Consider the following 72,089-nt stretch of genomic DNA (forward strand, 5'->3'; position numbering starts at 1 on the left):
AAATCGGAAGTTCTGTTCAGGGACTATCGCATCCATGTTTACCAGGACTTGGCACCGATTACCCTGAAAAAACGCAAGGTACTTAAGCCCCTGACAGAATGGCTCATCCAAAGGAAAATTACCTACAGATGGACTTTCCCCTTTGGCATCTCGTTCCTTTACAATGGGAATAGGATCACGATCAGAACCCACGCTGACCTGGATCAAATGTTTAAACACTTAGAGATCCCTAGCATAGAGATTGAAAATTGGGACTTCATCCAGGACGTCGCCTCCTTGCCTGATGTTCCTAAGCCGCAGCCCTTTGAACCCAGGAGGACCCCTAAAGCCCATCGTCAGAGGAAGAAGACCAACTCAATTACACCTAGACGTCTCTCTACAGACTCCTTTTGATTCACTCTGGGTCTATTATATCTGCTAATTGCTAAACCAAATTTATTCTTCCTGGAAGAAGTTGAAGAAATAATCTCAATCTTCCTCTCATAAGTATTCTTGTATTGTCCACATGTGATATCTCCAGATATATGTCCCATTGGTCCCCCTCCATCCTAATTTCTTCTCTCCCCCCCCCCTCACCCCTTTCTCCCCCCCTCTCCCCCCCCCCCCCCCCCCCCCCTTTTTTCCCTACTACATAGAAACATGTTACAATGGGCACTGGAAGAGAGCTATCCTTAGCTTGTATATTAATGAGGCTGAGGAGTCCTCTCTCCCCTAGCCCCCTGCCCCTAGTCTCTTGAAGTCTCCTACTGTTTGGTCGGTAGAATCAGAGCGGGAAGTGATCCCCTGGTTCGATCCCTACCTCTGATATTTGTTTATTGCATCTTTGGTAAAGCTCTGCTGTTTTAAGGGTTTACCCATATTCCCCCCTTACTGAGTAATGACCTTGCAGATTTACTGCTTATGTTTTTTGTTTTTCTCTTGTTATTTTAGTTATTATGTTCTTAATGTTTCCATGTCACCAGAAGATTCCAGAAGGATGGTTTTGGTATGGGCTGCACATCAAAGGTTAGACCTCTCCTCAACAATGGTTATCAATCTCTCTTACCAAAAGCTTAAAATTTACCATCTTTCCATAACCTGCATGAAATTTACCTCCCATCGCGTCCCAAATGGATGACCTTAAGATAGCATCTTACAATGTCAGAGGCTTTAATTCGCCATCTAAAAGAGGTCAAATATTTGGGATGCTGAAGAGAGAAGGGGTAACAATGGTGTTTCTTCAGGAAACGCACCTGAAGCTGGGCCATTTCCATAACCTTACACACTCATACTTCTCCCAATGGTTCCATAGTGGCTCCAATTCTTCAAACTCTAAAGGTGTTAGCATAGGGTTACAGAAAGGAGTACAATTCCAGCTTCTAGACCAATGTTTAGACCCGGAAGGAAGGTTCCTAATGCTGAAAGGGAAAATCTTCCAACATATCTACACCTTTGTCAATGTATATATTCCTAATAGGAAACAAATTCCCTGGTTAAAAAACATTTTGGATAAAGTAAGCAACTTTAGGGAAGGTACCTTAGTGATAGGAGGAGACTTTAATCTGGTACTGAATCCCCTATTGGATTCTTCCTCTGGTAAATCTGCACATTCTCAGTCAGCTGTTCGCTCCCTGATTTCTAAGCTTTGGAAGGCCCAACTTATTGATGTTTGGCGCACTTTCCATCCAGACATTAAAGACTACTCTTTTTACTCATCAGTCCATGGCTCATATCAGCGTCTGGACTACCTCTTTGTTTCCAAAAATCATCTACAGAATTGCAAAGATACAAGTATGAAACCTTAGAGACTCCGATATTAGTTTGAGGGATTTACTTATTGACAATACTCCGCTTTCATTAAATAAATAAAGGGAGAGCCTCGCAATTCCTTCTTCTCGTACGCTTAATAATCCAATATACTTCATCAAAACATACTTATCCCTGCACATCTCTCTGGGTGACTTAATGAGACCACTAACCTGGTTTGAAAGTTTGATGGATAGCCCACAAGGTCCCAAAAAGGTGATATCGCAGCTATACAGTAGATTCAGTTCCCATACGTCTAATGTTCTACCTTCTTTCATTGGCCTATGGGAGAAGGATCTAAAGCATACCTTTACAGCTAAAGAAATTGTCACTATTCTACAATCTCCACATAAATCATCCAGATGCGTTCGTATCCAAGAGAACGGATATAAGATTATGACTAGATGGTATAAGACGCCGGATATTGTCTCTAGATACTCGTTGTCTGGATGCGACAGGTGCTGGAGATGTCTATCAGACAAGGGCTCCTTCATACATATATGGTGGGAATGTCCCAACCTCTTAGGGTGGTGGGAAAAAATATTTTATACAGCTAATCATATATGTGGGGCGGATTTAGTTCCTTCTCCAGAGATTGCACTTCTGAACGTTTTCCCATCTAGACATAAGATCTCTAACCTGGATCTTTTTAAACATTTGATAGCAGCAGCCAGATTTCTCATTCCGAGACTATGGCTTTCTACAGAAACCCCTTCTACTGAACAATGGCTTTTAAAAGTGGACCAAATCCACAGATTCAAAGAAATTTCCTCCTGGGAATTGAGAAACTTTCAAAATTTCATGAGAACATGGAAAGACTGGAAGACGTTCAGGAATCTTAACAACTTACCTCAAAACCATCTTTAGATTTAAGGTCTTTAATCCTTAGATTTGAGGTCCTAATTTCTTCTTTCAAAGGTCTCCTTATTCCGCTTGGGCTCTATACCCCTAATCCTTGCAAGCCATTTGCCTACTGCACCCATACCAAATCATTCCTTTATACTATAACATTTTGTTCTGTCCATATGGCCATATTTGACAAGATATGCAAATCTGTAATAATGCTAATACTCATACATGTTAATGTATACTTTGTGACGTTATTGTTACTATTTCCATTTACTTCAATTGTGAGGATGCATCCTCCTTTTGTACTGACTCACTGATTTCAATAAAGACATTTAAAACGAAAAAAAAAAAAAAAAAAAAAAAAGCCTCTATACACATTAGTGTATTGTTGGACAAACCCACTGTTCTTGTGGGTTCAACCAACAGTTTAATGTGTATGTGTATGGGGAAGTCGCGATTCCACAGGAAATAAAAGCTACCGCAAGAAGTCTCTGGAAGCTACGTTCTCCCCTCTCCCCATTAAATACACATACGTGCTCGGACGATGTGTATACTTATGGGCGAGCTAGGAGGAAGTCAGGAGCGATAACTAATCATTTGGCCAATAGCTATTGAATGTGTATGGCCACCCTCCCACTCCGGTCATGCCTTCAAATGTTGCAAAACCCACTACTTCCCCAGGTACCCATTCACAGAGGAAACATCTCTTAATTGTGTAATTGGGGTAAAAGTGCTGCCTTATGCTACAGATTTTAGGATATTCACATTCGTTTTCATATAATTCAATCCTTTAATCCTTAAAGGGGTATTCCCATCACAATGATCACAGTTTAATCTGTTAATAGGATGCCAGTGATCATTTTTGTAAAAATATTGTATAAGCAAATTCCTACCCTTCTTGATCAAATTCTTTCCCTCCTACCTCATTGTTGTCCTTTGGTCTCCCATAGTTACGGCCATAGGTGTGCGCAGCCTATTGCATTATGGTGTGCACCCTAAAGTACAAACACACATGCTGCGCGCGTATGTATGTATGTATGTATGTATAAATATATTATATACACATACACACAAATACACTCTGCATACATACATACATACATACATACCCGCACTCATATAATTACCAATATAAACAAAAATAAAAGTTATATAACCCCTGTATAATAATATACCCCAAAACCCCTAGTTATATTACCCCCTGTATAATTTAGGGGCATTTCCAGATTGTTTTGTGACGGCAGACAGAAAATAATGTGGGGCTTACTTTTTTTTTTTACAATGTGCAGATAGTATTGTACCCTTGGGGGGGGGGCTGCTGTGTGGGATTGTATGCTGGTGGGGCTACTGTGTGAGATTATATACTGAGGGGGTGGATGTGTGGGATTGTATGCTGGGGGCTGCTGTGTGAGATTATATACTGGGGAGGCTGCTGTGTAAGATTATATACTGGGGGGCTGCTTTGTGATATTATATACTGAGGGGGATGGGTGTGTGGGATTGTATGCTGGGGGGCTGCTGTGTGAGATTATATACTGGGGGGGCTGCTGTGTGAGATTATATACTGGGGGGGCTGCTGTGTGACATTATATACTGGGGGGCTGCTGTGTGGGATTGTATGCTGGGGGGCTGCTGTGTGAGATTATATACTGGGGGAGGCTGCTGTGTGAGATTATATACTGGGGGGTGCTGTGTGAGATTATATACTGGGGAGGCTGCTGTGTAAGATTATATACTGGGTGGCTGCTTTGTGATATTATATACTGAGGGGGATGGATGTGTGGGATTGTATGCTGGGGGGCTGCTGTGTGAGATTATATACTGGGGGGACTGCTGTGTGAGAATATATACTGGGGGGGCTGCTTTGTGATATTATATACTGGGGGGGCTGCTGTGTGAGATTATCTACTGGGGGGGCTGCTGTGTGAGATTTTATACTGGGGGGGCTGCTGTGTGAGATTTTATACTGGGGAGGCTGCTTTGTGATATTATATACTGAGGGGGATGGATATGTGGGATTGTATGCTGGGGGGCTGCTGTGTGAGATTATATACTGGGGGGCTGCTTTGTGATATTATATACTGGGGAGGCTGCTTTGTGATATTATATACTGAGGGGGATGGATATGTGGGATTGTATGCTGGGAAGCTGCTGTGTGAGATTATATACGGGGGGGGGGGGCTGCTGTGTGAGATTATATACTGGGGGAGGCTGCTGTGTGAGATTATATACTGGGGGGTGCTGTGTGAGATTATATACTGGGGAGGCTGCTGTGTAAAATTATATCCGGGGGGGCTGCTGTGTGAGATTATATACTGGGGGGGGCTGCTGTGTTGGATTGTATGCTGGGGGGGGCTACTCTGTGAATGTACCCTTACCCATAGTAAACTAACTACACAGTAGTGATGTCCGGTTCATGAACAAATCTTTCTTTTGAATGGATTCAGTTCACTGAACCGGAGGAGTCGATTCCTCTGACTGAGCCGATCCGTGTGAAGCCGCTCAGTCAGATAGCAGAGCAGAGAGACGCTGGCAGCAGGGAGGAGAAGCCAGCCCCTTCCCTCCCCACCTTGCAACCAATCAGAGCTGAGGCACAAGCACTGAGTCACACACAGTACAGGGAATCTAAGAATCGAATAACTACTTAGTTAGACTCATTGGATTCTTTGAGTTAAAAGAATCGTGTATCACCTCTCTACCAGGAGCTGTCTGCAGCTACGTGTCTCCCGCTGCTAACAAGTCAGTGCCCGGTGGGTGTCCGGACCAGGTATCAGTCCGGTTGGGGCTGGAGAACTGTTCTATACAGGAAAGGGGGGGGGGGCTTGTAGTTGTAGAAGCAACAGGTGGGATGTGAATGTTGGGGGGGACCCTCTAAGCTGTGGCCCCCAGTGCACCCATTGGATGCGGCATACACTGCAGCTGAGGTGACTCATGTTGGCTGCAGGGGTGCAGAGCCGTGTTTGCTGGGGGCGAGTGACTGTGCAGTGCAGATCAGACGCTCCTGACCTTCGGTTCACTTGCTTGTCAGCGGACTCAGCAAGTGAATCGAAGATTTGATTCACGAATCGGTTCTTTTAAATGAACTGATTCAAATGAACCGATTAATTTAAAAGATTCGAACTTCCCATCTCTACTACACAGATCGGATGCACAGAAATCCAGCATTTTATTAATATGCAAATAAGTCTCAACATACAATCCCATACACAACTCCCCTCCCTTAGCATAATTACACAAGACACCCCCCCCCCCCCCCCCGCTTCATACAATCCCACACAGAAGCCCCCCCTGCATACAATCCCACACATTTTAGCACCCCAGAAGCGGTTCAGGGAAGACAGTTGTAGCATAGCTCTATTTGAAGTGATTCAAACTCAGTGCTGGTAGTAGAGAGGAAGACAGATGTAGCAGAGCTGTATAAGAAGCGGTTCAGGGGTTCAGGGAAGATAGATGCAGCAGAGCTGTATTTGAAGTGATTGAAACTCAGTGCTGGTATTGGAGAGGAAGACAGATGTAGCAGAGCTGTATATGAAGTGGTTCAGGGAAGGCAGATTTAGTAGGGCTGTATCAGAAGCGGTTTAGCCACAGTGCTAGTAGGGGACTGGTGAAGACAGATGTAGCAGAGCTGTATAAGAAGTGGTTCAGGAAAGACAGATGTAGACGAGCTGTATAAGAAGCGGTTCAGGGAAGACATGTAGCAGGGCTCTGTAAGAAGCGGTTTAGGGAAGACAGAAGTAGCAGAGCTATATATGAAGCCGTTCAGCCATAGTGCTATTGGGGGAGGGAAGACAGATGTAGCTAAGCTGTATATAAAGCAGTTCAGGGAAGACAGATGTAGCAGTGCTGTATCAGAAGCGGTTCAGCCACAGTGCTGGTAGGGGCCTGGGGAAGACAGATGCTTTTGAGCTAAAGTATATTAGTGAATTATTGTTTTGCTACACAGATTGGGTTTGTAAAAGATAGGACAGGTTCTGTGTGTAAAACTGTATTAGAATGCAGGACAGCCACATGTTACGGTCTACTGAGCTCACTTATCACAGCTCTTTGAGTGACGATTCCCTAGCAGGGGGGAGGGGCATCACAGACACTGCAGGCTGCCAGACTGATGACTCATACTATCCACATGAACTAGCACGCAAAGACTTAGTTCTCAGTGTGATGTCATAAAGAGGCGTGGCCGGCCTTTACTCAAACTGCCTAAGCCCGCCCAGCCTTAGAAGCAGCAAACTAAGAAGTGAACTCCAGAACTTGGCTGAAGGTGAGAATGAGATGGGATTAATTGTTTAATTGGGTGAAATTGCAGACTGATACTACAGATTTTAAGGTGCTCTCGTTCTTTTATATATAAGTACGGTACATCTATTCATCCTTGTTTCTAGGGTGAAATTGCGCCCTGACACTACTGCTATTTTACACTTACAGTTAGTATCACAGTACAGTATTTCTGACAGGTGCCAGGCCCTTCTAAGGGAACAGAAAGTGGCAAAAATGTTTCTTGAGATGGCAGAAGTAGCAGCAGCAGAAGGGGGGGGGGGGTTGCAACAGTCGCAGCGACAGACCAGAGCTGTCAGTGTCATCAAGCAGTCATGTTTTGACCAGCAACCCAGCTGTCCTTGAATAGTTAACTCGGTCTTCACCATTATCTCAACTGACATTAGACATCCCCAGTCAGGAGTTGGTGGGTTCCTTTGAGATCGCTCTTAGTTGGAATGACCGAGGAACTAGCTCTGTTCAACCCACCTGTCCTGAACCTGCCTCTTTCATTTTTTGTTACTTATGCTCGGGAAGCAGTGTGTGCCGTCGGCTCTGCTTCACTTTTCAGCAAGGATAAGCTTTTTGAGGACATCCAGCAGCTACTACCCAGCCAAGATGTGGTGGAGAGATTAAATTATTCCTCTGCTTTGCGGGCAAGTAACAACAATGATAGTCACGTGGGAACAGGTGTTGCGAGCGGTTAGTCTGTTGGGGGTGAAATCAATGACATGCAGACAGTAGTGGATGATGATGTAGCTGATCACACGTGGGAGTCAGGTTATTATCAAGTGGTGAGGGTGGCATCTTGAATGTTAGACAGTGGCAGGGTGGCAGAGTACACCTGAGCCAACAGGGTACAAGTGTGACCTTGAGTCAGCAGTGTGGAAAAATTGTTAGATCTGGAGTCAAACATGCCTGAGGTAGACCATCTACTACTCAGAAGCCTACCTGTCAGGTAACAACTAGTACTGCATGGGTTTATAGAAACATCGGCAGGCAGTCTGCACGCAGTGGTCAGGGAGAATGCCATATTTGCTGGTGTGGGAATTTTTCACCAAGTTGTCAGAGGACATAAGCGTGGAATTTTGTAGAATCTGTGGCAAGAAGGTGAAGCCTGGCCAAGGCCCTGTGTCAACACATGCAGTGTCACCATAAAGTGGCCTGGGAAAACTGTGATACAGCCTGACACAGGAACCATTACTTCTTCCAGTGGCCCACACTCCTACTCTGGCAGTCAAGGCTCTACCACCTCCTTCCCATCATCTAGTGGTCTTGATGCTCCTCCTCCTCCTCATCACTCATTTCACCAGCAATTGATTACCTAGGTGATTGCAAAAAGACAACAGTATGCGTGCACTCATTCAACGCCGCAGAAGCTGAATGTGGTCCTGGCCAAGTTGCTAGTACTACAGTCCTTCCCTTTCCATGTGGTTGATTCTGCAACTTTCAGAGAACTAATGGGTTGTGCCAAGCCAAGTTGGAGAGTCTCAAGCCGTCAGTACTTCTCCAAAATGGCTCTACCAGCCCTGCAAACATATGTTGAGCAGAAGATGGGCCAGTCCTTGAGCCTGTCGTTGTCTGCTAAAGTTCATGGCAGCACAGACGGGTAGAACTGTAACTACACTCAACCTTGTCCTCAGCCTCCAATCCTGGCTCTCTTCTAACCAACTGAAGATCGGAACCATAATTACCGATAACAGGAAGAACATTGTGTCGGTGCTGCATTAATAAGGGATGATCCATGCTCCCTGCAAGATGAACCTCTTTAATCTGATTGTAAAGCGGTTCCTGAAGTCTTCCACCCAACTGCAAGACATTCTGAAAATGGCCAGGAAACTGTGCATGCAATTCAGACACTTTTACACTCAAAAGCACGCCTTCCATGACATCACTTAATATGCAATGTTTCCACCAGTTGGTACTCCATATAGTCTGTCCACATGTTGGACAGACTATATGAGCAGATGAAGGCTGTGAACTTTTCTTGATGATGCAGGTGGACAGGAGTCCCTTGCACAAATGGCCAGATGCATACTGAGTTGCTTGCATAGTAACAGACATATTATCACCACTAGAGGAGGAGGAGATTCAAGCACAAGCAATGCATAGATAAATGGCAGGTTTTTTTCTACACAGGTGACAGGAGAGGAGGAGCAGGAGGAACAGGAGCAGCCGGAGGAGCTACAGGGCGATGATGAAGATGAGAAACATGACCCATACACACCGTGGCAGTATGCAGTGGAGATGGAGGCAGGGAGTCCCTCCGAGTCACTTGCACAAATGGCCCGATGCATGCTCACTTGCTTGCGTAGTGACAGCCGAATTGTCACCATTCGACAGAGGGATGACTACTGGTTCTCCATCATGCTAGACCCTCACTATCACTCTTTACTGGGGACTTCTTCCCACCTGCTGAGAGTAAGGATAAACTCACCTACTATTGAGACATCCTATGAAGTCAGTTGGCCGCTGCCTATGTGCTCCATCGCCCATCCTCACAAAGGTCTGACCGGGGGGGCCTCTGCGCTCATGCTCCACCACCATGACCACTGGAGGTTGGTGTGTGTGGGGGGGCAGGAGTAGCACCAGCTCCATCTGCACCAACTTAAGTCTCGAGTCTTTAATGAGCACTTTTCTTTATCAGAGCGGGTACCCCAAAGAAAACTCAACTTTACGAGCAAAATGTTGTGAGACTAACCTTTGTAAAGCTCAATAAAGTGTGGATCAGCCAGTATAGAAGGCCTCTATCACACGGTCCCCATTATGCATCAGGATATGCTCATGATTTCGAAGTCAAACGCAGGAGTGGGTACAAAACACAGAAGACATGCAAATATTCCAATCACCTATCATCTCTGTTTTGGTTCTTCTCCTGTTTTATTTTTTGGCCTTAGCTATACTGATGGATTACTGACCAAATGCTGACCGTTTGAAGGCAGATGCTCAAAAGACAGCATCAGTTTTTTTTGGGGTTGTTCTTGTGATGGTTTAGAAGAAGGGAAAAATAAACAGTGGCTCAGGAGCTGGTGCAGGAAGGAAGGGTTTAGGTTCATGGAGAACTAGGCTGACTTCTCTGTCAGTTACAGGCTCTACAGTAGGGATGGCTGCACCTTAATGGGGAGGATGCAACTGCCCTGGGGGGGAAAAACAGAATTAGTACTCACCGGTAATTATTTTTCCATGAGATCACCACAACGGCAATACAAGGAGATTGACCCCTGACCTCTGTAGGGTCAGGAAGCAGAGAAAGGTTTAAATACCCCCCTCCCACCACCGACACCAGTGATTCCAAAATACAAGAGTAGAAAGGTGGTGGAAACCCATTAATTTTATAATATCCGAATTAAAACCAAATAGAAGGGAAAGTATTACTCCATAGCAATCCCAAAAAAGCAAGGAAAGGAACGTAATGGGTGGGAATTTATATGCTGCCATGGTGATCTCATGGAAAAAGAATTACTGGTGAGTACTAATTCCGGTTTTCCATAGGATCACCATGACGGCAATACAAGGAGATATACAAAATATGTTCAAGGTGGGGGGGGTAACAGCCTGAAGGACTTTTTGTCCAAAAGACATGTCTGATTCTTTGAAAAGGTCTAGTCTATAGTGTTTAATGAAGGTATGGATACTAGACCAAGTAGCGGCTTTACAAATTTCCTTTTAGGGAAACACCCGCTCTCTCCGCTTGGGAGAAAGACATCGCTCTGGTAGAGTGAGCCTCCAGATTATCTGGGCAAGAGAGATTCTGACTAGTATAACAGGTAGAAATAGCATTCATTTTTTTTTTTTTAAGTTTTAAAAAATTTATCTTCATTTTCAATGAAACATAACAAAAGGTCGTAGACCAAAATGTAACATGTTACAAGGTACAAGATATTGGTGGACAATGATAATCAACATATGAGAAAAGGATGGTGACAAGTAGTGACGAGAGTCTATTGAATCTAATTAGAAGCAATATGAAAACAGGTCAAAAACTATTGTAGTCAGGTAATCACTTCAGACATATTTATAAAGAGCAAGCATATATCTAGATGTATAGGTATATTAGTATGGTGTAGCAGGTGGTAATATAGAAAACTTCTATTAATGGAACAGTGGGAGCCCAAATAGCAAAAGCATGACTACGTGTTAGTCTAGGGCTGTAGAGGACTAGAAAATCTATATCTTGACTAAAGGATCCAGCGCTTAAGAAAGACTGGATGTGAGCGGGATTCCCAAGAGGAAAGTTCTTCAAATCTATAAAGCTGGTCTACCTTGAGCTTCCACTGTTCCATGGAGGGTAGAGAGGCCTGGAGCCAACACTTGGGGACCAAGAGACGAGCTGCAATTAGTAATTGTTTGAATAGGTAGGGAAGAGAGGGAGAACTTCCCTCATTAAAATAAGAAAGAAGGGCTCCGTATGGGGACATCTTCACTGAAGACAAACAAATCTGGTTACTGATTCGAAAGATATCGGACCACCATTTGTTTATTAATGGGCAGGACCACCAGATATGGAGGAAAGTTCCCCTTTCCCTAAGGCACCTCCAGCATATGTCCGAAGAAGCATTGGCAAAGAGCGAGGATCTAACGGGGGTGATATACCACTGGGTTAGGATTTTGTATCCATTTTCCTGAATGAGGACACAACGTGACGCTTTGTGTGGTAGGTTGAAGATTTCAAGGAGTATTGAGATTGGTAGTTCAATCCCTGTGTCTTTTTCCCAGTTACTTATGAAAGCTGGTTTGATGGTGAGAGGGGGAGAGCGTAATTTATTGTATAGTTGTGAGATAAATTTTTGGGGTGGATTTGGATTTGTGATCAGGGCTTCAAACCAGACTAGGGGTCGAAAGAGTCCCCCCTGTGTGTTATACATGACCACAAAGGATTTAATGTGTGGTATTAAGGTGAAGTCGCATGGGTGAGGGTTTAGCAAGTCCCGCAAAATGTCTGAGTTAACCAGGGTACCAGGTGTATCGAGTAGGTGGTTGATGGGGAGAGAGGATGATCTAACCTCTTTGGAAGAAGACTCGAGCATGGTTGGAGAAGATGTGCCTAAGATATCTCTGACCGTTAGTAATGGGGAAGGAAAGGGTACCTAACAGTGAGAGGAACCCATCCGCCTCCAGGCATCTAATGTCGCTTTTATGATTGGGTAAGGGGATAGCGGAATATGGGGTAGAGCTTGATGACCCAGTAGGAGGGTTCTTGTAGGTAGACCTAATATGCTTTGTTCCAGAGCCACCCAGGGTTTATGGCTTGAATTTCGTAGCCAGTCTAAAGTTCTGGCTAGCAATATGGCTTTTCCATATAGTTCCGGGTCAGGAAGTCCTATACCCCTGACTGGCGCAAATGGGATAGGAACATGTAAGAGAGTCTTGCTTTTTCCCCAATCCAAATGAAATCTCTAAATTTTTGTTTAAGGGAGGTGGAGTAGGGCTTGGGTATAGGGATTGGCAGCACCTGTTGAAGGTATCTAAGACGGGGGAGAATTAGGGAGGTAATCAGATTTTTACGGCCGATCCATGAGAGCGTTGGGGCAGAGATTTGTAGTTTATCGATTGCTTTGAATATTGACTCCTTAAGAGGGGTATAGTTAAGAGAAAAGAGGTCTGGGATGTAGCGGCTAATTCTAACTCCTAAGTATGTGATGGTTGGGGAGGACCAGTTGAAAGGGGAGTCTTTCATCAGTAAGTGTTTTACATGGAGAGGTATCCCAGTAAGTATTAAGGATTTACTAGCATTAATCTTGAAATTGGAAAGGGTGCTATATTGGTGTAGGTGTTTTTGTATATTAGTGAGAGATTCCTTTGGATTTGTAGTCATTATCATTACGTCATCAGCAAATGCTGCTATCTTGTGTTTTTTGCCTCCCAGGATCATGCCCCTAATACCTTGGTCTGCACGTAGAGTAGCTAGTAGAGGTTCCATTGCTAAAATAAAGAGGAGAGGGGATAGGGGGCATCCTTGGCTAGTGCCATTGTGTATGTGGAATGGTACTGACAGACCTCCATTGACCATGACTAAGCCTGTGGCTTGGGCATACATAGCGAAGACAGCTTGAACAAAGGGATCAGGTAGGCCAAAGTTTACTAGCACTTGTTTCAGATAGATCCAATTAATTCTATCAAATGCTTTCTCAGCATTGGTACTAAGGAGGAGAAGTGGAGAGGAGGTATGTTTTGCATGGCACAACACATTGATTACTCTGGTAGTGTTGTCCCTGCCCTCTCTGTTGTGAACAAATAGTGATGAGCGGCAGGGATCATATTCGAATTCGCGATATTTCGCGAATATTTAGTAAAATATTCGTCGAATATTCGCAAATTCGAAAATTCACAATTTTTTTTTTACTCGAAAAATCGGAAAGGTAATGATTGTGTAATATGCGAATTTTCGGATTCAAATTTTTATTGCGAATTTTTCAACTTACAACTATTAGACAAAGAAGATTATAGCACTTTATTAGCTAAATTGCTCTATATTCTTTTTTTTTTCGAATATTCGGTATATTGCTATAACTTAGTTTTTTCGAATATTCTTAATATTCTAAAACAAGAATAGATAGCAATATAGCGAATATTCGAAGAAAACAAATGTAGAGCAAAATTCGCAAACACTACTACTCCTAAAGTCAAGTATATTGCAGCCTTCTTATTGGCCCACAAGCTTGAAGCAGTGTACTGATAAAAAAATAATAATAATAAATAAATAAATAAAAATTAGAATCTTCAAAATTACGAATATATATAACTATATTCGAAATATTCGCGAATTTTCGAAGTACCTATATTCGCGATAAAAATTTGAAATTCAAATATTCGTGATCAACACTACGAACAAATCCTACCTTATCTCCATGTACCAAGAGAGGGAGAAAATTTGCTAAGCGGTTAGCCAACATTTTGGCTAGTAGTTTAAGGTCTATATTTAGGAGGCAGATAGGCCTGTAATTTGAACATAGTTTAAAGTATTTTCCCTCTTTGGGTATCAGCACTATGTGTGCCATTGTCATGTCTCTGGAGAGTGTACTGCCCTGTAAGGATAGATTACAGACATTGAGGAGATGAGGTAAGAGTTGTTTTTTAAATGTTCTATAGTAAGAAGCTGGAAGGCCATCGGGGCCAGGCATCGGAGAGAGGGCAGAAGAGATTTCCTCAATAGTGAAAGGGACTGACAGCGAGCTTTTTTGGGGATTAGTAAGTGAGGGGAGGGTGATCAATTCAAGGAAAGAAGGGTGAGGTGAGAATCAGGGGAGGGAGGTCGGAGAAGGTTATATAATTTTTCGTAGAAGTCCTTGAATTGATTGGCTATTTGGGTAGTGGAAAAGAGGGGATCTCCACTAGATGAAGATATCTGGTGTATGTAGTTGTTCGCTCTTCTGGCTTTGATTCTACTCATTAGGAACTTAGTTGTTTTATCCCCATGTGCAAAAATTTGTGTTTGAGGTAATATTTGGTGGATTTAACTTGTAGCAAATCTTTTAGTTCCGCTCTTAGATTAGAGAGATCCTAAAGTTGTGAATCAGCCAAGGAACGTTTGTGTGTTGTCTCAAGATTTTTTATTTTTGAGAGAAGGGTTTCAACATTTTTCTCTCTAAGTTTTTTCAGGTGGGAACCTATACTAATAAATTGGCCCCTTATGAGGGGTTTGTGTGCATCCCATAGTGTCTGGGGTGAAAGGGAGGGGTGGTTATTTAACTTAAAGTATTCGTCCAGTAAAGAGGCAACTTTGTCAATGGTGTTAGGGTCTCCTAGAATAGATTCATTGAGACGCCAGTTAAAACATATGGGGTTGCGTGAAGGGGCTAGAATCGAGAGGAATACAGGGGCATGGTCAGAAATATGAATGGAGCCAATCTTGGCTTCAGGACATAGCTGGAGGTGCTCTTTGGAAATAAAAATGTAGTCTATGCGGTGGTACGTATTATGTACATGGGGAAAAGAAGGTATAGTCTATGGCGTCTGGATGTAGAGTACGCCAAGAGTCTACCAAGTGAAGGCTCCAAAATGTGTCTCTTATCATTCTTAGGGCACGTAATGAATGGATCGACTTGTGGGAAGATGAGTCAACTTGAGGATTGAGAGCGACATTCAAATCTCCTCCCACAATCACTATGCCCTCTTTAAATGATTCAATAGCTAGGGAGATATCAGCAAGCCAGGAGGCTTGTTTAGCATTTGGAACATATAGATTTATAAAGGTGTAAATTTGGGGGCCTATATTCCTTTGACCTTTAAGGAATCTTCCTTCTGGATCTTGGATATGGCTCGTGTATTTAAAAGGTATCTTTCTCTTAAAACCTATGCTTACTCCCCCAGATGCCGATGAGCCCCCCTCCCCCACAGTGGAACCATAGAGGGTATTGTGAGAATTCCAATTTGGGGTAATGATTAAACCTGAAGTGTGTCTCATGGAGGAGCAGCACATCCGAGCCCTGTTTTCGCAGCATTGCGAAAATATGACTTCTCTTGGATGGGGAGTTGAAACCCTTTACATTGTAAGTGGCAACATGAAGATCAGCCATGGATCTGGGTCAGGTTGAAGATATAACGCTGCAGTGTGCTGTTCCCCCAGAAGAGAACACTTACAGATTGGATGGTAATCATCAGATCCGGAGGAGAAGCCAGGGTCCGGAGATCACTCTGCCACCTTTCATGGTTAAGGAGTAGAAGCCTCCTGTACCTCAAACCAAACAAGGGAAAAGGGGAAAACATGAGAACAAAAAACAAAACCAAATAATAAAAAACATGTGTGCGTAGGGTCAAACCTACAACAAGCATGAGGGGGTTTTGGTCACTAGACCTGATTGTGAGCCGTCAAGCACATTATATAACAGCTAGTATGGTGAAATAACTAAAAGGAACAGTGGGCACACCAATAATCCTTAGAGTGCAAAAGGGTGGTAAAAATGGTACGAGATACGCCTGACCCAAGAGAAAGTCACAAGAACCACCCTATCAATGCACATCCAACAATAACCAAATGATAAAATGTATAAAGTTTATTAGACACACCAACAAACACACATTTAAAATTGTATACAAAATAAACAGCGTGTCGGTATACAAATAAATATATGTAACCGACACATACAGAGTCCACTGAGCGTCCACTAAATGGGGACATACAATATAAACCAGCTATATACAATATGTAAAATAAAGAAAGAAATACAGCGGCTCACCCCCTCACCGTATGGATAAGGTGCTCACCCTCAGATCCCACCCTCAGGACCACAAAGAACAAGTGAGGTGTAAGCAAATATGAAGGGGCACACTCAGAAGGGAATCAAAAATGGTAGTAGTAATAATATACTTTAATATTCTAAAAACATACCCCTAAAAAATATGTAAAACATACACATAACACATAAGTAGTGAATAGCGTATTGGGATCCCCACTTATGCACACAATGTAGTGGAGGTTCCTGTGTTCACAAACACTCAATAAACCGCTATATCCAGCGACAAATATAGCCTGAAACAGCCACTGTGAATTCTATTAGAACATATGGCGACGTGACGGCAATATTGATATGTCCCAATCAGAGTACTGCTTCTGTTAGGCGTAGATCCTGTTTTTATATCATTAGCACTATAGCCGATGCAAGGCTGAGAAGTAATTGTGTTGCAACAAAGTTCCGGTATCCGGCAACAAAGTCCTGCACAAAGTTCCGGTATTCGGCAACAAAGTCCTGCACACTCACTGACAGATATCAGTTAGAATCAGTATTAAAAGTGTCGTTACTCACAGTATCTTCATGCGAGTTGCAATGCTCATGTACGAGCACGGTCTTACCCCTCTTCACTGCCTCACCGCAGTGCTGTTCCCAGGTGGCCGCACACCAGCGGCGTCCCACGTGGTGTGCTAGGCCTGTGCATGGCATCCCACGTGACCTGGTTGTCTAGGGGACTGGATGGACGCTCTGCTGACTTCACTATTAGGCGACTGCTCCTTCAGTCTATGGATTCAAGCGGATCTTTTTTGCTTTATCCTTTAGTTCCAAGCTGTCACTTGCTTCCTTTTTCTTTTAGATGGTTCCACGCTCACTCTGTAATGCCAGACGCGTTTCAGGGTCTTACGCCCCTTCCTCAGTGGCCAACTGAGTAAGCGGATCCTCACTCCTTATAAATAGGACATCCCTACCCACAATCCTACATTTCATTGTGCATTTACTAATTTGTGGAGTGGATTGGGCCTCCATTCCTTTTCCAATATTACATACTTTCAATGCTCATGCATGCCTATTTACGAAGAATTAAAATAATAAATAATCCCCTTATTCATTCCTGAATATGACTTAATACAATAAAAACAGGTTATGGAGAAGACTGCAAGGTCCAGCGATTATCTGAAGAAAAACCACATCAAAAACGCATCAAAAACGGATAAGTGTGAATTGTGTTTTATGTGCGATTGTGGCTTATCTGTCTCTAATCAATCTTATCTAGAAGAAGACTGATTGCCCAACATCCCTTTATCTGTTATTTATCCAGGGGTGCTGCAATATTCATCAGGATCAAATAGCAGAGATGGTGAGATATGTAGCCTAGAGGAGCCGTCCGGCAAGGAGGGGAGATCGCAGTGTCGATAGTCGGCCAGACTGCGATGTCCCATCCCTACCGGAAAACACCCCCTCACGGGAACCCAAAAACCTCCATTTCGGCATTCAGGCCCCTGGGGATAATTGTGTCATATTCAAAGATCCTACGGGATTCCTGTCTTGACATGTGTGCGATATGGTTCCCCCCTCTCCATACCTTTTTGACCCGCTCAATGGCCGTGAATCTAAGGCCGGTCGGGTCACAGTTATATTTGATTTTGAAATGTTTGGATAATGAATGCGTCTCTAGACCTTTCTTGATGTTCGCCACATGTTCCGCTACTCTCTTTTTAAGGGTTCTTTTTGTTCTGCCTATATATTGCTTCCTGCAACTGCATTCCAGCAAATATATGACATCTGTGGAATCACAGGTTAAGCATTCTTGTATCTCCAAACTAAAGGAGTTGACTGTGGACTCTACTGTCGTGTTTTTTTTGGGGAAACTGGTAATCCTACAGTTGGCACATCTGCCACATTTAAAGAACCCATTCACTGCTAACCAATTGTCTTTTTCACGGCTATCTTTCCTCACTTTGACCGTCGGGGCTACTTTTCCAGCTAAATTACTGGCCCTTCGGAATTGGCCCCGACCTGTCACCACTAGGCAAGTAAAGTCGTTCCTGGGAATGGTGGGCTATTTTATGAGGTTCATTCCCCATTTTGATACTTTAGTGGCTTTGTTGACAGGGCTCTTGAAAAGACGGAAGTCCGTGATGGTCCGCTGGAAAGACCAGGCGGAAGAGGCTTTTTCCGCGTTTATGTCGGTCCTGTGCGGGTCACCGGTTTTGGCGCGGCCCGACTTCAAGAGGGAGTTTGTGTTACAGACCAATGCCTCTGAAGTAGGCCTCAGAGCTGTACTCTCTCAGGAAATCAATGGGGAGGAACATCCCATTGTTTTCCTGAGCCGCAAACTCACCCCAGCCGAGACTAGGTACAGTATAGTGGAGAGAGAGTGCCTGGCCATCAAATGGGCACTCGAGTCTCTCCGCTATTATCTGTTGGGGAGAAAGTTCCGTCTGGTGACCGACCACTCCCCTCTCAAGTGGATGAGTCAGGCCAAAGAGAGGAATGCTCGGGTCACCAGATGATTCTTGACATTGCAGAACTTCAAGAACACAGGGCAGGCTGCTTACAGGGAAACGCTGATGCCCTGTCCCGGGTGCACTGTCTGGCAAGTATTCCTCCCCTCAGGGTTGAACAAAGGTGGGAGGGATGTAGGAAGGCGCAAGGGTCCGTCGTTGACGGAAGGTATATGTCACCGAGTTTCCTGGCCCCGGTGAAGTAAGAGATGGTATTTTCAGGTGTCAGCGGCAACAAATGCTGATTGACACTTGGCTATTTTAGTATGGCTGTATAGCTGATGCGGGATGGCTGTTACTGGGAGTAGCCAAAGTGATGGGTGGGTGAATACTCCCCACGTTCCAGGCTGGTTCTTGACTGGCCTATAAAAACCCAGCCAGCAACGGAGCTCTGTCAGTCTCTGTGTTGGGACCTGGGAGTTTGGGCCTGGATTAAGTCCTGCTACCTTGTTGGTGTGAAAGCAGGTGGATTCGGCTTTGTCCAAGGACTTCTTTTTTACTGCATGGTGTGAACAAACACCAAAATCAGAAGGTGACGGTTTTCCTTAAAACAGACTTTTTGTTTTGTCATTTACTTAATGTGTGAATAAACACTTAACTGTTTAATTCAAAGACTTTGTTGTTGCCTCTATACTGCGTCCGCTAACCTGCCTACCAGAGCAAATCCCCACAATATATATATATATATATATATATATATATATCTTATATTATAAAAATGAGTTTCTGTCTGTCTGTCTAGACGATCTTTATGCGCGACCAAACGACTGGACCGATCTTCACCAAATTTGGCACACAGGTACATCAGGCGTCCGGGAAGGTTAGACCGGGTCTCAGCTCTCTAGGACGTACCGTTCCTGAGATATTCCCAAAAAATTACCCGCATTAGCCAATACAAGCCAGCAAGCCTTTCACTTAAATCCGAACTGCCATTTACATGGTCACATGTCCCTTATCAGCCAATAGAAGCTTGCAGTCCTACTCCAGGTTACCATAACAACTGATCACAGGTTTTAGCAGTTCCTTAAATATTCAGTCATATGACGTATGACGGCACAACTACACTGCTACATGCATGGGGGGCAGGGGCCACTATTAAACGGACGGGCGCTGTGGAGGTCACTGTTAAAGGGGCAGGCACTGTGGAGGTCACTGTTAAAGGGGCGGGCACTGTGGAAATCACTGTTAAAGGGGCGGTCACTGTTAAAGGGTCGGGCATTGTGTAGGTCACTGTTAAAGGGGCAAACACTGTGGAGGTCACTATTAAAGGGCCGGGCACTGTGGAGGTCACTGTTAAAATGGTGGGCACTATTAAAGGGACAGACAATGTAGAGGTCACTATTAAAGAGCCTGCACTGTGGAGGTCATTGTTAAATGGGCGGTCACTTTTAAAGGGGCGGGCATTGTGGAGGTCACTGTTAAAGGGACGAACACTGTGAAGGTCACTGTTAAAGGGACGAACACTGTAAAGGTCACGGTTAAAGGGGCAGCCACTATAAAGGTCACTGTTAAAGGGGTGGTCACTGTTAAAGGGGTGGGCACTGTGGAGGTCACTGTTAAAGGGGCGGGCACTGTGAAGGTCACTGTTAAAGGGGAGGCCACTGTTGAGGTCAATGTTAATGGGGCGGCCACTGTGGAAGTCAATGTTAATGGAGCAGGCACTGTGGAGGTCACTGTTAAAGGGGCTGGTACTGTAGAGGTCACTGTCATGGGGAATACTGTTGATATCTTTTTACGACACACGGAAACATGAAGTGAAATAGATGAAATATACCCGTGCGAAGGTATCCTGCTAATATATATATATATATTTGAACTGCATTGGAACTGTCATTTTTACAGCGATAGTTTGCCTATTAGACCCAGCCAGGGCTACAAAGGCTCCTCAGCCTGCAGAACCAGAGGCTTTTGTAAGGCCTTGGGCTGCTATAGCAGTCCTAGGCACCCCATGATCATATCACAGGGAGCTAATGGAGTGAGAAAGGGAGCTCAATCTCTCTAAACCCCTTAGATGCAGTGGTCAGTATTGACTGCAGCATCCAAGGGGTTTATCCATTGGCATTTGCTTTTTCACTGATGCCAGAGGGTACGACATCGGCCTAGCTGTTAGTAACAGCTTCTGGGCCTTCTCAATCAGTGCGCCATACATGTATGGTGCAGGTCATTAAAGGGGTTGTGTCACTACAGCAAGTAGCTTTTATTATGTACAGAAAATTAATATATACCACTTACTAATGTATTGCTATTATCCATATTGCTTCCTTTGCTGGCTGGATTCATTTTTCCATCACTACTACTAAACGAGATAGACGAGGCGGCAAATCATATTGAGGTGGTTATTATGGGGGACCTCAACTACCCAGATATAGACTGGGAAACTGAAACTTGTATATCTCATAAGGGAAACAGGTTCTTGGCAATAACCAAAGACAATTACCTCTGCCAACTGGTTCAGGACCCGACTAGAGAGACGGCCATACTGGAGTATTAACCAAAAGGCCTGACAGAACAACAGACATGCAGGTTGGTGGACACCTGGGAAATAGTGACCATAAAGTAATAACCTTCCAATTATCATTCAAAAGAGCGTTTCTACAGGGAGGAACAAAAACACCAAACTTCAAAAAAGCTAAATTTAGCCAACTAAGAGAGGGCATAGGCCTAACTAACTGGGACAAAGTCCTCAAAAATAAAAATACAGCCACAAAATGGGATATCTTTAAAAACATCCTAAAATCTCATTGTGAGAGGTACATACCGTATGGGAATAAAAGGTTAAGGAACAAAAAGAAACCAATGTGGATAAATAGAACTGTAAAGAAAGCAATAAATGACAAAAAGAAAGCATATAATCACTAAAACAGGAGGGTAGCACGGAAGCACTGAAAAACTATAAGGGAAAAAATAGAACATGTAAAAAACAAATAAAAGCGGACAAACTAGAGACGGAGAGATTAATTGCCAAAGAGAGTAAAACTAATCCTAAAATGTTCTTCAATTATATAAATGTTAAAAAGTATAAATCTGAAGGAGTCGGCCCTTTAAAGAGTAATGAGGGGGGTGTCGCAGAGAGCGACGAGGAGAAAGCAAAGCTGTTAAATATTTTTTTCTCCAATGTATTCACTGAGGAAAATAAACTGTCAGATGACATGCAGAATGTAAAAATAAATTCCCCATTAAAAGTGTCCTGTCTGAACCAGGAAGAAGTACATCAGCGACTTAAAAAGATTAAAATAAACAAATCGCCAGGACCGGATGGCATACACCCCCGTATCCTAAGGGAATTAAGTAATGTCATAGCCAGACCCTTATTTCTGATATTTGCGGACTCTATACTGACAGGGAATGTCCCACAGGATTGGCGCATGGCAAATGGGGTGCCAATATTCAAAAAGGGTCCAAAAACAGAGCCTGGAAACTATAGGCCGGTAAGTTTAACATCTGTTGTGGGTAAACTGTTTGAAGGTTTTCTGAGAGATGCTATCTTAGAGCATCTCAACGGAAATAAGAAAATAACGCCATATCAGCATGGCTTTGTGAGGGATTGGTCATGCCAAATTAATTTAATCAGTTTCTATGAGGAGGTAAGTTCTAGACTTGACAGCGGCGAATCAATGGATGTCGTATATCTGGACAAAGCATTTGACACTGTACCACATAAAAGGAAAGTATATAAATTGAGAATGTTCGGACTGGGAGAAAACATCTGTATGTGGGTAAGTAACTGGCTCAATGATAGAAAACAGAGGGTGGTTATTAACGGTACACACTCAGATTGGGTCACTGTCACTAGTGGGGTACCTCAAGGGTCAGTATTGGGCCCTATTCTCTTCAATATATTTATTAATGATCTTGTAGAAGGCTTGCATAGTAAAGTATCAATTTTCGCAGATGACACTAAACTGTGTAAAGTAATTTACACTGAAGAGGACAGTATACTACTACAGAGGGATCTGGATAGATTGGAGGCTTGGGCAGATAAGTGGCAGATGAGGTTTAACACTGACAAAAGTTATGCACATGGGAAGGAATAATGCAAGTCACCCGTACATACTAAATGATAAAACACTCGGTAACACTGACATGGAAAAGGATCTAGGAATTTTAATAAACAGCAAACTAAGCTGCAAAAACCAGTGTCAGGCAGCTGCTGCCAAGGCCAATAAGATAATGGGTTGCATCAGAAGGTGCATAGATGCCCGTGATAAGAACATAGTCCTACCACTTTACAAATCACTAGTCAGACCACACATGGAGTACTGTGTACAGTTCTGGGCTCATGTGAACAAGGCAGAAATAGCAGAGCTGGAGAAGGTCCAGAGGAGGGCAACTAAAGTAATAACTGGAATGGGGGAACTACAGTACCCTGAAAGATTATGAAAATTAGGGTTATTCACTTTAGAAAAAAGACGACTGAGGGGAGATCTAATTACTATGTATAAATATATCAGGGGTCAGTACAGAGATCTCTCCCATCATCTATTTATCCCCAGGACTGTGACTGTGACGAGGGGACATCCTCTGCGTCTGGAGGAAAGAAGGTTTGTACACAAACATAGAAGAGGATTATTTACAGTAAGAGCAGTGAGACTATGGAACTCTCTACCTGAGGAGGTGGTGATGGTGAGTACAATAAAGGAATTCAAGAGGGGCCTGGATGTATTTCTGGAGCGTAATAATATTACAGGCTATAGCTACTAGAGAGGGGTAGTTGATCCAGGGAGTTATTCTGATTGCCTGATTGGAGTCGGGAAGGAATTTTTTATTCCCCTAAAGTGGGGAAAATTGGCTTCTACCTCACAGTTTTTTTTTTGCCTTCCTCTGGATCAACTTGCAGGATGACAGGCCGAACTGGATGGACAAATGTCTTTTTTTGGCCTTATGCACTATGTTACTATGTTACATTATACACTGCTCGTTTCCATGGTTACAACCACCCTGCAAGCCATCAGCGGTGGCCATGCTTGCAAACTATAGAAAAAAGCACCAGCCTATGTGTGCTCCCATGGTCTCTGTTATCAGAGAGGTCGGCACTATTTCCTATAGTGTTCAAGCACGGCCACCACTTATGTATTGCAGGGTGGTTATAACCATGGAAATGAGCAGTGTATAATGTGATGGAAAAATGAATCCATCCAGCAAAGGATGCAATATGGATAATAACAATACAATAGTAATTGGCTTGTATTAACTTTCTCTATATGATAAATGCCTCTTGAGGAAGTGACAAAAACCCCTTTAATGCCATTCAGGCTACGCCAGACATATTTGGCACTTGCCCTCTAAGGGTTAAAGGAGAATGTGGTAGTTATACACCATCATATCTGTATAATTACATACAGTAGTTGGTAAGGTAGAAAAAAAGACCCAGGTCCTTCAAAACTATAATCCTACCATGTAAGATTTACATATGTGTGTTATGTTAGCCTATAATTGCCTGTGTGCTTACTAATTTCTACTATAATTTAGGTGGCAACAAATATATGGGCAGCGTTATAACATCCAAAAATCCAAATTTATGGTGCCGGTAGCAAAGCATGGCATGCAAAGTACATTTTTGATACATGATAACTTATATTGTATCCATGGTAATTAAAGAAACAGGGGGCACACCAAATAATACACGGAGTGCAAAGGGTGGTGAAAAAAGCATATAACAGATCACCTGAACCACCCCATGAATGCACATCCGACAATAAGTCAATATTAAAAATGTATATAAAGTTTATTAGACACACCAACAGACACACATTAAAAATTGTATACAATTAGAACAAAGTGCGGTATGCAATATAATATATGTAACCGACACACACAGGTCCACTGAATTGCCACAAGATAGGCACATGCACTATAAACCAGCATATAAAAATCCAATACAAAACATGAAGCAAATGTAAAGTAAAGTAAGACCACTAAAGATGGGAACGAACCATGATAAGGTCAGATATCAAGAGCCAAACCTACATCAACCGCTGGTGCAGTGGACCTGGAAGCATGAGAAGCACCTAACGTGTATCGCCGGAGCAATCCGGCTTCCTCAGGGGTAAAGAGCTGTATGTTGGGGTATCACATAATATAGGGTGATAAATAAGGTACTATTGCATTCACCTGTGCAGCTAAAGTGATGTGGGCGGTATGGAGGCATGTCGGACAGTACATGTCCGGAAACCGGAAGTGTGGATGTCACATGATCGGCAGGTGGAACGCATGTGCGTTCCACCTGTCAAATCACAGCCACACATCACAAATGTACATGGGGAGGAGGGGACAATGGAGTCTAGCACAATCCAATATGATGAACATCTATCTATCTAAAAATATATTGAACAATGAGGCAACAGAAGCGATACCAGCAGACCTGGTTGGCACATAGAGGCAGAGATCCTAAACCGGATGTGTGAGAACACATGACCGGAAGTAAAGTGCCGCAGTGGAATGCATGGTGGAACGCATAGTGCGCTCCACAGGGGATAGTGGATCTCACAATGCGCTCACCACTCGGGTGGAAGAGGCAGGGGCAGCCCAGTGTGCTGAAGGGGATGGAGAAGGGCATGCTAAGCAATAGGGCAATGTTATAAACATAATATAGTTATTATGCCTGCAACAGGGGCAGTGTGTTATACATATAGATACAGAGACACTGATGATAAAGCACATACATATCTGCATGGACATAGATATGTATGAATAAACACCAGGGGTCAAGCATTGAACAATGAATGTATAATTCACAACATATGTAAAATAATCATAAATAAATAAAGGGCCAGATTTATCATTAGCTCAGGTCAGAATAATGGAGTGAAAAAGTCCCAAAAAAGTCCCAAACGCTAAAACTGCGCACAAATTTGCGACTTTTTTCTGCTCTGCACTATGCTCGCCAGTTTTCTGAAAGTGGGCGTGTTTTCTTATGTAAATGAATCTCTAGACAGATTTACTATTGGGACTATTTAAAAAAGTCGCAAAAAAGTCCCAATTTCACTCCAGTGAGGACCATGCTTATCTTATGAGACTTTTTTATAGAACATGCGACTTTTTCATAAAAACGTGCAACTTTTTCGTAAAGATGTGCGACTTTTGTAAAGCTGCTTACTGACGGATAAACTGCTACCGTCAAACCACATTTATTACAGTCTTAAAGGGCCGATCATAAATCTGACTTGGCTAAAACTGACTTTAGCCATATGTTAAAGTGGAGTGAGCTGTCAGAGGAATGATAAATCTGGCCCAAAGTATATATACTCGTGTCCTTACTATAATATCAATATGAATTCCTACAGGACAAGTTATTGATAATAAGCAATCATAAACAATGATGTTAGACGAAGGTGGGAGGATCCTATTCTATGATCCAAAAAATATATCGGACCTTAAAGGAAAAGTGGTGAAGTGATAAATAGCATATAACGTGGGAAAGACCACGAATGTGGAAGTGAAAAGAATGGTGGACACAAGTGTGCCCAAAACGTGTATGAGAGAAAGGAAAGTGAAGGTGAATTAGGTGAAGAAGACCTGTAAGGAATAAATTGATTAATAGGAACATGGAAAAGTTGATGAATTGATGATAAAAATATAATAGCAAGCCAGATGGCCGTGCATAATATTCTCTAATCTGCAGCCCTTTGCTTGAGCCCCTGTATGAGCATGAAATAACCAGTACCAGGTGGGTGCTAATGTATGGCACATGCAAAGAAATGCACACATCAATACTATCCTCAGACCGCACAATACAAACATGTATGTGCATAAATCAAAATCCTCCTAGTTAGCTCCCAGTGCTGGTGCCCTGCCACCACAGAGTAATTTGCCCAATGTGGTGCGGACCCTACCACTCCTGGGGTGGTAACATGCCGTGAAGCCCCAAAGGAAGGAATGAATGGCCCCCCACACACAAGGTTCATATCTGCAACCCCAAATTCAGGTATTATAGAAGCCAGTGAACGTAAGTTCTTCATTTAGTCCATGTGGGGCCTCTGTGTCCAGAGTAAAAATCCATTTGGACTCTAAACGTAACAACTGGGAAGTGGCCGACCCCTATCTATATTGATATTATAGTAAGGACACGAGTATATATACTTTATTTATTTATGATTATTTTACATATGTTGTGAATTATACATTCATTGTTCAATGCTTGACCCCTGGTGTTTATTCATACATATCTATGTCCATGCAGATATGTATGTGCTTTATCATCAGTGCCTCTGTATCTATATGTATAACACACTGCCCCTGTGCAGGCATAATAACTATATTATGTTTATAACATTGCCCTATTGCTTAGCATGCCCTTCTCCATCCCCTTCAGCACACTGGGCTGCCCCTGACTCTTCCACCCGAGTGGTGAGCGCATTGTGCGTTCCACTATCCCCTGTGGAGCGCACTATGCGTTCCACCATGCGTTCCACTGCGGCACTTTACTTCCGGTCATGTGTTCTCACACATCCGGTTTACGATCTCTGCCTCTATGTGCCAACCAGGTCTGCTGGTATCGCTTCTGTTGCCTCATTGTTCAATATATTTTTAGATAGATAGATGTTCATCATATTGGATTGTGCTAGACTCCATTGTCCCCTCCTCCCCACGTACATTTGTGATGTGTGGCTGTGATTTTTTATATTTTTTATATTTTAATATTATTTTATTGAGCGAATCAATACAGTACAATAATAGGACAGTGGAAAAATGACAAATCTCCACTATTCCTACATAAGTCATAAACATAAACATATTACAGGTCTGACAAGCACTTAACATATATTGTGGTGCAATCTCTGAGACAAGCCAACTCTAGAAAGACAATTGGAGAAGATGGTTAGAAGTCTTCACAAATGATATCATAGTACCGCTGTATATCTCATTCGAAACGGGCCAGAGTGGATATGATATTACATTCTGTTGTATGTGTAAAAGAGGAGGTGGTATTAGGTACTGAGAAAGAAGTCAATTGAATTGACCGCGCCTACTAGGGGACAATGGGACTCATTTAACATCTTGTCAGTTTGTCTGGTAATTTCTAAAGGAGATCCATTGATTCCAGATTTTTTAAAACTTATTATGGGATCTGAATTCCCATGAGGACAGCCCTTCCAGACGGTATACCTGGTCAATTTTCTGGAACCATTGTTCCATGGAAGGAACATCCGAGGATAGCCATGATAATGAGATCAATAATTTGGCAGCGTTCACCAGATGTTTTAACAGTGCTAGATTAGGAGGAGGAAGATCACAAGGGAAAAGGTTCAGGAGAGCAATTTCTGGTGTTGGGATGATACTAGATCCACATATCTTATTACATATTTGAAAGATATTCTCCCACCATTGTTGTAAAATCGGGCATGACCACCATATGTGGAAGTAAGTACCCCTCTGCTTTGAGCATCTCCAGCATATGTCGGATGCCGAGGCTGAATAAAAACAAGTCTTATCAGGTGTTTTATACCACTGTGAGATAATTTTATAGTTATTCTCCTGAACCTTCACACATCTCGAAGCCTTATGTAAAGAGTTAAACATTTTTAGAGTATCCCCTGGTGAGAGACATTTATCTAGGTCTTTTTCCCATAATCTAATGAAAGCTGGCGTTAAAGCGATAGGAGGAGTCCTCAGCCTGTTATACCACTGTGATATCAATTTATGTGGGGTAGAACTTTGAGAAATAATAGATTCAAGCCAAGTTATGGGGCGTAATAGTGTGTGCAGTGGGGCATTTTGATACATGTATGCCCTTAAAAAGTGAAGTCCATTAAAGCTGGATTGAGGAACTTTCAAAAGATCACACATTTCATTAACAGAGATTAGCTGACCATTGTTATAAAGATCTACCAAACTTGTCTTAGAATGGCTTATTTCGCTAGATAGGCTGTTTTTTAGGGCCTGAGGTGCTAATTGGAATATGTCTTCTATTTTAAGAATAGGAGATGGGAGTGGGGAGTTAAGGGATGAATTTTGCAAAGCGTTCCATGCATGTATGGTAGCTTTCATAACTGGGGTGATATTTGGATGGAGAGGCAATGGAGACATGCGTCCTAATAAAGCCGCTCTGAAAGGAAGTCCCAGTAGGGATTCTTCCATCGGTACCCAAGATTTCTGTTTGGGGGCAGATAACCAATCCACTACCCTGGTGAGTAAAACCGCTTTACCATATATTTCGGGGTCCGGTAAAGCTATACCCCCTCTCTCTCTCGGGTAAGACAGAGATTTATAGGACATTCTCGCCTTTTTCTTATTCTAAATGAAAGAACGGAACATGGACCTAAGTTTAGAGTAATACGCGGAGGGAACAGGAATTGGCAAGGTCTGTTGGAGATAAGTAAGTTTAGGAATAATGAGAGAGAGCAGGATATTTTTCCTCCCAAACCATGAGAGCGTAGGGACATCCAGGGAAGATAATTCCTCAGCCAATTTATTCTGAAGAGGAATGTAGTTCAAGTTGAAGAGTTGGCTTGGATCTGTGCTCATTTTCACACCTAGATAGGTTAGAAAGGGGGAAGACCAATTAAAAGGTGAACACGATTCTAGTTGATTCCTCAAGGACTTTTTAAGGCCAGTGGAAATTATTAGTAATTTGTTGTGATTCGCCTTGAAATTGGAAAGTAATCCATACATTTCCAGATGGCCATAGATCTTAGGAAGAGCTGTTTCAGGGTTGCTCACCATTAAAAGCAGGTCATCTGCAAAGGCGGCAATTTTGTGCTGTTGATCACCCAAAGTTATTCCCTGGATGTCCCCATCCATTCGGATGGTCTGAAGAAGAGGTTCCAGGGCAAGGACGAAAAGAAGGGGGGATAAGGGGCAACCTTGTCGGGTTCCATTACATATCTTAAAGGGGTCAGATAGGGTATCGTTTACCCTTATTGAAGCTGAGGCATGGAAATACATAGCTTCTATTGCTTGTATAAAGGGAGAAGGGAAGTTGCGAGAACGCAACGCTGAGTACATAAAGGACCAGTTAACTTTATTGAATGCCTTCTCAGCATCTGTGCTGAGAAGGACTAAGGGGAGGCCTTTTCTTTTGACGTAGTGAATTATATTAAGTATTCGGGCCGTGTTACCCTTCCCCTCTCTTTGTTTAACAAAACCCACTTGATCTCTATGGATTAGTGAGGGGAGAAGTATCCAGCGCGTTGAAAGCCTCTGAGAGATCCGAAAAGGAGGAGATGGTAATCCTTTTACCGGAGACAATAAATGAAAGTCCAAATGGGAAGGACCATCTGTAGGGAATCTGTTTCTCTTTAGGCCTTAAGAAATCTTTTTTGCAAGGTGGATGGAGATAGGTCCTGGTAGATCTGGATAGGGACCTCGTCCAGGAGGATGGATGACGCAGCTCTGTCCTCTTCTAGAATCGCTTCTTTATCCTGAAAATTCAGGAAACGGCTAATAACGTCCCTTGGAGGATCATTTTCTTTAGGACGCGGGCGTAGTGCTCGGTGTGCCCTTTCAATAATTAGCATGGAAGGATCAAAGTCCCCTAGTAGGGATGTGACTATCTTCATGATAGCAGCTGGGATGTCAGTGGCTGTGACTGATTCAGGGATCCCCCTGAAACGGAGGTTGTTTCACCTGCTACGGTTCTCCTGGTCTTCCAGGGATGTATAGAGCTGGTTTATATGTGTTTTAGATATTGAGAGGGATTGCGTGACCGCAGCGCTGTGATCTAGGGTCGCAACTTGCATGGTTTCTAGTGAGTCCACCCTGTGGCCTATCTGTTGGACTTCATGAGCCACCTCCTGCAGCTTGGAGTAGATGGGGTGTAAAGCCTCTTCCAGGGCTTGTTTAATAAAGCGACGGGAGATCGGGAGGTTCTGTGACTCACCGGCTTCTCCTGAATCATCTTCACAGTCGGATTAGCCTGATGTGCGGGAACACGCAGTGCTGCTGATAGCCGCGGCCATCTTGGTCGGTCCAGCTGCTTGTTTTGTTAAGAATTTGGTCATATCTGACACAGCGGGAGATACTTTAGCTTGTGGGGTGGGATCCCCATGCTTAGGTCCACCGTATTTGACCATTTTGCGATCTGTTGGCTTAAAAATGCCGTCCCCACAGCAGGTTGAAAGCAGGAGCTTCAAATGGATGCAGCCATTCAGCACATCTTTTATAATAGATGGTAATACCTCCAAAAATAGTAATTACTTTACATTCCCCATATGTCTACTTCATGTTTGGATCATTTTGAATATTATATTTTACTTTTTGGGGACGTTAGAAGGCTTAGAAGTTTGGAAGCAAAGCTTGAAATTTTTCGTCAAATTTCCAAAACCCACTTTTTAAGGACCAGTTCAGGTCTGAAGTAACTTTGTGAGGCTTACATAGTAGAAACCATCCAAAAATGACCCCATTTTAGAAACTACACCCCTCAAGGTATACAAAACTGATTTTACAAACTTTGTTAACCCTTTAGGTGTTCCACAAGAATTAATGAAATATGGGGATAAAATTTCAGAATTTAACTTTTTTGGCAGATTTTACATTTTAATCCATTTTTACCAGTAGCAAAGCAAGGGTTAACGGCCAAATAAAACTCAATATTTATTACCCTGATTCTGCGGTTTACAGAAACACCCCAGATGTGATTGCAAACTGTTTTTATTTTTTATTTTTACAGCGTTTACCTGAGGGATTAGGTCATGTGACTTTTTTTATAGAGCAGATCATTACGGATGTGGCAATACCTAATATGTCTACTTTTTCTTATTTCTTTTTTACACAATAATAGCATTTTTTAAAGCGAAATAATGATATTTTAGTGTATCCATAGTTTGAGAGCGATAGCTTTTTTATTTTTTGACCGATTCTCTTAGGTAGGGTCTAATTTTTTGTGGGATGAGGTGACGATCTGATTGGTACTATTTGGGGGGGCATACGCCTTTTTGATCACTTGCTGTTGCAATTTTTGTAATGTAATGTCACAAAAATAGCTTTTTTTTTTTTTACGGTGTTCACCTGAGGGGTTAGATTCTGTGATATTTTTATAGAGCTGGTTGTTACGGAGGTAACGATACCTAATATGTATTTTTTTTATGTATTTCACTTTAGCACAATAATAGCAGTTTTGAAACAAAAAAAAATATGTTTTAGTGTCTCCATGTTCTGAGAGCTATAGTTTTATTTTTATTTTTTGGGCGATTGTCTTAGGTAGGGGCTAATTTTTTGTGGGATGAGGTGATGGTTTTATTGATACCATTTTGTGGGACATACGCCTTTTTGATCGCTTGGTGTTGCGTTTTTTTGTGATGTAAGGTGACAAAAATGGCTTTTTTTTTACATCGTTTTTATTTTATTTATTTATGGTGTTTATCGGACAGGGTGGATCATGTGATATATTTATAGAGCCGGTCATTACGGATGCGGCAATACCTAATATGTGTGGTTTTTTTTTATTTTATTTTTTTTATTATTAAATAAGGAGAAAGGGGTGTTTTTTTTTTTTCTTTTTAACTTTATTAATTTTATTACTTTATTAATTTTATTAAAAACACTTTTTTTTTTACTTTTTTTTTTCTTTACTTTATTTATGATGTTCACTTCTGGTTGTCTGATACATCTGTATTGTAATGCATTGCCTGATCGTGTACTACAGTGAATAGTACACAAACAGGTTGCCTAGGAGACATCTCCTAGACACCTGTAGAAGGCAGTTCCCGATGCATTGGGCAGCTTCTGCATGATATCGGGCTACCTTGTGACGCATCGAGTTCCCACCACAGCAGCGCGGGGACTCGATGCGATCACTCACCCGACACAAACCCCTTTTATGTCGCGGTCAGCGCGGACCGTGGCATAAAAGGGTTTAATCCACCGGCATCGGCTTTCACAGTGATGCCGGTGGATACAGCAGGGGCCCGGCTGCCACGGACTGCCGGGCCCCTGCAGTCATCATGTGCGCACCGCTCCGGTGCCCGCGCGATCACTATGATGTACTATTACATCAAATTGCGGGAACGCAGTGGTTCCCATGACGTAATAGTACGTCATAGGTCGAGAAGGGATTAAATATTTCAAAATATTGACGTAGCATATATAGGTAGTAAATTTTTTGCTTCAGATGCTACATCAGAAGTTGTTTCGTTCAAAACTTCAGATTAATACTGTATTAATCTAGGTACAGTATTAAAATGTATGGGCTCTGATAACTTTGATAGTTTATTTTTACAGTGGAAAACCACATTAAAACTTGGTACCGAACTTGGCTCCGGTTCTAAGGTACCAGTCGGAGCCCATACATTTTAATACTTTATGGAGACAGATCTCTGTACAGTATTAATCTTAAGTTTTGAACAAAGCGACTTCGGATGTAGCATCCGAAGCTCACTTCGCTTATCACTAGTAATAATGTTCATCACGTGTGTGTTGGCTACTATTTGCTATATATGATACTATATATGTGCTACTATAACCACTGCACCATATTATAGAAAGCATATTTGTATTATAAACTATGCTTTGTTTCTAAAATTCTTTTTAATGTCTTCAGTTAAGATTAGAAACAGTTATTTTTTTTGTTATGAAATGAACTTTAGATTTGTGACTTTTCATGGAAAACAAGACAACAAATAGACATATTGTTAACAGATATAAACCCATCTGCATTGGCAGATATGCTAATGTCTTAATATTTCTTAAGTGTTTTTCAGTTGTGAATATAATTAGTGCTTCTGGTGTTTCCTTAGATTGCACATTCCCAAGATACACTTCTCAGGCAAATGATTATTATTGGCTTCACATTTAGAACAGAATAGATTATTTAGTTAGGCTTGTTGTACTAAATTCTATGTTTCTGGAGAGTCAAATTCTGCCTGGACCATTTTCTGAGCATATGGTTCACAGCAACCTTTCTCTGACCATCTGGTGCAGGCCTACAAGGCATGTCACCTGATAGTCTATGCAAATCGAGATTTTACGTTAAGCTAAGTTAATGCAAAAAAATTATTATTTTTCAAGTGGTGTATATTTACAGGGCATAAATATATTATTAGTACTATACTTAACATGTAGAATAATTAAAATATACTACACTATTTTTGCATAATGTAAAATTATCTGTATCTCTTTCATTTGTATTTCATATACATTTATACTATCTATCTAATTATGTATCATAATCACATGTATTGTTAAACCTACCTATTATACCTATTTTCAAAGTACCGTATTTGTGCTGTTCTAACATATTCTGCAGTGAGGTGCAGAGATTGCAGTCACACCTCACCCTGATCTCACTCCATAGCCTAGTGTTTTTGCTTTAATCCAGTTGAAAATAATATTGTTAGTAGATGATGAGTGAATTGGTTTTGGACTAATTGGATTTGTCACAAATTTCGTAAACATTATTCTGACAAACAAATCAGAATTTTTGGACATTTGCTTGGAACAAATGCAAAACTGTGACTGCCATTGCAATGTTACTGTTAAAATGCAAGGGTAACAGAGCAGGGTGGATGACGATTTAGAATAACATGACCCTAGGAGGGGTCCTGGATGTTGAGCTTGCCCACAATACTTATTAGACAACCTCTCAGACAATTAGAGGGCAGTATATTGGCTGGTCCTTCAGGCTATGTGTTACAGTAGCTCAGAAACGCAGAGAGACCATTGTGAGCCAGTGATGTGATCTTTGGTTGTTGCAGGTCTTTAGGGATATATTTAGTTAAGTACTGTAGATTGAATTAATGGTTAGAAAAGTCAGTGTTTTATAACTAGAGAGGGAGAGCATAGAGGCATTTTTCTGTGTGTGTATTCAGGGGTGCACCTAGCCTTTTGGCTGCCTGAGGCGAAAACTGAAAGGGCGCCCCAACCCCCCATGCCAATTTCTTAACCTAACCACTTCCCTTCAAGCCTACTGTTAAAGACATACTTGGAAAACAGTATTACATATAGAGCTACAAAATGTTCAGGATAATACAGTGCCACATACCATGCCAACTGTGCTTCCCAATACTATACTGCATAAACAGAAAAAAAACTTCTACTGCCCCCCTCTTGCCCCTACTTGGTTGTGCCTGAGGCAATCGCCTCACCTTGCCTCATTGGTGATGCATCACTGTGCGTATTTTAGGGGAGCTGTTCATTCAATCACAAATATTTAATTTTTCTGTGCATGAGCAGAAAACCTATTTTTCTCAAAAACATCAAGCTTTTACAGTTCATAAGTGTTACAATGACCTTTCATTTGTGGGTTTGAATTTGTGCCATTATGTTCAATGGCAGTTCTTGTTTGCCCTTGTTCTGTATGTCCTGGTGTCGTTTTCTTGTTGGTGTGAATTGGTGCCATTGTGCTTTCTATCTCGCCTCAGTTCTGCACTGCTAGGGTTAACTTTTTCTGCCTGTTGGTTTTATGTGTTCATTTGCTCTGCTACATATTATGAGCTGTGTCATGCCCCTAGTTGTGCAAGAAGTTCTCTTTGTATCTTTTCATACTATGTCTGCTTGTTCTGTGTCTGAACTCTGACCTAAGTTCTGTTTGCCATTCCCCAGTATCTGTTCCATGAATTTGTATGTCCAGGGGACCACCAGGACAAACTCCTCAAGACTAGCCCAACATCAAACTGGTTAGTTGGCACAGTGGTTCCACAACCATTGTCCTTAACAATAAATGGTGCATAGGCATAGTCCAAGCATATATTTATGAAGATATTCTGCCAAATTGAGTCTTTCTTTTTAAAAAGAAAAAACACAATTTTGTTACATTTTATAATTGCACAGAACGTATAATGAAATTTAACTGCATAAACATACCTGCTTTAGTGAATTTTCCTGCATCAATATGCCAGTTTAGTTTAACACATTTTACTGAATCGATATACTAGTTTCATTCTATGCATTTTACTTTGTCAATTTACCAGTTTAATTCAATGCAATGTATTGCATCTATTTTATACCATTGTAAATTGTCAATACAATTTTGCTGTGTCTTCCCACAAGGGGATGTTTAATAGTGCCTTTGTTAATAATGGGGGGAAAAAACTGCAGTAATTTTGCTACTGTTTATAACTGTGCAGTTCTAACATTTTTCTGTGTATCTATACCAGTTGAATTCATCGTGCTGCATCAATATACCATTGTAATTCAATGCATCTTATCAGATCAGTATACCAATTTAACTGAACACATTTTCCTGCATCAAAATACCAGTTTAATTCAACACATTTGTCTGTATCAATATACCAGTTTAATTCAATGCATTTCACTGCATCAATATATTTTATTCAACACATTTTACTGCATAAATATACTCTTGTAAATTGTCAATACCAGTGTGTAGTATGTTAGAAGGGGACATTTAATTGCATCTCTGTCTGTTATTTACCTGAAAAAAAATCATTTTTGCAATTGTTTATATTTTCACAGTTCAACACCTTTTCTGTGTCAATATGTGCAGTTCAACACATTTTTCCGAGTCAATATGCCAGTTTAATTCAGTCCATTTTACTGTGTCAATATTACTGTTTAATTTATCACTTTTTCCTGTATCAATATACCAGTTTTATTCAACACATTTTACTGCATCAACCTACCAGTTTAATTCAACACATTGTGTGCAGTGTGTTCATAGAAGGGGAAAGAGGAAGTTCAATTTTTTTTCTCTGTTCTAAAAAAAACTGTTGCAATTTTGCTATTGTTTAATAATTAGTGTACCAAACCTATTACTTGTCTCAGTTTGAAAAGGCCTTATAATAAAATGTCTGGTAAAAAAATAGAGTGGAAAACGAAAGGCTCACAAAACGGAAGGTAGTAAAAGTATCAGCAGCATTCCACAGTTCTCCCTTGCTTCTGATGGGTGATTAAGTCCAAAGAGAAGGGTACTGCGGACTGGATGGATCACTTATCCTCTCAGTCACAGTGGGAAGATGTCAATGCCACCTCTGAGTCTGATTCCTTCCCTTTGAGGTGGGTCTCAGCGCATTTCTCCTGACCTCCTCCTTATGGTCTCAGAGAAGCCTTTCTCTTGCATCATTTCTGTATTCACTGTCCCCTTCTAGTGGGGCACCTTCTTTTTTCCTAAAAGCAAAAACACCCCATGTGCTATGAAAGATAATTGATTGTTTACCTGTTGATGACTTGTGACAGAAGTTTCAACTTCAGTTTACGGCTTGCCATGAGGAGGTGGTTCAGGCAGAGGCTGGAGACCCAATTCATAGCTGTGTTGGTGGTGGTAGTAGTGGCAATTTTAGGCATGATGATAGTAGTAGGAGCAGTAGTAGCCATGGCAAATGTGGCATGTCAAATATAGATGAGGGAATCGTGAGGGTTTTTTTTTATACATTTAAATTTTTTTTGTATATATACACTTTACTGCTTTCCAAAAGTTTTAGGCAGGGTGAAAAAAGTTGCTAAGTTAAAATGCTTTCAAAAGTAGAAGTGTTATTGGTTTGTTTTTATTAATCAACAAAATGTACACTTGCACAGTTTATGAGGAAATTCAGCAGTGAGGTTGCTCCAAACATCCAGGAGAACTAACCACAAATCTTCAGTGGATGTAGGCTTGCTGAAATATATCTGTCTCTTCATGTAATCTCAGAGAGACTTAATGAAGTGGAGATAAGGGCCATGTGGTGGTTCATATAATCACTCCCAGGACTCCTTGTTCTTCTTTACACTGAAGATAGTTTTTTAATAACATTTGCTGTGTGTTTAGAGATGTTGTCCTGCTATAGATAAAATTTGGAGCCACACATGATAGTAGAGGGTAGGAACAGAGTTTATGCAGTTATTACCTTTCGGTTGCACCACTGATTTCACAGTTCCTGTTTCTGGGGAAATCAATAATGAAAAATATATATTTTAAAATTCTACTGAAAAATCAGTGAGGTATAAATAAACATCATGAAATCCCTTGAAACACAAGGAGGTGGCCCTATCACTGATTGACAGCTATCTCTGTATGCACATAGAGTTAAAGGGATTCTGTCACCTCGTATAACACAAATTCAGATTTTAAACCAGTCATGCTCCACAGCTTACCTTGAATCGGCTGTTCTGTTTTTTATTGTAATCCGTCCAGCAGTTTTGCAGAAAAAAGACTTTTATAAAACCCTGAAGGTGCCCAGAGGGGCGTTATGTTCCCCTTTGTGTGCCCAGTAACGCCCCTCTTACAGTGCCCAAAACGCCTTCCTCCAGAATCCCTAACCGCCCACAGCGTCTCATCCCTCTCCTCCCCCTCCCTGACGGCCGAGCGAAGTCTCGCGCAGACGCAGTACCCACTGAGGGCTGCGCCAGTGCTATTTGCTGGAGACTGAGGGCAGGAGCTTCATCGTCGTCACTGGGCATGCGCCGAGCCCAGTGATGTCCAATGCTCGCGCGAGACTGCAACGCTCAGAATGAGCAAGAATTTAAATGAGTAAAATACAAGTTTAATTGATTCTTTTCCCATAAATCTATATATCTGCTCAGCTCCTCCTGTTCTATACCATGCTGTCTGCAGCTCAGAAACCATGTTTAAAGGGCTTCTGTCACCCCACTAAACCTTTTTTTTTTTTTTTTGCTTACTTATAATCCCCACACTGCGATTTATGCCTACATAATCAAATTAATCATTTTGGTCCTGTAGATTTTGTTTAAAACATGCTTTTAAAATATGCAAATTACCTTGCTGGTAGCAACCGCATCCTCCGATCCTAAAGACGTCCCCTCTGCATTGTGATTGACAGGGCCAGGGAACGGAATCGTTCTCTGCTGGCCCTGCCTGTTAGCACTCAAAATCTGGCGCCTGCGCCGCGGCCGTACCTGTCTTCATTCGGCGCAGGCGCACTGAGAGGCGGCCGCTCGCTCGGCCGCTCCATGCTCAATGCGCCTGCGCCGATGACGTCACATCTACACCCGGCGCAGGCGCATTGAGGATGGAGCGGCCGCCTCTCAGTGCGCCTGCGCAGATTGAAGATAGGTACGGCCGCGGCGCAGGCGCCAGATTTTGAATGCTAACAGGCAGGACCAGCAGAGAACGATTCCGTTCCCTGGCCCTGTCAATCACAATGCGGATCGGAGGATGCGGCTGCTACCAGCAAGTAGCCGCCCTACTTGCTGGTAGCAAGGTAATTTGCATATTTTAAAAGCATGTTTTAAACAAAATCTACAGGACCAAAATGATTAATTTGATTATGTAGGCATAAATCGCAGTGTGGGGATTATAAGTAAGCAAAAAAAAAAAAAAAGGTTTAGTGGGGTGACAGAAGCCCTTTAACATGACAGGTTCCCTTTAAATACAAAATTAATGTTATTTTTTCTTTTGTTCTACGTGCTGCAATTTATTTACTAAATTTATGCATAAATGTATTATATTTTTTAATTTTAGTTTTGTTGTATGTAATTAACATATGATAACATGATAACACTGTTCTTATTTTGTTGACTGAGCATAATGAAATTAATTATAGTTTTGCAATAGGAATTGCAATTGTGTTGCACCAATAAATCTGAATAGTATTTATTCCCCATGAGTTATGCTTATTCTTTAAAATGATGCCACTCTCTTTGATTGACAATCTTCCACAGCTCCGTGTTCACAGAGATCAAGAGTGCTTTCTACCCCATACATTTGTTTTGTTAACAATACTTTCATCCCAGTGAACAAGATAGACTCAGCAAAACCTACTTATTATCCACCAAAGACTGGTGGCTATTGTACAAGCATTTGTATTTTATTAAGTTACGTTAAAAGGTAATTTAATCAACTTTATCTGTTGAAGGACTAGATTATATTTATAGTCAGAGTCTAAAATTCGGTTTAGCTAAGAATATTCTCTGAACTAAACCATACTGTACAGCATATTGATTTAAATAAACAACTTGAAAACACAATGTTTTACAAAATGTAATATTTTAATATCAGAACTGTTTGACTCTTCTGTCTAAAGTGTTTTGATATTTAAACATGCGCACCAAAATTAACTTTTGCACAAAGCACAACAGGATTTCTTTCTGCTGAGATTAATCTACTAACTGCCAGATTGCCTGACATTGGCTGGGCATTTCAAGCTACTGAAACAGAATTTTGCTTGACAGTTCTGTTATGAGTCTAAATAATGGTAACCAGTTTTACCCCTGGTGGTACAATCTTAGTTTTAAAGCTGCCAAGTGCCAACATTCTGTTTATTCCTATTAAATTAATAAAGAGGCATATGATTTATGTTTCTTTAATAACTTATTTTTGGGGAACAATAGTATTTCAACTGCTTACAAAAATAGACCATTCATATAAGATGACTTTGATATAAAATTAACCCTTTTGCTGCCATGGTTTTTTCTTGACATTTTGCAACTCTGGTAGCCAGGGCAATTTTTGTAATTTTTTTTTATTTTTTACAAATACAAACCGGATTCCAAAAAAGTTGGGACACTAAACAAATTGTGAATAAAAACTGAATGCAATGATGTGGAGATAGCAAATGTCAATATTTTCTTTGTAATAGAACGTAGATGACAGATCAAACGTTTAATCTGAGTAAATGTATCATTTTAAAGGAAAAATACGTTGATTCCAATTTTCACGGTGTCAACAAATCCCAAAAAAGTTGGGACAAGTAGCAATAAGAGGCTGGAAAAAGTAAATTTGAGCATAACGAAGAGCTGGAAGACCAATTAACACTAATTAGGTCAATTGGCAACATGATTGGGTATAAAAAGAGCTTCTCAGAGTGGCAGTGTCTCTCAGAAGCCAAGATGGGTAGAGGATCACCAATTCCCACAATGTTGCGCAGAAAGATAGTGGAGCAATATCAGAAAGGTGTTACCCAGCGAAAAATTGCAAAGACTTTGCATCTATCATCATCAACTGTGCATAACATCATCCGAAGATTCAGAGAATCTGGAAAAATCTCTGTGCGTAAGGGTCAAGGCCGTAAAACCATACTGGATGCCCGTGATCTCCGGGCCCTTAAACGACACTGCACCACAAACAGGAATGCTACTGTAAAGGAAATCACAGAATGGGCTCAGGAATACTTCCAGAAACCATTGTCAGTGAACACAATCCACCGTGCCATCCGCCGTTGCCAGCTGAAACTCTACAGTGCAAAGAAGAAGCCATTTGTAAGCAAGATCCACAGGCTCAGTCGTTTTCACTGGGCCAGGGATCATTTAAAATGGAGTGTGGCAAAATGGAAGACTGTTCTGTGGTCAGACGAGTCACAAATCTGGGACGCCATGTCATCCGGACCAAAGAGGACAAGGACAACCCAAGTTGTTATCAACGCTCAGTTCAGAAGCCTGCATCTCTGATGGTATGGGGTTGCATGAGTGCGTGTGGCATGGGCAGCTTGCATGTCTGGAAAGGCACCATCAATGCAGAAAAATATATTCATCCAGAACAACATATGCTCCCATCCAGACGTCATCTCTTTCAGGGAAGACCCTGCATTTTTCAACAAGATAATGCCAGACCACATTCTGCATCAATCACAACATCATGGCTGCGTAGGAGAAGGATCCGGGTACTGAAATGGCCAGTCTGCAGTCCAGATCTTTCACCTATAGAGAATATTTGGCGCATCATAAAGAGGAAGGTGCAACAAAGAAGGCCCAAGACGATTGAACAGTTAGAGGCCTGTATTAGACAAGAATGGGAGAGCATTCCTATTTCTAAACTTGAGAAACTGGTCTCCTCGGTCCCCAGACATCTGTTGAGTGTTGTAAGAAGAAGGGGAGATGCCACACAGTGGTGAAAATGGCCTTGTCCCAACTTTTTGGGGATTTGTTGACACCATGAAATTCTGATTCAACATATTTTTCCCTTAAAATGGTACATTTTCTCAGTTTAAACTTTTGTTCCGTGATTTATGTTCTATAGGGTGGGCCATTTATATGGATACACCTTAATAAAATGGGAATGATTGGTGATATTAACTTCCTGTTTGTGGCACATTAGTATATGTGAGGGGGAAAACTTTTCAAGATGGGTGGTGACCATGGCGGCCATTTTGAAGTCGGCCATTTTGAATCCAACTTTTGTTTTTTCAATAGGAAGAGGGTCATGTGACACATCAAACTTATTGGGAATTTCACAAGAAAAACAATGGTGTGCTTGGTTTTAACGTAACTTTATTCTTTCATGAGTTATTTACAAGTTTCTGACCACTTATAAAATGTGTTCAATGTGCTGCCCATTGTGTTGGATTGTCAATGCATCCCTCTTCTCCCACTCTTCACACACTGATAGCAACACCGCAGGAGAAATGCTAGCACAGGCTTCCAGTATCCGTAGTTTCAGGTGCTTCACATCTCGTATCATCTGAAGGCAATCGTCTATGCTGTGAAGATACGAGATGTGCAGCACCTGAAACTACGGATACTGGAAGCCTGTGCTAGCATTTCTCCTGCGGTGTTGCTATCAGTGTGTGAAGAGTGGGAGAAAATGGTTGCATTGAACACATTTTATAAGTGGTCAGAAACTTGTAAATAACTCATGAAAGAATAAAGTTACGTTAAAACCAAGCACACCATTGTTTTTCTTGTGAAATTCCCAATAAGTTTGATGTGTCACATGACCCTCTTCCTATTGAAAAAACAAAAGTTGGATTCAAAATGGCCGACTTCAAAATGGCCGCCATGGTCACCACCCATCTTGAAAAGTTTTCCCCCTCACATATACTAATGTGCCACAAACAGGAAGTTAATATCACCAACCATTCCCATTTTATTAAGGTGTATCCATATAAATGGCCCACCCTGTATTCTGAATAAAATATTAGAAGTTGGCACCTCCACATCATTGCATTCAGTTTTTATTCACGATTAGTTTAGTGTCCCAACTTTTTTGGAATCCGGTTTGTAGATCATAAACATCAAAATAATAAAAAAAAAAATTAATAAAACCACATACCTATGTATTTACTGAAAGTATACACAAGGCATTTTATAAAAATGTCACTTAGCTGTAGAAACTGTTGGGTCTTTTTGCAGCGTGCCACAGGGAGGAGAGCAGAGGAGGAGGATAAGAGTGATAGTAGCAAGAATGGTTGTAGTAGTATTCACTCACTCTATCTCTCTCTGGGCTGTGCAGTAATGGGAAAGGCACACCTTTCTTCCCTTCAGGCACACTTTGTTTCAGGGGTTATCCAGCCTGATGACAGTTGAGGTAGCCTTGATGTTGAAGGTTTTGAGTTGCAAGGCAGGGTCTCTTGGTGCAGCCATGGATGTCAGTTCAGTGTAGTGGTGCAGGAAGCAATGATGTGGAACCTGTGAAGCAGAACAGTTCTTTACTGACAAATTCAAAAGCAAAGATATCAGGAAAGTTCAGTATATATGAACTGGCAGTTGGCACAAAAAATGCACTTTCCACAAATCTTACAAGTTTCACAGCTGCACAGGTAATTAGTAAGCCAAAGTGTTTTTAAATGATCTTTCTTACACTGCATTTCTCTAGCTGACATGTAATTAAACATCCAAACACGGGTTGTAATACTTCTTGTAAAGCAACGTGTATTGGATGACATGGGCTGGCATATAACAAAGTGTTTCCTGAGATAAGTTTACGGTATGCAGACGTAATTATTTTACCTAAGATAAGATCACTATAAATGTTTAGATCCCCAAAAAATTATGTTGTCAGCCAGGCCAAAAGGCAAAATAGTGGTCCAGTCATGAAGTGGGGAGGGTGGAAACAGCATGTGGAGACCACAGAGTAGCTCAATGACAGGGTTTGGAGGTTGTGGCAGCATCAGGAGACCACATAGTGGCACAATGACAGAGTCTGGAGGTAGTGGGAGCATGAGGAGACCACAGAGTGGCACAATGATACAGTATGGAAGTTGCAGCAGTTTGAGGAAGCCACCGAGTGGCACAATGACAGAGGCCGAAGATGGTGGTGGCAGCAGCATCAGGAGGAGACCACAGGGTGGCACAATGACCAAGTGTAGAGGTGGCGGCTGCATCAGGAGGTTACAGCATGAGGAGGCCACAGAGTGGCATGACGATGAGAGATTGCAGAGGTGGCAGCAGCATGAGGGGGCCACACGATGGAGAAAGCATTCCAAAAAACAATTTCTCTCCACCTGAAGACGAATCCTGTCAAGATTGATGTAGGTGCGGTATAGGCTGCTCATCGACCCAGATACTTCTGGGGGAACCTGCCTGGCATGAACAGGCCTCTAGTAGCTACAGACAATGAGAAGACAAAGCGTAAAGATAGCTTTGAGCCCGGAAGAGTCGCAAAGTTCATAAAGATACGTCACTAAAGATTTCACCGCATATAACCGCAGCGCTGACTGCTGAATAAAAAATTTTTCCGATCGAAATACTTCAATAAAGATTTTACTGCATATAACCGAAGCGTTGACCGCTGAAAAAATTTTGTTCTTCGACCGAAATATATCAATAAAGATTTTACCACATAAAACTGCAACTCTGAACACTGAATAAATTTAGTTTTTTGAACAAAATGGTTTTACCACATATAACTGCAGCGCTGAACGCTGAAAAAAATTAGTTTTATAACTAAATAAGTCAATAAAGAGTTTACCACATATAAATGCAGAATGCTGAATACATTTTTTTTTTGCTATGAAAATATGTCACTAAAGGCTTGGGAATCTCCACCTCGGCTCGCTACAAGCAATCAGTTCTCTGAAAGGTGCAGAGTCCACCACTTGGAAAGGGAGGGATTGCAGCACCAGCAACTTGGACAGCAGCTTGTTTAGCCTCTGTGCTATTGGATGCATGCACAAATACTGTTGTCTCTTGGCAATTGCTTTGGTGATCGATTGCTGACAGAATGACTGACGAGGAGTAGGAGGAGCAGGAGCATCAGGACCAGCAGACGATGGGAACGACAGACAGCTCCCTTCGCCTGAGATGGTGGAACCTTGACTGCCTGAAATCGGGTGCGGCATGCTACTGGGTGATGCAGTGATTGCTGCTAAAGGCTGGACCACCACATCGGAGCCACGGTTCTCCCAGGCCACTTTATGGTGATGCTGCATATTTTGATGCAGGGTTGTGGTGCCAACATTGGCACACTGGCCACGCTTCACCTTCAGCCCATATATTCTACCTATGGCCATGTTCACCTCCTCCGGAGGCTGTACAAAAAACTGTCACACCGCAGAGTAGGTGACTGCTGCTACCGCCGCGGCTACCGTGAACCTGTGGACCCCTCCTTAATAAGGAAATTTTTTTATAAGAATACATTTTTCGCTTTCTACTGAAATACGCAACTAAAGGCTTTACTACGTATAAGTGTGGCGCTGAACACAGAATAAATATATTGTTTTCTACCATAATACGTCAAAAAAGGTTTTACCACAAATATTACTGCAGTGCTGAACGCCGAATATATTTTGTTTTTCGACCAAAATACATCACTAAAGATTTTTCCACATATAAATGCAACAGTGAAAACTCAATGGGCCAGATTTATCATTACTCTGACAGCTCAATTCACTTTAACATATGGCTAAAGTCAGTTTTAGCCAAGTCAGATTTATGATCGGCCCTTTAAGACTGTAATAAATGTGGTTTGACGGTAGCAGTTTATCCGTCAGTAAGCAGCTTTACAAAAGTCGCACATCTTTACGAAAAAGTTGCACGTTTTTATGAAAAAGTCGCACGTTCTATTAAAAAGTCTCATAAGATAAGCATGGTCCTCACTGGAGTGAAATTGCGACTTAAATAGTCCCAATAGTAAATCTGTCTAGAGATTCATTTACATAAGAAAACACGCCCACTTTCAGAAAACTGCCGAGCATAGTGCAGAGCAGAAAAAAGTCGCAAATTTGTGCGCAGTTTTAGCGTTTGGGACTTTTTTTGGGACTTTTTCACTCCATTATTCTGACCTGAGCTAATGATAAATCTGGCCCAATATATTTTGTTTTTCTACCGAAATACGTCACTAAAGGTTTTACCACATATAACTACAAAAGTAAACGCTGAATATATTTTGTTTTTGTACTTAAATAATAACTGCAGAAGTGAAATGCGTATATATTTTTAGTTTTGTACTGAAATAGGCCACTAAACTTTCACCACAAATAAATGCAACAGTGAAGAGCGTATATTTTTTTCCTTTTTGTACTGAAATAGGACACTGAACGCTTTCACCACATATAACTGCAGAAGTGAAATGCATATATATTTTTCCTTTTTGTACTGAAATAGGCCACTAAAATCTTTTTCAAGAAGTAAATGCACCAGTGAAGTGCGTATATATTTTTCTTTCTGTATTGAAATAGGCCAGTTAACACTTTTGTCAGAAATAACTGCACCAGTGAAGTGCATATATATTTTTCTGTCTGTACTTAAATTGGCAACTAATCTCTTTCAACACATATAACTGCAGAAGTGAACTGAGAATATATTTTTCTCTTTGTACTGAAATAGGCCACTAAACACTTCTGCCACAAATAAGTGCACCAGTGAAGTGTGTATATTTTTTCTTTCTGTACTGAAATAAGCCAGTAAACACTTTTGCCACAAATAACTGCACCAATGAAGTGCGTATATTTTTTTTTTGTACTGAAATAAGCCAATAAATGCTTTCAACACATATAACTGCAGAAGTGAACTGAGAATATATTTTTCTTTTTGTACTGAAATAGGCCAGTAAACACTTTTAGAAGAAATAAATTCAACAATTAAGTGCATATATATTTTTCTTTCTGTACTTAAATTCGCCACTAAACTCTTTCAGCACATATAACTGCAGAAGTGAACTGAGAATATATTTTTCTTTTTGTACTGAAATAGGCCACTAAGCACTTTTGCCACAAATAAGGGCACCAGTGAATTGTGTATATTTTTTCTTTCTGTACTGAAATAAGCCAGTAAACACTTTTGCCACAAATAACTGCACCAGTGAAGTGCGTATATTTTTTGTTGTTGTACTGAAATAGTCCAATAAACGCTTTCAACACATATAACTGCAGAAGTGAACTGAGAATATATTTTTTCTTTTTGTACTGAAATAGGCCAGTAAACACTTTTAGAAGAAATAAATGCAACAGTGAAGTGCGTATATATTTTTCTTTCTGTACTGAAATAGGCCACTAAACGCTTTTAACACATATAAGTGCAGAAGTGAACTGAGAATATATTTTTCTTTTTGTACTGAAATAGGCCAGTAAACACTTTTAGAAGAAATAAATGCAACAGTGAAGTGTGTATAAATATTTATTTTTGTACTGAAATAGGCCATTAAACGCTTTTAGCATAAATAAATGCACCAGTAAAGTGTGTATATTTTTTTCTTTCTGTACTGAAATGGGCCAGTAAACGCTTTTAGCAGAAATAAATGCACCAGTGAAGTGCATATATATTTTACTTTCTGTACTGAAATAGGCCAATAAACGCTTTCAACACATATAACTGCAGAAGAGAACAGAGAATATATTTTTTGATTTGTACTGAAATAGGCCACTAAAGTCTTTGACCACAAATAAATGCAACAGGGAAGTGCGTATATTTTTTTCCTTTTGGTACTGAAATAGGACACTGAGCACTTTCACCACATATAACTGCAGAAGTAAAATGCATATATATTTTTTGTTTTGTACTGAAATAGGCCACTAAAGTCTTTTACCACAAATAAATGTGTAGCCGTCATTTTAGGAAAAATTGTGATTCACATTCGAAATTCACATTCGTTGCAAATCAAATTTTTCCTGAAATTCGGATCAAATTCCACTTCGATTTGATTCGCTCATCTCTAGTGTCCACAAACCAACTCAGAGTCTTAATGGCCCTGTAATTCAAAATTAAGGTATACAATGAAGTGACATCGCATGTCACTGGGTGTCCATGCTATTTTCCAAAAGTGATAAAATATGCTTCGTGTCTTTGACATAACCTGGTATGTGTCTGATTAGTGGCTGCAATAGACTACCTATGTAAGCACTGAGGTTCTCATTCAGTGATCCTATGCCTACAATTATTGACTTTATGTTGGGAGGAAAAGTCAGCAGAAGCCAGGTAAGCTGATGACAAGTGTGTTCTTGATTTTATTTTATTTTATATTCACATATATCAAAACATACATTACTTTACACATATGTCGCTGCTTTTCCACCTGACTGTACCATAGAAGCTCTTTATAAAAAAGTGCAATGTCGAAGAGTTTTGACATAATAGGAATATGAGGTCAAAGTTTAAACTGAAAATCTGCCCCAACTGAGTCCAGCTTTAGTGATGATATGTATGTGCTAAGGAGAAGAAAAAAAAGGTTTTGAAGGAAGTTATACATGTGTTTATTTTTTTTTACTGTTTTGGGCACTCCATCCAACATTAGTTTATAGCTACAAAGCTCACTCAGCTGGAGTTTAGTTTCCTTTTTCATAAGCGTTCCCAAGACAAGAGAATGTTGGCTGTATATATATCTGCTCATAATATGTAATTGTCACTTATGATGTGACTGTTGTTAATATATAACTGTCACTTATATGGTATAGTGCAGTATATATGGAAGTATATATCACAGCCCAAAAAAAAAGTATAGTTTTGTGCTTAAACGTATTGATGTTGTTTCAATTCATATAGTCCACATTCATAAATGTGCTAGTGCACATACATATACAGTATATTTGTTTGATAATAATTCATATTTGTTCATTATTTAGAGATGATTGATATTTATAACACTTATGTCCACAGCTTCACTTATATTATTTTCATATATCCTTGAGTTATTATTGTTTTCTCTTTAATAATCTATCCTCAGTGGTGATAGGGTTCATGTACTGACTGTTGGTGGATGGTTGTATACCGACCATTGCGTCCCACATGGTAATGGTGCCACTTAGCTGTATGGGCACTGTCTGTACTGTAGTAGTACTCGCTGAATCGTGATGACTCACGGGATCGCAGCTCTAGCTTGGCATCCCATGCGCTGCAGCAGATTGCGTTTAGATTACTGGAGTATTCACAAGGTTCGTAAGGTTGTACCAGTATTGTCCGTGGATTGCTCCACATATAGCCTTATTTTAACAGCATAAGCAATCAATCTTTTTAAGTGGGTCCTTTGGAGTAGAACTGACCTTGCTTGTCTTCTTTGGGAATGTAGTATTTTTACAATAGCTAAATTTTTCGCATTTTAGATTGAGCAAATTTTGTAGAGTCTTCCCCTTTTTTATTTTATATACAAAATTGGCTCAATCTAAAAGGCTTCTATAAATGCGAAAAATGTAGCAATTATAAAAATACTACATTCCCAAAGAAGACACAAAATTATTTTTCTTATGAAATAAATTAATTTTTAACATGCAGTACAACTGATGTCATATACATTATTGATTGCCCCTGTAAGAAGCAGTATATAGGGAGGACAAAAAGTCCTTTTAAAAAAAGAATATCTGAACATATAACAAATATAAAAAATGGTTATGAAAGATACTCCCTATCAAAACATTTTAAACAGTTTCATAATCAAAATCTAACATACCTAAAATTTGCAGCCTTCAAGAAGGTCAAAAAACATTGGAGAGGGGGAAATCACATTGCTAGGATGTCACGGCAGGAATCAAGAAGAATATTTGATTTTGACACACTCTTACCTGGGGGACTCAATGCAGAATTATAACTCTTTGGTTTTCTGTAGAATTGGGATGGGTGCCCTTCGCTGACAGGAAATCGGAGTCAGGCTGTTATACCAGCACTCCGATCTCCCCTTGGTGGGAGGCCCCCACCCCACACATCTAGATATGTAAAGCTGTAAAAGGATTATGGAAATATAGAGAGAGGGAAATTAAGAAAATTCTGCACAAGAAAATGACTCAGGATAAATTATGGGATGTGTATAGAAGTTAATAGATGGTGATAAAACATTAATATCTAAACAGTTTGATATTTGTGTCTCCACTTTATTCTTATTTTTATTTTATTTTTATTTTTACTTATATTTGTATTTTTATCTATTTTTAATCAGTTTTATATGATTATTATATGTTACACACTTTGTATCAGGAAAATAACTATATACCCCCATCAATTGAGATGGGAAACAATTATGCCCAGAAAAACTCACTAATAGATGAAAAAATGCATTGGAAACGCAATTTTTGGAAGATATAAGGAAATATGTGAACAATAGATGAGAAGAAATGCTGAATATACAAGGATTTTAAGCTATATGATGAACAGGATATATATATATATATATATATATATATATACACTCACCTAAAAAATTATTAGGAACACCATATTAATACGGTGTTGGACCGCCTTTTGCCTTCAGAACTGCCTTAATTCTACGTGGCATTGATTCAACAAGGTGCTGATAGCATTCTTTAGAAATGTTGGCCCATATTGATAGGATAGCATCTTGCAGTTGATGGAGATTTGAGGGATGCACATCCAGGGCACGAAGCTCCCGTTCCACCACATCCCAAAGATGCTCTATTGGGTTGAGATCTGGTGACTGTGGGGGCCATTTTAGTACAGTGAACTCATTGTCATGTTCAAGAAACCAATTTGAAATGATTCGAGCTTTGTGACATGGTGCATTATCCCGCTGGAAGTAGCCATCAGAGGATGGGTACATGGTGGTCATGAAGGGATGGACATGGTCAGAAACAATGCTCAGGTAGCCTGTGGCATTTAAACGATTGCCAATTGGCACTAAGGGGCCTAAAGTGTGCCCAGAAAACATCCCCCACACCATTACACCACCACCACCAGCCTGCACAGTGGTAACAAGGCATGATGGATACTCATTCTGTTTACGCCAAATTCGGACTCTACCATTTGAATGTCTCAACAGAAATCAAGACTCATCAGACCAGGCAACATTTTTCCAGTCTTCAACAGTCCAATTTTGGTGAGCTCGTGCAAATTGTAGCCTCTTTTTCCTATTTGTAGTGGAGATGAGTGGTACCCAGTGGGGTCTTCTGCTGTTGTAGCCCACCTTTCTTTCCCATTCTGACATTCAGTTTGGAGTTCAGGAGATTGTCTTGACCAGGACCACAACCCTACATGCAATGAAGCAACTGCCATGTGATTGGTTGACTAGATAATCGCATTAATGAGAAATAGAACAGGTGTTCCTAATAATTCTTTAGGTGAGTGTATATATATATATATATATATATTTGACCACAAAGATGAAAAGATAACTATATGGAGTAATGGTTGAAATGGAAAGTCCTTTTTGGGTTTTAAATGAGACCTGAACTATGGGTATATAAGTCGTTTGGATCTCCTGGGCAAATATGGACACTGAAGAAGGAGTTGGATTAACACCAAAACATGCTTGGTTTTAATCAGGATATCTTTTAAAATTCAGGTCCCACTTAAAAAGATTGATTGCTTATGCTGAAAAAATAAGGATATATGTGGAGCACTGCACGGACCATGCTGGTACAACCTTATGAACCTTGTGAATACCTAATCTAAGCGCAATCTGCTGCAGCACATGGGACGCCGAGCTAGAGCGGCAATCCCGTGAGTCATCACGATTCAGCAAGTACTACTACAGTACAGACAGTGCCCATACACAGCCGAGGGAGACGGAGGTAAAGGGTAAGCTGCCCCATTACCATGTGGGACGCCATGGTCGGTATACAACTATCCACCAACAGTGAGTACATGAACACCATCACCACTGAGGATAGACTGCTAAAGAGGAAACAATAGTAACTCAAGGATATATGAAAATAATATGAGGAACTGTGGACATAAGTGTGATAAATATCAATCATCTCTGAATAATGAACAAATATTAATTATCATCGAACAAATATATAATAGGAAAAATTCCACGGCACATCCAAGGCGTAAAATAATATTAGGCTTTATTCACCAGACCGCGATGTTTCGATCCACCTCCTGGGATCTTTCTCAAGCAGTGACAAACATACTAGTGCATTAGTATATATGTAATATATATGTATGTGCACCAGCACATTTATGAATGTGGACTATATGAATTGAAACATTAATATGTTTGAGCACAAAACGATAATTTTTTTTTGGGCTGTTATATATACTTCCATATATACTGTACTATACCATGTAAGTGACAGTCATATATGTCCAACAGTCACACCATAAGTGACAATTACATATTATTAGCAGATATATATACAGCCATACAGGATGTTGATATAGCAAGAAACCTATTGACTTCATCGGGCTTTCATATGATATTTCTATTGTATTTTATCTTTTTGATTTTAATTTAGAAGCATATTTTGTTTAGGAACGTATAATATTAAATATAGTAACAGACGTTTATGCTTCTGGGTGGTTCCTAATGAAGAGTGCCTATCTATAATAATTAAGAAGATGATTGTCAACAATTTCTTGAAGGAAAGAAGATAACTTTCATCATTTTGTGAACAAAAAGAAAAACAATTTTAAGCATTTTTTTGAGAATGCAATTTTCAGCATATTTTTGAAAACAAGAAGACAATTTTCAGCAATTTTCTAGGACAAAGTTATGTCTGCAACAAGTCTTACCTTCCAGTCTTGAGTTTTTCTCTTTATAACATTACAATGATGTCCATTGGTGTTTAATTCTCTATACATCCATCTACTGAGGTGATTGCACATGTTCATTTCCATTCTTCAGCTACCATCAGCCATATCTACTGTTAGAAGCTATGACAGATACAGGTACAGAGTTCTAGCAGAAAGGACACCCCTGAGCTGCCAGCCTGAAGAAGATCTAGCAGAGCAATTGGATCAATGAATGGAGGAGACCTCAGGATCCATGGATCATATTGATCACATTGAATTTGATTGCTAAAATGGTGGGCGATGTTTTGCATGATTCATCCAAATTGAATGGTAAAAATTGTATTATTATTATTATTATTATTATTATTATCATTTATTATTAAAGAGCCATTAAATCCATGGCGTTATATATATATATATATATATATATATATAGGGTATACAGTACATAATACAAGAAAATTGCAATAAGTATGAACAATACGAGTCACAAACTGGTCACAAACCATGAGGGCTTACAGTCTACAAGAAATGTTCTCCCTTTATGTAAGCCATGTAAGGTTGTTGTTGCTTATTGCTGCTATCATGTTTACCTAATGGGAGACTGGGTTAGATGGTGCACTTGCAAGAAGACTTGGCTAGATGAGATGTCTAGCCCTGTCAATAAATGAAAAAATGGTGGGACTAAAGCTGATTGGGAAATGGATAATCATAATAAGGATATTGCTATTATCAGCATGATCAATCCTACCAGGCTGCATGCCTCATTTATTAGGGTTGTTCATGCTCACACTGCTTTGCGATCACATTGTCTTAAATGGTGAAAAACACAGTATTTTGATAGAAAAACAATTAACCCCTTAGTGATCATCCATACGCCAGTCACTAAGGGGCGCCACTCCTGCTCTAGCAGCCCAGACCATCAGGAGTGCAATCTGGGCTGTTTAACCGCTTATATGCCGTGGGCAATGCACTTGCTGCATGGAAAAAGTGACATCCTATGCGATTGTGGGGTGCCGATGTGTGTATAGGCAGGTAGTGTAGGGACATAGTGTAGGCCCCAAGCCTGTCTTGAGTGTTCTCCACTATATATATCAGTCACTAATGTCAGTATTGCATTGAAATTTAAATACAATGCACTATAAGACTATTGCATTGTATTTTAGAAGCAATTAAAATATTGCCTGTTATAGTTCCCTTGTGGGACTATTAAGTGGTTTAAAAAAAAATTATTAAATTGAAAAATTCCAATAAAAAATGCATTTTTTCCATTGAAAATATGCTTTTCAATGAAAAAAATTTTAAAAATAAAATCTCCACAAGCTTGGTATTGCTACGTCCATAACAACTCCCATTACACAAATATCATGTAAATTATCCGCTACAGTGAATGGCGAGAAAAAACAACAAACAAATGCCAGAATTGCTAATTTATTCTTAGTCGCCACAGAAAAAATTTAATAACAAGCGATCAAAAAGTGTTATTTACCCCCAAATGATACCAATGAAAACGACAAGTCATCCCTCAAAAATCAAGCCCTCACACAACCCCATAGAAATAAAAATAAAAAAGTTATGGTTCTTGGGATGCAGTGATACAAAAAGATTTTCTTCTTTTTTAAAAGACATTTTATTGCGCAAAAGTAGTAAAACGTAAACAAAATCTGCATATATTTGATATTGCTTTAATCGTAGTGACTCAGAAAATAAAGATATCATGTTTTTTATACTCAGTGGCAGTATTGTTGTTTTGTCCTATTCCCTCTCAAAAAGAGTTAATCAGAAAGTTATGTGTACCATTAAAAACTACAACTTTTCAGGCAAAAAACAAGCCCTCCTACTGCTTCATAGATAGAAAAATAAAAACATTGAAGGTGACAATGAAAAAATAAAGAAAAATGCTTGGTCAGTAAGACCCAAAACAGGCTGGTCATTAAGGGGTTAAATTCACCAACAGGTAAATCACAAGCCCAGAAACAGAATGTCACGATTTAGATTTCATTGTGACAATGACCTATAGACTGTAGGTTAGCTGGATTCATCTGAACAACCTTTCCCATCAAACACAATATTGTTTGTGAATACTTCTAATTATTTATGAAAACAATTAATGGAGCCATAAGCAATAAAAATATTGTTGAAAGCTATACAAGCTACATTATTATATTTTGTAGTTCATATGATCTGTAATAAAAGTTTAACGCCTAAAGTATCCGTTTTATTAACTCATTCTTGTAAATTGAAATAAAACAGACTCGCAGAGACTTTTTTGAGCTTTGAATGTAATAGGGGATTTTGAGTGCTAGAAATACCGGTGTTAAGATCCTCACAACAGCTCTCACTAAATCCTTTCCTTTTTTAATTTCACGTGTGTCAAAACTGTCAATCATTCCAAATGTTCAGCTGTGTAACAAAAAGAAAATATGTGGGATGAAAAATCGAAGTAAGTCTTTAATATTTCAGAGAGATGAAAGGATAATTCCTTTTCACATTGCTATGTAATATGAGGTTTTGCACATGGGATATATTGTAAGTTAAAAGCTAGATGGGGAAAACATATATTGTTTAATACTTTGATTGACTTGAGGTTTTATTTGTTAATAAATGTACACAGAATATACTCTGTCACTTGAGAGAACAATATTATAAGTTGAAGCCCCATTTTAAATATATTTTACAGAATGTAGAGGACTGCTATGTTCAAGCTGAGAGTTGCATTCAGTTGGAAAAAAATAAAAATACAGTAAAAATGTGTTAAAAATGGATAAAAAAGAAATAAAGGGGTTATCCTTTTTTTCATATTGATGACCTATACTCAGGATTAGTGATGGATGAACCTCGGCCGGGATGTTTCGCGAACCGCGCTTTCGCTGCGTGCCTTATTCACTTTAATAGCAGGTGAACCTAAAAAACCTTCAGGTCATATTTGCAACCACCAAATACTTACTTGAAGTGCACAAATAGTCCCACAACATGAACAGTGACATACCAGAGGGCACAATGCACAAATTCCCACAAAAAATATGTATTTTAATTAGCGGCCATTTTTATGCGTCCTATAGGGAAACTCTCAAAAATGTGCCCTGCTGGAGCCTAGTAAAAATGTAGTTGTCATAGGTGTTGAATTCATCCGAGATCCATGCCTCATTTATTTTTAGAAATGTGAGGTAGTTCACACTGTTGTGAGCTAGGCGAGTGCGTTTATCGGTCACGATCCCCCCTGCTATGCTGAATGTCCTTTCGGACAGGACACTCGACAAGGGGCAAGCCAAGAGTTACACAACAAATTGTGCCAGCTCTGGCCACAGGTCAATCCTGCACACCCAGTAGTCCAGAGGTTCCTCGCTTTTCAGAGTGTCCACATCGGTTGTTAACCTGATGTAGTCGGACACCTGTCAGTCTAGGCGTTCCCTGAGGCTGGATCCAGAGGGTGGCTGTCGATCGGTTGGCTGCAAGAATGATCTCATATCCAAAGTGACCAACACATCTTCAAAACACCCTCTTCTTGTAGACGCGGTAGGATTGGTACCCGCTAGGGATGAGCGAACCCAAACTGTATAGTACGGGTTCGTACCGAATTTTGGGGTGTCCGTGACACGGACCCGAACCCGAACATTTTTCGTAAAAGTCTGGGTGTTCGGCGCTTTCTTGGCGCTTTTTGAAAGGCTGCAAAGCAGCCAATCAACAAGCGTCATACTACTTGCCCCAAGAGGCCATCACAGCCTTGCCTACTATTGGCATGGCTGTGATTGGCCAGTGCAGCATGTGACCCAGCCTCTATATAAGCTTGGGTCACGTAGCGCTGCACATCACTCTGCTGATTCAAGCATAGGGAGAGGTTGCTGCTGCGACGTTAGGGCGAGATTAGGCAGATTAACTCCTGCAAAAGACTTAATTCAGTGATTGATCTCCAGCTGTGGATCATTGAAGTGCTGATATTGAATTGCTCACTTTTTTTAGGCTGCTCAGAGCGATTTTATATCACTTTTTTTCTGGGGTGATCGGCGGCCATTTTGGCTTGTGGTGCGCCAGCACAAGCTACCACCAAGTGCATTTAACCATCAATAGTGTGGTTATTTTTTGCTATATCCTACATCAGGTGCAGGCTGAGCCTGTGTCACCCAAGTGCATTTAACCATCAACAGTGTGGTTATTTTTTGGCCATATACTACATCAGGTGCAGGCTGAGCCTGTGTCACCCAAGTGCATTTAACCATCAATAGTGCGGTTATTTTTTGGCCATATACTACATCAGGGGAAAGTTGAGCCTGTCACCCAGCGCCTAAAAAATAGACTTGACATTTATATTCCTCCAAATCAGTACTGTTTTAGCTGGTCAAGTTATTTGTAGTGACCGTAAAAGCACAGTTTTTGTTCTGGGTTGAAAAACTATTCCCAAATTTGCCATTCTCAAAATTAGTAGTTTCTGCTATATCAGGCCTAATTTAAATCTATCCAAAAAAGGATATCTTAGATTGAAGGTGCTGATAGTGTCATTCTGAAAAACTTAACACACACGCTACCGTGCAGATACAAGTCTAATTCTGTGATTAAAGGTATATCTGTCTCACAGCGCGTAAAAAATAGGCCTGACATTTCTATTCCTCCAAATCAGTACAGTTTTAGCTGGTCAAGTTATATTTAGTGACCGTAAAAGCACAGTTTTTGTTCTGGGTTGAAAAACTATTCCCAAATTTGCCATTCTCAAAATTAGTAGTTTCTGCTATATCAGGCCTACTTTAAATCTTTCCCAAAAAGGATATCTTAGATTAAAGGTGCTGATAGTGTCATTCTGAAAAACGTAACAGACACGCTACAGTGCAGATACAAGTCTAATTCTGTGATTAAAGGTATATCTGTCACACAGCGCGTAAAAAATAGGCCTCACATTTATATTCAACCAAATCTGTACTGTTTTAGCTGGTCAAATTATTTGTAGTGACCGTAAAAGCACAGTTTTTGTTCTGGGTTGAAAAACTAATCCCAAATTTGCCATTCTCAAAATTAGTAGTTTCTGCTATATCAGGCCTACTTTAAATCTATCCCAAAAAGGATATCTTAGATTGAAGGTGCTGATAGTGTCATTCTGAAAATCTTAACACACACGCTACCGTGCAGATACAAGTCTAATTCTGTGATTAAAGGTATATCTGTCTCACAGCGCGTAAAAAATAGGCCTCACATTTATACTCAACCAAATCTGCACTGTTTTAGCTGGTCAAATTATTTGTAGTGACCGTAAAAGCACAGTTTTTGTTCAGGGTTGAAAAACAATTCCCAAATTTGCCATTCTCAAAATTAGTAGTTTCTGCTATATCAGGCCTACTTTAAATCTATCCCAAAAAGGATATCTTAGATTCAAGGTGCTGATAGTGTCATTCTGAAAAACTTAACACACACGCTACCGTGCAGATACAAGTCTAATTCTGTGATTAAAGGTATATCTGTCACACAGCGCGTAAAAAATAGGCCTCACATTTATATTTACCAAATCTGTACTGTTTTAGCTGGTCAAATTATTTGTAGTGACCGTAAAAGCACAGTTTTTGTTCTGGGTTGAAAAACTAATCCCAAATTTGCCATTCTCAAAATTAGTAGTTTCTGCTATATCAGGCCTACTTTAAATCTATCCCAAAAAGGATATCTTAGATTGAAGGTGCTGATAGTGTCATTCTGAAAATCTTAACACACACGCTACCGTGCAGATACAAGTCTAATTCTGTGATTAAAGGTATATCTGTCTCACAGCGCGTAAAAAATAGGCCTCACATTTATACTCAACCAAATCTGCACTGTTTTAGCTGGTCAAATTATTTGTAGTGACCGTAAAAGCACAGTTTTTGTTCAGGGTTGAAAAACAATTCCCAAATTTGCCATTCTCAAAATTAGTAGTTTCTGCTATATCAGGCCTACTTTAAATCTATCCCAAAAAGGATATCTTAGATTGAAGGTGCTGATAGTGTCATTCTGAAAATCTTAACACACACGCTACCGTGCAGATACAAGTCTAATTCTGTGATTAAAGGTATATCTGTCACACAGCGTGTAGAAAATAGGCCTCACATTTATATTCAACCAAATCTGTACTGTTTTAGATGGTCAAATTATTTGTAGTGACCGTAAAAGCACAGTTTTTGTTCTGGGTTGAAAAACTAATCCCAAATTTGCCATTCTCAAAATTAGTAGTTTCTGCTATATCAGGCCTACTTTAAATCTATCCCAAAAAGGATATCTTAGATTGAAGGTGCTGATAGTGTCATTCTGAAAAACTTAACACACACGCTACCGTGCAGATACAAGTCTAATTCTGTGATTAAAGGTATATCTGTCACACAGCGCGTAAAAAATAGGCCTCACATTTATATTCAACCAAATCTGTACTGTTTTAGCTGGTCAAATTATTTGTAGTGACCGTAAAAGCAAAGTTTTTGTTCTGGGTTGAAAAACTATTCCCAAATTTGCCATTCTCAAAATTAGTAGCTTCTGCTATATCAGGCCTAATTTAAATCTATCCCAAAAAGGATATCTTAGATTCAAGGTGCTGATAGTGTCATTCTGAAAAACTTAACACACACGCTACCGTGCAGATACAAGTCTAATTCTGTGATTAAAGGTATATCTGTCACACAGCGCGTAAAAAATAGGCCTGACATTTCTATTCCTCCATATCAGTACAGTTTTAGCTGGTCAAATTATATTTAGTGACCGTAAAAGCACAGTTTTTTTTCTGGGTTGAAAAACTATTCCCAAATTTGCCATTCTCAAAATTAGTAGTTTCTGCTATATCAGGCCTACTTTAAATCTATCCCAAAAAGGATATCTTAGATTGAAGGTGCTGATAGTGTCATTCTGAAAAACTTAACACACACGCTACCGTGCAGATACAAGTCTAATTCTGTGATTAAAGGTATATCTGTCACACAGCGCGTAAAAAATAGGCCTCACATTTCTATTCAACCAAATCTGTACTGTTTTAGATGGTCAAATTATTTGTAGTGACCGTAAAAGCACAGTTTTTGTTCTGGGTTGAAAAACTTAATCCCAAATTTGCCATTCTCAAAATTAGTAGTTTCTGCTATATCAGGCCTACTTTAAATCTATCCCAAAAAGGATATCTTAGTTCGAAGGTGCTGATAGTGTCATTCTGAAAATCTTAACACACACGCTACCGTGCAGATACAAGTCTAATTCTGTGATTAAAGGTATATCTGTCTCACAGCGCGTAAAAAATAGGCCTCACATTTATACTCAACCAAATCTGCACTGTTTTAGCTGGTCAAATTATTTGTAGTGACCGTAAAAGCACAGTTTTTGTTCTGGGTTGAAAAACTATTCCCAAATTTGCCATTCTCAAAATTAGTAGTTTCTGCTATATCAGGCCTGCTTTAAATCTATCCCAAAAAGGATATCTTAGATTGAAGGTACTGATAGTGTCATTCTGAAAAACTTAACACACACGCTACCGTGCAGATACAAGTCTAATTCTGTGATTAAAGGTATATCTGTCACACAGCGCGTAAAAAATTGGCCTGACATTTCTATTCCTCCATATCAGTACAGTTTTAGCTGGTCAAATTATATTTAGTGACCGTAAAAGCACAGTTTTTTTTCTGGGTTGAAAAACTATTCCCAAATTTGCCATTCTCAAAATTAGTAGTTTCTGCTATATCAGGCCTACTTTAAATCTATCCCAGAAAGGATATCTTAGATTGAAGGTGCTGATAGTGTCATTCTGAAAAACTTAACACACACGCTACCATGCAGATACAAGTCTAATTCTGTGATTAAAGGTATATCTGTCACACAGCGCGTAAAAAATAGGCCTCACATTTATATTCAACCAAATCTGTGCTGTTTTAGCTGGTCAAATTATTTGTAGTGACCGTAAAAGCACAGTTTTTGTTCTGGGTTGAAAAACTATTCCCAAATTTGCCATTCTCAAAATTAGTAGTTTCTGCTATATCAGGCCTACTTTAAATCTATCCCAAAAAGGATATTTTAGATTAAAGGTGCTAGGTGTCTGTAAAAAAAGGCCTGAATTTTAATTCAATACATTGGCCCGAAAAATATTTTTCTTATTGTGGTGAACGGTAACAATGAGGAAAACAACTAGTAAGGGACGCGGACGTGGACATGGTCGTGGTGGTGTTAGTAGACCCTCTGGTGCTGGGAGAGGACGTGGCCGTTCTGCCACAGCCACACGTCCTAGTGTACCAACTACCTCAGGTCCCAGTAGCCGCCAGAATTTACAGGGATATTTGGTGGGGCCCAATGCCGTTCTAAGGATGGTAAGGCCTGAGCAGGTTCAGGCATTAGTCAATTGGGTGGCCTACAGTGCATCCAGCACGTTCACATTATCTCCCACCCAGTCTTCTGCAGAAAGCACACAGATGGCGCATGAAAACCAAGCCCATCAGTCTGTCACATCACCCCCATGCATATCAGGGAAACTGTCTGAGCCTCAAGTTATGCAGCAGTCTCTTATGCTGTTTGAAGACTCTGCTGCCAGGGTTTCCCAAGGGCATCCACCTAGCCCTTCCCCAGGGGTGGAAGAGATAGAATGCACTAACGCACAACCACTTATGTTTCCTGATGATGAGGACATGGGAATACCACCTCAGCACGTCTCTGATGATGACGAAACACAGGTGCCAACTGCTGCGTCTTTCTGCAGTGTGCAGACTGAACAGGAGGTCAGGGAGGAAGACTGGGTGGAAGACGATGCAGGGGACGATGAGGTCCTAGACCCCACATGGAATGAAGGTCGTGCCACTGACGTTCAGAATTCGGAGGAAGAGGCAGTGGTGAGACCGAGCCAACAGCGTAGCAAAAGACAAAGAGGGAGCAGTGGTCAAAATCAGAACACCCGCCGCCAAGAGACTCCGCCTGCTACTGACCGCCACCATCTGGGACCGAGCACCCCAAAGGCATCTTCAAGGAGTTCCCTGGCATGGCACTTCTTTAAACAATGTGCTGACGACAAGACCCGAGTGGTTTGCACGCTGTGCCATCAGAGCCTGAAGCGAGGCATTAACGTTCTGAACCTTAGCACAACCTGCATGACCAGGCACCTGCATGCAAAGCATGAACTGCAGTGGAGTAAACACCTTAAAAACAAAGAAGTCACTCAGGCTCCCCCTGCTACCTCTTCTGCTGCTGCCGCCTCGGCCTCTTCTGCTGCTGCCGCCGCCTCGGCCTCTTCCTCCGCCTCTGGAGGAACGTTGGCACCTGCCGCCCAGCAAACATGGGATGTATCACCAACACCACCACCTGCGTCACCAAGCATCTCAACCATGTCACACGGCAGCGTTCAGCTCTCCATCTCACAAACATTTGAGAGAAAGCGTAAATTCCCACCTAGCCACCCTCGATCCCTGGCCCTGAATGCCAGCATTTCAAAACTACTGGCCTATGAAATGCTGTCATTTAGGCTGGTGGACACAGACAGCTTCAAACAGCTCATGTCGCTTGCTGTCCCACAGTATGTAGTTCCCAGCTGCCACTACTTCTCCAAGAGAGCCGTGCCTTCCCTGCACAACCAAGTGTCCGATAAAATCAAGTGTGCACTGCGCAACGCCATCTGTGGCAAGGTATACCTAACCACAGATACGTGGACCAGTAAGTACGGCCAGGGACGCTATATCTCCCTAACTGCACACTGGGTAAATGTAGTGGCGGCTGGGCCCCAGGCGGAGAGCTGTTTGGCGCACGTCCTTCCGCCGCCAAGGATCAACATTCTTTGCCTCCTGTCTCCTCCTCCTCCTACTCAGCTTCCTCCTCCTCTTCTTCCACCTGCTCATCCAGTCAGCCACACACCTTCACCACCAACTTCAGCACAGCCCGGGGTAAACGTCAGCAGGCCATTCTGAAACTCATATGTTTGGGGGACAGGCCCCACACCGCACAGGAGTTGTGGCGGGGTATAGAACAACAGACCGACAAGTGAGTGCTGCCGGTGAGCCTCAAGCCCGGCCTGGTGGTGTGCGATAATGGGCGAAATCTCGTTGCAGCTCTGGGACTAGCCGGTTTGACGCACATCCCTTGCCTGGCGCATGTGCTGAATTTGGTGGTGCAGAAGTTCATTCGCAACTACCCCGACATGTCAGAGCTGCTACATAAAGTGCGGGCCGTCTGTTCGCGCTTCCGGCGTTCACACCCTGCTGCTGCACGCCTGTCTGCGCTACAGCGTAACTTCGGCCTTCCCGCTCACCGCCTCATATGCGATGTGCCCACCAGGTGGAACTCCACCTTGCACATGCTGGACAGACTGTGCGAGCAGCAGCAGGCCATAGTGGACTTTCGGCTGCAGCACGCACGGGTCAGTCGCACTGAGGAACAGCACCACTTCACCACCAATGACTGGGCCTCCATGCGAGACCTGTGTGCCCTGTTGCGCTGTTTCGAGTACTCCACCAACATGGCCAGTGGCGATGACGCCGTTATCAGCGTTACAATACCACTTCTATGTCTCCTTGAGAAAACACTTAGGGCGATGATGGAAGAGGATGTGGCCCAGGAGGAAGAGGAGGAAGAGGGGTCATTTTTAGCACTTTCAGGCCAGTCTCTTCGAAGTGACTCAGAGGGAGGTTTTTTGCAACACCAGAGGCCAGGTACAAATGTGGCCAGACAGGGCCCACTACTGGAGGACTAGGAGGACAAGGATGAGGAGGAGGTGGAGGAGGATGAGGATGAAGCATGTTCACAGCTGGGTGGCACCCAAAGCAGCTCGGGCCCATCACTGGTGCGTGGCTGGGGGGAAACACAGGACGATGACGATACGCCTCCCACAGAGGACAGCTTGTCCTTACCTCTGGGCAGCCTGGCACACATGAGCGACTACATGCTGCAGTGCCTGCGCAACGACAGCAGAGTTGCCCACATTTTAACGGGTGCGGACTACTGGGTTGCCACCCTGCTGGATCCACGGTACAAAGACAATGTGCCCACCTTACTTCCTACACTGGAGCGTGATAGGAAGATGCGCGAGTACAAGCGCACGTTGGTAGACGCGCTACTGAGAGCATTCCCAAATGTCACAGGGGAACCAGTGGAAGCCCAAGGCGAAGGCAGAGGAGGAGCAAGAGGTCGCCAATGCAGCTGTGTCACGCCCAGCTCCTCTGAGGGCAAGGTTAGCATGGCAGAGATGTGGAAAAGTTTTGTCAACACGCCACAGCTAAGTGCACCACCACCTGATACGGAACGTGTTTGCAGGAGGCAACATTTCACTAACATGGTGGAACAGTACCTGTGCACACCCCTCCACGTACTGACTGATGGTTCGGCCCCATTCAACTTCTGGGTCTCCAAATTGTCCACGTGGCCAGAGCTAGCCTTTTATGCCTTGGAGGTGCTGGCCTGCCCGGCAGCCAGCGTTTTTTCTGAACGTGTATTCAGCACGGCAGGGGGCGTCATTACAGACAAACGCAGCCGCCTGTCTACAGCCAATGTGGACAAGCTGACGTTCATAAAAATGAACCAGGCATGGATCCCACAGGACCTGTCCATCCCTTGTGCAGATTAGATATTAACTACCTCCCCTTAACAATATATTATTCTACTCCAGGGCACTTCCTCATTCAATACTATTTTTAATTTCATTTTACCATTATATTGCGGGGCAACCCAAAGTTGAATGAACCTCTCCTCTGTCTGGGTGCCGGGGCCTAAATGTGTGACAGTGGCCTGTTCCAGTGGTGGGTGACGTGAAGCCTGATTCTCTGCTATGACATGAATACAGATTCTGCGCTTACATAAGGCCAGATTCTCTGTTACGGGACCTCTCTCCTCTGCCTGTGTGCCTGGGCCTAAATGTGTGACAGTGGCCTGTTCCAGTGGTGGGTGACGTGAAGCCTGATTCTCTGCTATGACATGAATACAGATTCTGCGCTGACATAAGGCCAGATTCTCTGTTACGGGACCTCTCTCCTCTGCCTGGGTGCCTGGGCCTAAATGTGTGACAGTGGCCTGTTCCAGTGGTGGGTGACGTGAAGCCTGATTCTCTGCTATGACATGAAGACAGATTCTGCGCTGACATAAGGCCAGATTCTCTGTTACGGGACTGCTCTCCTCTGCCTGGGTGCCGGGGCCTAAATGTGTGACAGTGGCCTGTTCCAGTGGTGGGTGACGTGAAGCCTGATTCTCTGCTATGACATGAAGACAGATTCTGCGCTGACATAAGGCCAGATTCTCTGTTACGGGACCTCTCCTCTGCCTGGGTGCCTGGGCCTAAATGTGTGACAGTGGCCTGTTCCAGTGGTGGGTGACGTGAAGCCTGATTCTCTGCTATGACATGAAGACTGATTCTGCGCTGACATAAGGCCAGATTCTCTGTTACGGGACCGCTCTCCTCTGTCTGGGTGCCGGGGCCTAAATGTGTGACAGTGGCCTGTTCCAGTGGTGGGTGACGTGAAGCCTGATTCTCTGCTATGACATGAAGACAGATTCTGCGCTGACATAAGGCCAGATTCTCTGTTACGGGACCGCTCTCCTCTGTCTGGGTGCTGGGGCCTAAATGTGTGACAGTGGCCTGTTCCAGTGGTGGGTGACGTGAAGCCTGATTCTCTGCTATGACATGAAGACAGATTCTGCGCTGACATAAGGCCAGATTCTCTGTTACGGGACCTCTCTCCTCTGTCTGGGTGCCGGGGCCTAAATGTGTGACAGTGGCCTGTTCCAGTGGTGGGTGACGTGAAGCCTGATTCTCTGCTATGACATGAAGACAGATTCTGCGCTGACATAAGGCCAGATTCTCTGTTACGGGACCTCTCCTCTGCCTGGGTGCCTGGGCCTAAATGTGTGACAATGGCCTGTTCCAGTGGTGGGTGACGTGAAGCCTGATTCTCTGCTATGACATGAAGACTGATTCTGCGCTGACATAAGGCCAGATTCTCTGTTACGGGACCGCTCTCCTCTGTCTGGGTGCTGGGGCCTAAATGTGTGACAGTGGCCTGTTCCAGTGGTGGGTGACGTGAAGCCTGATTCTCTGCTATGACATGAAGACAGATTCTGCGCTGACATAAGGCCAGATTCTCTGTTACGGGACCTCTCTCCTCTGCCTGGGTGCCTGGGCCTAAATGTGTGACAGTGGCCTGTTCCAGTGGTGGGTGACGTGAAGCCTGATTCTCTGCTATGACATGAAGACTGATTCTGCGCTGACATGAAGCCAGATTCTCTGCTATGGCATGAAGAGACTGATTCTCTGCTGACATGAAGCCAGATTCTTTGCTATGGCATGAAGAGACTGATTCTCTGCTGACGTGAAGCCAGATTCTCTGCTATGGGACCTCTGTCCAATTGATATTGGTTCATTTTTATTTTTTTTATTTAAATTTTAATTCATTTCCCTATCCACATTTGTTTGCAGGGGATTTACCTACATGTTGCTGCCTTTTGCAGCCCTCTAGCTCTTTCCTGGGCTGTTTTACAGCCTTTTTAGTGCCCAAAAGTTTGGGTCCCCATTGACTTCAATGGGGTTCGGGTTCGGGACGAAGTTCGGATCGGGTTCGGATCCCGAACCCGAACATTTACGGGAAGTTCGGCCGAACTTCTCGAACCCGAACATCCAGGTGTTCGCTCAACTCTAGTTGTCAGTAAAAAAAAATATTTTTTTTTTAAAAACTCTTAAAAATGTAAAATGCTACCTACTAATAAAGATTTTTTTTTTCAAAATCACCATTCTTAGTAAAAAATAAATAGATAAATAAAAATTGGAGGAAGATGCATCCAATTTATTAAATCTACTCCAGCCAGGAGATGGAGTAAAGTTCTGATGTGATGTGTGCCTGTTTTCTGATGCACATGTTGTTAGAGGGGTTGCACAGCCTTTAATATTGATGACCTATCATCAGGATAGATCATCAAAATCTGATTGGTGGGGGTCCGACTTCTGGCACCACTGCTGATAAGCTGTTTGATGAGGAGGTGGTTGACCATGTGAGTGCTGCTTCCTCTTTGTTACACTGCACATTCATTGCACTGCACATTACGCCACCGCTCCACAGGAGACAATGCGTAGGAGTGCTGCCTCCTCGTCAAACAGCTGATCGGCAGTGGCTGCTGCATGTCGGACCTCCGCTGATCAGATATTGATTACTTATCCTGACGATAGGTCATTAAAGTTAATGGATGGACAACCCTTTTAAATTACTCAGCCTGCAGAGTACGCTCCAGTGACAACCCTCTCCCCCACACACCCCACTTTTTTGTGTAAAAGTGACAAGGGTGTTGTAGAAAGCTAAAAAGTTTCAAATGAACAATTACAACAAAAGTTGCAACCCCAGAAACTGTGTACAGCTATTGTCCCACAATGTTTTTTTTCAAACCAGCACCTGGATTAGAATTATTTTGTAATTGCATGTAATTAAAAATTTTGTATAACCGAGTTATTCAATGACATGTATCTGTATAATGCCACCTGTAATTTGCTTTTTTTTAAATTATTTCTTTGACCTGCTCACCGAGATGGCTGCGCATGCTCAGCTTCATCCTTCTTACTGTCTCCTAAACTATGATAGAGACACGACTCCTTAGCTTCAACAGAAAATACACTCCCCTTGAGCTATCAGTTTGATGTAAATCTAGCAGAACAATGAATGGGGAGATGGTTCTAGCTTTGTTAGAAAAAGGTTGTGATTTACTAGATGATGTTTGCTCTTCGTTTCTTACATTAGTCATGGGATAACCCCTTTAACCCAGCACTAGAAAATAATGCTGTAAACTAAGGAGACATAATTGCACTGCTCATAGCTAAACGTAAGTTGTACATGCCTTGGTACATCTTTAGGACTCATGCACATAGCCATACAGTAAGTGTCTTGCGGTCTACATATCACAGATCTGCAAAACATTTCCTATCCTTGTCCGCAAAATGGATAAGAATTGGACATGTTCTATTCTTGCGGGGCCATAGAACGGACATGTGGATGCAGATAACACATGAGTGTGCTGTTCGCATCTTTTGCGCCCCGATTGACAAGAATGGGTCCACATCCGATCCGAAAAAAATTGTGAGCAGACTGATCTTGTTTTTAACGTTTATCATTTTAGTTCATACTATTTTCTAGGTTGGTTTTCTACATTGCAGTGGCATTTTTACTTGGCCACATGGCACTCAAGAGTTTTTGAATATGAGTCCTGTCTTTGCAACAATTACACAACAGGTTTCCTGGTACTGTGGACCACTACTGAGTATTTGGTTGCGGCTAAAACTTGGGGGATGAATATTGATAATTGAATCTATGTGATTACTATTTATATGATTATTCTTTTATGGACAGCTACACATGCTATCTATATTTATTTTGTACGGATAATGTTCAGTGATATATATCACAGTATATATATATATATATATATATATATATATATATATAACATTAGTATATATACTTCACGTATACATATTATTGACCACATCACATTATGTATATTTATATTTTACATATGAATACTTTCAATGCTATAATATTATTATTTTTTCATAATATTTCTTTAGCTTGAAATTTCTTATAAAAGTCTCCTGAAAAGTGATCGTGAATAACATATGTTTAAAGATATTTCATCATGTTTACTGAAATTACCATCAACCCTAACTGATAATGGCATTATGAAAACAGCATGCTAACTGTTCCTTAATTTGGAATTGCAAATGATTGATTATACCTCTCCTATTGCCAATATATCTTGAACAAGATGCCATGAATGCCAACATATATTGAATAATGTTGAGGCCATGTGTAAAAGGTCTATCTTTCAGCTGATAATGTGGGAATATTGAACTACATCTTTTCTAGCGTCTCATTTTTCCTGACTGAAATGACCTTCTACCAGGTACACTGCAAAATTGTCAAGGGTTGTTTTGATGTGGATGTAATGTATGCTTTCACTAAGCTGCAATTCCTACTTTAGATATGCTGATGTTAGTAAAATATAGTATAATGTCATGCATTTTAGTTCATTAATCCAGTTCAGCATAGAGAGGCAAAAGTACTATTATAGGAAATACTTATTATGAAGGGAGGTTTTGAAGTCAGTTTTGCTTGAGCTTGTGGGGGTGTATCTGCATCAGAAAAGTGATTTTTCCAGATTTACGGTGGAATGCAACATGCCTGGCAGTTTTCAATTAATAAGGGGACACTAGGGAGGTCATTTATTATTCTGAAATATGCCTAAATTTACTATTCTGAAATATGCCTAAATTAGGCGTATTTCAGGCGCAGATGGTGGCGCAACAGTTAGTTGTGTCGCTATCTGTGACTTCACCTTGCTCACGCCAGGTCTTAAATTGTGGGCATGGCAAGGGTGGGGAAGGGGATGGGCCAGCAGGCCTATCTCATTCTTCATTTTCTATGCCTGTTTTAGGCGTAGAAAATTCACTCAAAAATTATAAAAAATATTATTTTGTTTGAAAAATTTGGTGCATTTTGTAAGATTATGAACACCTTTAGAAGAATTTTTTATTATTGCATTTTAGTCATTTTGGACTAAAATATTTATTTTAATTAGTCTTTATAAAAAAAAAACAAAAAAAAAAAACATGAGTTTGCATGTAAGAGTTTTAGGCTAGCTGCAGAGCATCTTAATTTCACTTTTAGGCCTCTTTCATACGACCGTGTGTCCCCCGATGCTGTATTGCGGCCCTGCATATGGCAGGTCCGCAATACACGGGGTACCGGCCGTGTACATTCCACATCACGGATGCGGACCCATTCACTTGAATGGGTCTGCAAATCCAGAGATGAGGTGCGTAAAGGAATGGAACCACGGAATGGAAGCACTTGTTCTATCTTTTTGCAGAACGGAGGGATCGCGGACCCCATTCAAGCGACTACAATTTTTCGGTCCTCAGCATGGCCACGGGGGACACACGTTCGTGTGAAAGAGGTCTTAGTCTGAGCCATCATCTTAAAGCTTTGTACAGTTCTTATATCTGAAGTTGAACTCCTAACAGCTCATAAAAATGTATGTAAGCCACACTTTTATCAGTTTGATAAGAATGAAGTTATAATGAGCGATCACAAGCTGTCAGGAATTCAGAGATAGGCCTCCTGCACACGACCGTATGGCTTTTTCAGTGTTTTGTGGTCCATTTTAAATGGATAGGTTTTTCTGTTTTTCTGTTTTTCTGTTTTTTGTTTTAGTAGTGTTTCCATTTCCATTTCCAGTACTGGAAACGGAAGCCCAGCATATACAGTATACAGTAATTATATAGAAAAATTGGGCTGGGTATAAAATTTTCAATAGATGGTTCCACAAAAATGGAATGGATACGGAAGACATCCGTTCCAGTTTTTTTACAGCCCCATTGACTTGAATGGAGCCACGGAACGTGATTTGCGGGCAATAATAGGACATGCTCTATCTTTGAATGGAACGGAAAATTATGGAAACGGAATGCATACAGAGTACATTCCGTTTTTTTGCGGACCCATTGAAATGAATGGTTTAATATACGGAACGCAAAAAACAGACCGTGAACGGAAAAAAAAAAAACGTTCATGTGCAGGAGGCCATAAAAGCACATAGTCGATCAGTTCCCTGTTGGGACACAGTGTAAACTAATAACTCGCCACTGTGTAAATATACAGAAATTCAATCATATACAGAGAAACATTTTAATAAAAACAAATTAGAAAAAATATTTTATCTCAAAATTAGTACAATGCAATAATTTAAAAATATCTGTCAAAGAAGTGCACAGCCTTTAAATACAGCAAGAAAAATTGGATTTGTACACAAATTGGTCATAAAATGTGATCTGATCTTCATCTAAGTCACAGCAATAGACAATCACAGTCTGCTTAAACTAATAACACACAAATAATTAAATGTTACCATGTTTTTATTAAACACACCATGTAAACATTCACAGTGCAGGTGGAAAAAGTATGTGAACCCTTGGATTTAATAACTGGTTGAACCTCCTTTGGCAGCAATAACTTCAACCAAACGTTTCCTGCAGATCAGACGTGCACAACGGTCAGGAGTAATTCTTGAACATTCCTCTTCACAGAACTGTTTCAGTTCAGCAATATTCTTGGGATGTATGGTGTGAATGGCTTTCTTGAGGTCATGCCACAGCATCTCAATCGGGTTGAGGTCAAGACTCTGACTGGGCCACTCCAGAAGACGAATTTTCTTCTGTTTAAGCCATTCTGTTGTTGATTTACTTCTATGCTTTGTGTCGTTGTCCTGTTGCAACACCCATCTTCTGTTGAGCTTCAGCTGGTGGACAGATGGCTTTAAGTTCTCCTGAAAAATGTCTTGATAAACTTGGGAATTCATTTTTCCTTCGATGATATCCGTCCAGGCCCTGACACAGCAAAGCAGCCCCAAACCATGATGCCCCCACCACCATACTTCACAGTTGGGATGAGGTTTTGATGTTGGTGTGCTGTGCCTCTTTTCTCCACACATAGTGTTGTGTGTTTCTTCCAAACAACTCAACTTTGGTTTCATCTGTCCACAGAATATTTTGCCAGTACTGCTGTGGAACATCCAGGTGCTCTTGTGAAAACTGTAAACGTGCAGCAATGTTTTTTTTTTTTGGACAGCAGTGGCTTCCTCTGTGGTATCCTCCCATGAAATCCATACTTGTTTAGTGTTTTACGTATCGTAGATTCGCTAACAGGGATGTTAGCATATGCCAGAGACTTTTGTAAGTCTTTAGCTGACACTCTAGGATTCTTCTTCGCTTCATTGAGCTGTCTGCGCTGTGCTCTTGCAGTCATCTTTACAGGACGGCCACTCCTAGGGAGAGTAGCAGCAGTACTGAACTTTCTCCATTTATAGACAATTTGTCTTACCGTGGACTGATGAACAGAAAGGCTTTTGGAGATACTTTTATACCCTTTCCAGCTTCATGCAAGTCAACAATTCTTAATCATAGGTCTTCTGAGAGCTCTTTTGTGCGAGGCATCATTCACATCAGGCAAAGCTTCTTGTGAAAAGCAAACCCAGAACTGGTGTGTGTTTTTTATTGGGCAGGGCAGCTGTAACCAACACCTCCGATCTCATCTCATTCATTGGACTCCAGTTGGCTGACACCTCACTCCAATTAGCTCTTGGAGATGTCATTAGTCTAGGGGTTCACATACTTTTTCCACCTGCACTGTGAATGTTTACATGGTGTGTTCAATAAAAACATGGTAACATTTAATTATTTGTGTGTTATTAGTTTAAGCAGACTGTGATTGTCTATTGTTGTGACTTAGATGAAGATCAGATCACATTTTATGACCAATTTGTGCAGAAATCCATATAATTCCAAAGGGTTCACATACTTTTTCTTGCAACTGTATGTCAAAAAATGTTAGTTCAGTTTTTAAGCCACTTTACTAATGGAGAGAACCTGAGAATTTGAAAAAGATGCATCTCAGGTGTACACCTACACCTAAGTCCTTCTGCACACGAACATGTGCACCCCGCGGTCGCGCTTCGGCCCACAAAATGCGGGCCGCAATGCACGAACACCGTCCGTGGGGCAGCCACAGTGGATCGCGGACCCATTCACTTTAATGGGTCTGCGTTCCAGCCGTTGCGCAAAAAGATAGGACATGTTCTATCTATTTGCGGAATGGTAGTACGGGACGAAACCCCATGGAAGCACTCCGTAGTGCTCCCGTAGGGTTCTGTTCTGCACCATTCCGCATCTCCAGATTTGTGGACCCATTGAAGTGAATGGGTCTGCATCCATGATGCGGAATGGCCACAGAACGGCACCCGTGTATTGCGGATCCACAAATGCGGTCCGCAATACGTAAACCACATGTTCGTGTGCAGGAGGCCTAACTATTCAAAAGTAGCAAACGTGGTGTAAGCTTCCATACAAGGTTTTCTAAATTCCCCTCCTGTGTTTTTTTTTTTCTTTGTGTCATCGTGTACTTATTCATTAGTAATATTTAATTATATCTAATACAAACACTGAAGCAGATGTATTAATTCTGTTAAATGTAGTAACTGTAAATTTAGGCAGACTGTCTAACTGCATCATATTTATCCCAGGGTCCAAGGCTGGAAGAGAAATTTGGTGCATTGTTAGACACTTTTGCCCATCCTTATACCAACTATTAGCTGGTTTACATTTTGCCAAAAATTTGCAACCATATTTTGCTGTAATTTACCACATATTGTTGCATTTTAAGGCATGGCACTT

Source organism: Bufo bufo, chromosome 2 (genome assembly GCF_905171765.1).
Source record: "Bufo bufo chromosome 2, aBufBuf1.1, whole genome shotgun sequence".
Classification (NCBI taxonomy): Eukaryota; Metazoa; Chordata; class Amphibia; order Anura; family Bufonidae; genus Bufo; species Bufo bufo.